We start from the raw sequence: 72089 nt of genomic DNA, 5'->3' as shown, positions 1-72089 counted from the left end.
GCATAAAAATGACATGTTAAATGTTTTGCATGATTCCTTTGGATAGATTTCCGTAAATCTATGAAGGTTTCTTAAATGAGTTTAAAATAATCATAGAAAAACTATGGTTTATCACACTGGAATCATAGTAAAAATTCTACAGCTTACTTATATATGCTCTAGGCCTTTCCATCCTGCACCTGCAAAAATGATGCCAAGGTAAGCTAAGATTGCTTATTTTTTGCCTAGATGAGTAACTAAGAAATATCTCAACAAAAAAAATCATTTTGGCTGAATTTTACCTGCCAAGGCTGATGGTTATATATATCTGCACAAGATCCATTTTTAAAGGGCCCATGCCCAGGAACACAGGTATTCATCTGGTGTAAAGCATTTGCAATTGCAAAGACTGCATTGTGGATTTTGTAAGTATATCTAAAGTTGTAAACATCATACACAGATGTATCAATGCTGTCCAGTCTCTCTTTTCCAGTGCACCAAACTGAGCCTTCCTTTAAAGCTGTTGTTTGATTAGCTGGCCAAACACAACCAAAAGCAAGTTCCCAAAAAGTCTTTATGTATATATCATCTGGATATTTAGAAGGATGAATGTTGTAAAGGAATTCCTTGAATCCTGGAATTTTCCCACTTAGTGGTGCAAGACCAAGGCTCCCATTTAAAGTTGTTAATGTTTCTCTTCTAGGGAAGTCAGATGTAATAGACCAGCTCCCACTGCCTACCCACACTTTGTCAGTGATGTTGTTAAATGAGGCAACTTCCATTAGTGGAATGAGATTTTCCATTGTAGAATATACAATGATCGCAGTAGCTTTAGTTTTCTTTAAGACGTCTACAATGCGATACACAGACTCCATAGAAGTGTAGAGGGGTAGAATTTCTTGGAAAGCAATGCATCCGCCATTACTCTCAATCTCTTTGGTTAAAAGCTGAGTACCCGATCGTCCTAAATCATTATCTGAGGTGATGATACCCACCCAGGTCCAATTAAAATACTGTATCAATCGAGCAATTGCAAACACTTCATAGTTATCATTAGAGATTGTTCTTAGGAAGGATGGGAATTGTGTTTTGTCACTCAGAAGGGGATGAGCTGAGGCATAGCTGACCTGATAAAGAGACAAAATAGTGATTAAAATTATATTCCATAAATGTATTTTGTTAGGTAACTTTTCCAAAAAATTATTCTGCTCATGCTTTTTAGTCTTTATTCTTTTTTTTGGTAATAAAGAACGATAAGACATTTTGGTTATTTTGTACACTGAACCAGTGTGGGATATATTGAACACAAATAAATAAATAATATTGTAGTTGAGTACAGTTTCATGTCATATTGCTGACTAGTTTCGATTCAGTTAATAAGGATTTGTAATACAAATTTCACAGATCTTTATAAGGGACACTAGGGGGCAGATTTACTAAACTGGAGTGAATAGTTCGAATGCAAAAATATTCGAATTTCGAAGTATTTTTTTCGGTACTTCAGCCATCGAATTGGCAAAATTCTATTGAATTCGATCAAATCTAATGATTCTAGCGATTCGAAGTAAAAATCGTTTGACTATTCGACCATTCGATAATCGAAGTACTGTCTCTTTAAAAAACTTCGACTTCATCCTTTGCCACATTAAAGCTATCAAAGTGCAAAGTTAGCCTATGGGGACCTTCCAGAGCACTTTTCTATATTTTTTTTGATCAAACAAAAATCATAAGCTCGATCGATAAGCTTAAAATCGTTTGAATCGTTCGATTCGAAGGATTTTATCGTTCGATCGAACCTTTTACGTTCGATATTCGAATTTGAAGGATTTTACTTCGAGGGTTTTTTAACCCTCAAAATTTGACCTTTGATAAATCTGCCCCTTTATTTTGATGCCTGAGTCATTTAGTGGATTTTTTTTTTACTTTTCCCATATATGAAAAGCAGGTATTATATAAATGTATTTTATTTTTGCTTCCGCTATGTAGAAAGCTTACTGTTTACCACAGCTATTCCTCTCCACCTGCATTGGTTTAAGTCACTCAAAGTGTGTAACCATGATTTAAACTACCATGGGCCAAAGAAATGAAAACTTGCTCCAAACTGTGTTCAGGTCACAAACATTGTTCTTTCACTTAAGAAAATATTGTTTCAAATAATAATAACATATTAAAATGTTAATATTTGAATATTGTTGCCTGGTGAAAACATTTCAAAAAAGTTTTTTTTTCAATTTTTTTCTCTTAGATACAGATTAATCAATTTTATTAAATTTGAGGGAAAAACACAATGTGACATGTTTTAAGAGTAGTAGCATATTTAACAAAACATTTACATAAGTTGCATACAAATGAAATTGTCAATGAGGATAAAAATTTCATTTGCTTTAATAAATTGGGAGAAAATAAATAAAATTGCTTTAAAATTTTCAATTTTCAATTTCTTCTTGACCAGTTTTTTTTTCATTATTTTTTTTTACTATTTTTCCTTTAATAATTCAAGTTTTCAGAAAATATTCTTGGATATTTAAAAAATTTTTTGGGGGGGTATTCAAACAAGCCTTTTGATGCAGTTCTACAAAGATTATCAAATCCTAGAATTAAGAATACAAATGCCCATACATTTACTTCCACTGATTTGGCTGGGTGCCCTCCAAAAAATCAAAACATTGGTGTCAGCCTCTGTACTTATAAATTAGGGTATTTTGTTGACACAGTTTTTAACATGGGGGGATTTTGGCAGCAGTCACATATCTTAAAAATCAAAACTTTTTTTACCTGAGGGTATCTGTAGAGTCCCAGAATCCTGGCAATTGGCATTGAGGCTTTGGAAGGCATGTCCCCAACAATCGCGCTTGGCATGATATGTTGGTGACATTCAAAATTTGGCACAAATTGTTCCTTTCCTGAAATGATCCATGATGTCCCCATCAAAGAACGTACTTCATTATAACATGAATCATAGAGCTGGAAGCCCATTGTAACATTTGGCAAAAGGTCAGAAGAGTTATTTATTTCCATAATTGAGTACACCATGGCAAGGAGGTAGCGGTAATATCTGATATGAAAGCTTTAACAAGAAATTAAAGTTTTTATGAAATATTTAAAAACTATCATTACCTTTTAATAAATACAATTGAGCAATAGTAAAATGGGCCCTATTAATTGTGAGTTCAGTTTAATTGCTTTTCTTTTGTAATTGCCTGTCTTTTTTCAGGCCCTTTTCTATTCACCTTCCATGCTAGTTTCAAACCCCTGCCTAGTTACTTGATTAGATTCCAGATAGGATGATTAAAGAAGAAAACATTTCAATATTTAAAAAAATATAAAATTAATAATAAGTTCAAATTATCCTCAAATAAAACTGTCTATGTTATATAAACTAACCCTCTAATACAAACATAGAGAAAATTGATCAATGCCCATTCCCTGGTCCCCTGTCATATAAGTAAATGGTAGAACATTGCCTTTGGAAATGGGTGTTGGTGTGTGCAGTTTCTCTCTCTTAAAAGCCGCAAGCGGGGGAGGATTAATCTCATGGAACCAATGCTGGGGTCTAGGTTATCTCTCTCCTTTGAAAGCTAATGGCGGGGTAGGATTAAGCCCTATGATTGAAACCAATGCCCAGGTCGGGAGATCTTTATTTCAAGTAATGCTCTTATGCCGGGAGGTTTAGCATTTGATATTATGACCAGAGATAAATAGTTAGGGACCGCCATATGGGTTTTACCTTGACGTGGTATGGTGGTTTATCAATCTTATGATCATAATTTTGTAAATAAAAAAACCCTGTCTGTGTAAATACATGCATCTGCATAGATTACTTATATGACAGGGGACCAGGGAATGTGCATTGATCAATTTTTCTTCTTTTTCTCTATGTCTAGTTAATTTGGCCAGATCATTAGCACTTCCATTGTATTTTAGTACATTTTTATTTAGCCATGGAGTGCTCCCACAACCTTTCCTTTTTGCATTTTGTATTGTAGCAGATTCAAAAACGGAACTAGAGGGGGGCGGGCCCTGGCACAGGATGCGCAGCCGGGCCTCCGCCCCCCTCCGTAAACCCGGAACTGGCCGCCGAACATGCGGCGGGTGGACTGCCGGGGGGGCCCTGAGGGGGTGCAGCCCTGGCCCGCTCGCACTCCCTGCTCCCCCGGTAGTTCTGCCCCTGAGCAGATTAACCCTCTAATACATCAAGACATTATCAAAATCATACTTTTTTTCCCCAGATTTGTGTAACTGGGTGCTCCACAAAATCTGATGCCGCAAGTAACGCACCAATTAAAGTGCAACATTTGCATTATTTTCTAACTGTACAAATGGGCACACATAACTTGTGGTACTGGTCCTGTTTTAAAATCCCTCCATTTGCATGCCCTCCATTTCACAAGCACCATAGATAGAATGTGGGCACAATTCAAGGGAGAGGCAGGTGTAAAATATTTTGCATGACGGTACTAAAATACAAATACAAACAGCTACTCTGAAATTTTATGGATCCAATTAAGCACCCATTATTTCTCCTAGCACTGTTAGTCTGGTGATTGCGAGGTTATCTGTAATGGTTGGCACCGTAATTCTAGAACCAATGCCAAGCACCCTGGTCTCGGCTCGTGCTTCTGCCTGTAGCAGCCGCCTTTGGCCTCAGGAGGAGCCCTCAGCTACTCAGATGCCGCCAGGACTTATAACGATAGGTGCAAGGCGAGGGGTTCTAGACAGGCAGAGGGGCACAACTGTAAGCAAAGTCTTTGGGCAGAAGGTCGTGACACAAGACGTCAAACCAGGAAGTCAATCAGAAGGGTTTCAGAATAAGCGTAGTCGGATATCAGGCACGGGTCAGGATACAGAGGTCAGAATCGTCAATAAGCCAGGCAACGGTCACAACAGGAATCAGATCAGATACACAGATTAGCACAAGGCTCCAGGAATAAATCCTATAACGGGCAATGATCAACAGCCCAATTGCACCTTAAATAGTGTTTTATTTTCGCACCATTGTGCACAGACGTCATCATGCCAGCGTGTCCATGTCAATATAAGTACCTAAGTATCCAATATGGCAGCCGAAGAGGAGTGTGGGGGTGGGTGTCCCTGCTGCACCACTGGACCACCAGGGTTTTTATTACATTATCTCAAATCTCACCTCAAAAATATTTCTCCTTTATTGTTTAGCTATTAGAACAACTGGTCCTTCATCATAGGCTTATATGTGCACAAGAGTTAATAATCTCTACTCTGTTGTATGGTAAAAGATGTTAACACAGAGACTTACTTGCTACATTGGATTGACTTTGGTGGTTCCCTGAATTTTACTTCAGGATATTCTACATCCATATGCACAGCAAATAGTCCACCCAGTGTGATTTCACCAGATAAAGAATAACCAATCACATCTTCATTTGACAGTCTACACCCTCTCCATGATGTTCCAAAAATGCCTTCACTAAACCACAAGATGAAGAGGAAACAGCATTGGAAGCAAAAGGAAAGGAATCCTTGAGACATCTTCATCCTATTCAGCAATGCAAATATTAAAGGTGTGATGCTTAGAGCCAAAAACTCTATGTTTTACTTGAAAATATTCTTAAAGCTGAACCACTCTGTACTGCATTTCAGTGTTTATGAAATGTATAATGGATAACACAAAAACTCATAGTGTGTATATTCATTTTTTATTGTGTACCATGTGAAACCATATGTTCTGCATCTCTACTATGTCTGCAATTAACAAAATATCTTCATTCTATCTAGGGCAATCAAAGCAGTCCCTGGTATACAAAGAACTCCTTTTGGTTATCATGTATTGCCTCACTTTTTTAAAAGGAATTCAACACTTTCTTGAAACTATCTTTTTCATCTGCTAGTGCAACTTTACAGCCCTGACTGTAAAAAAAACCTTTTCACATTATTAAATATTGTATTATTTCTTTATTTTTCTATTAATGGATTGTCTTGTGTATTGTGGAAGTATCTACTAATAAATAAATCATCAAACAGTGCCACCATCATTTCTTAATAACTGAGACCTTCCATATTCTGTATTAACATTGTAAACACAGTTAAGGATTAGTCAATATTCTTTTATCTTTTCTGTTTCAGCTATTTCCATTTTAACACTGGAGACCAAAAGTGACTTTTATATTTTTGATGGCCTTATTAGTGCTTTGTAAAAGAAACCCCATGAATCTATAGGCCTTTAAAGAAAACACAATACTTTGCTGGTCTTTTCTACTGCTAACTGGTATTGCTTACTACTCCTAAATTTTTTTACATGAATCCAACCATTTCCTCTGCAGCCCCATGTACTACTTACTACTTCATAAAAACAATCTATTACTGAGTATAATGCCATCTTCCACTGTAACTAAAGAAAAAACACACCTGCTTGAATGCTTAAGATAAACTCCCACTGACTTCTGTGGCATTTTGGTAGGTTTTAGGCAGTATAAACTTCCACTTGACTTTTCAGTAGTGATGGGCGAATTTGGGGCGTTTTCGCTTTGCCGGAAAATGCACAAATTTACAGCGAAATTTGCGAAACACTGAAAAAATTGACTCTTTTTTTTTTTGCGCCGGCGAATCACGGGAATTTGCCATGAATTTGCGCCTGGTGAATAAATTCGCCCATCACAAGTTTTCACTTCTTTTAAATGCCAAAACGTCAGTATTTGAGTTTAAAAATCTCAATAGCAAAATTACTTTTAATAGTCACAATAAACATGCCCTTTTTGTAGTACTTACAGTATATAATTCTGTCTTTATTCTAATTAATTTATTTACCCAATTTCCCAAACTGTTCCTTGAAGTAATGTTCACACAATTAAACTCATTTTCTCTAAAATCACAAATGCCATAAAAGTTATTTGAAGATCTGAATATTAAAATTACAAATGCAGAAAAAAATTAACAATGCTCGAAAAAATATGAAAACCTCTAAAAACCTCTTGAGTTTTTTGGACTACTGGTATGGGACCTGTTATCAAAAATGCACGGGACGTGGGGTTTTCGGGATAATGGATCTTTCTTTAATTTGGATCTTCATACGTTAAGTCTACTAGAAAATAATCTAAACATTAAATAAATCCAAAATGATTGTTTTGCTTCCAATAAGGATTAATTATATCTTAGTTGGGATCAAGTACAAGCTATTATTACAGAGAAAAAGGAAATAATTTTTTTAAAAAATCTGAATTATTTGATTATAATGAAGTCTATGGGAAATGGCCTTTCCATAATTCAGAACTTTCTGAATAACAGGTTTCCAGTTTCATACCTGTATTACTAGAGAAAAAAAACACTTTTATTTCCTAAAGTTTGTGTTTTTCATGGCTTTTACACTTAATACATTTTGAATTTTTAGAGAAAAAAGCAATTTGTGAAAAAAAATAAAGATCTGAATTTTAGTAAATCAGCCCCATAGAATCATTCTCAATCAAATGCATGTTTGGTTTTTTTTTTTGCTTCACACTTTCAATCTTTTTTTTATTTTAATAGTACAGGTGGGTTCACAATAGTTTTTTGTCTTTTGCTGCACTATATCACATTTCATCAGGATAATCTGAATTACTATGCAGAATAAGGTACAATCGTTTTTCAATGGAAAATCATGAATAACACCATGTAATAGAATATTCCTTGGTGAGTTATATTATCCTTCTGAGAATTTCACACAACAAAGCAAAGATTGCCAGTTTCAGTTATCAAGTGCAGACTGCTTCTGTATTATATCATTTCTATGCTGTTCCTAAAATACCTTTCTCACACAGAAACATATACCCAGATATTTATAAGCAGAAGGTTGAAAACAAACAGGCAATAGAGGGAAGAGAAAAACATTAGTTAAACAAATACAGAGATGAATAGAGTGGTCTCATAAGAGAGAGAGAGAGAGAGAGATAGAGAGAGAGAATAGAGAGATAGACGAATGGATGGATGGATCGATAAATAATTGATAGAGAGAGAGAGAGAGAGAGAGAGAGAGAGAGAGAGAGAGAGAGATGATAGATAGATAGATAGATAGATAGATAGATAGATAGATAGATAGATAGATAGATAGATAGATAGATAGATAGATAGATAGATAGATTGATACAGTAGATAGATAGATAGATAGATAGATAGATAGATAGATAGATAGATAGATAGATAGATAGATACATCACCTTAAAAGAAATATGATTAAATTGACATAGAACGCAATAGAAAGAGGGATCCTTTACCTGTAACAATACTGAAGTCTACATTCCCATATACAGTACACACATGTGCAACACTAAATTCTCAATTACATTCTAAATGTGGTGTCACTGGAAAGAATATAAAGCCCAATTTTGTAAGAGAGATAAAAATAATTTAAACATGCCATTATTTTACAAGAATAGATAGTGTGAGCCATTAGGTTTCTATAAGTATAAGTCACAGTTTACATCTGTTTTTTCAAACATTTATTATATAAACCTTCCACTTATTCCTGTTAACAAAATATTATTGATAGAAGATAATCATATTTCCAGGTTATTACTAAAAATATATTGAGTAAAGAAAAATGGTCATAGTGTACAGCATATACAGAGATTGACTCATGATGGTGGGATACAGGAAGGATTTGCTGACTAAGACATTAGTGTACATACGGGACTTAAAGTACTTACCTCACAAAAAGGAGTTTTCACAGAATCATGATTTTCTCTCCATATTTAAAAATACTGTTGAAAAGTAACACAGGTTGAATTTGAAAGGATTTACTATAGATTATCCTGCAGAATCTGAAGTCCTTCTATTATTGTTATTTTTTATAGTAATTGTTGTGCAAGTTGTTTATTATTTGTGGGTGTCTGAAATATCTATTGTGTGTGGTGTGTGCAACCCTCAAATTGTAGTGAATTGTTTACAGTCCTTTTTATACAAGACCACCAAACCTATGAGATTCCTTTAGAGGGAGGAAGGATGTTTAATTATATAAACAAATACCAACAAGGGGTAGTCTGTTATTATGTAAAGAATCATTATAATTTTATTTTTTTTCCTGTAACGGCAAGTACTTATTAAAGGAATCTCTTTGGGCGTGTAGGAGGGGCAGTTATCATTAAAAGTAGTAGCTTTAATTGTCTGACAATGCAGATTCTGCCTGCTAAAAATAAAATAGTGATAGGTATGATGTAGAAATAAACATATAAACTGTAATTTTATGCTTCATGTACTACTTGAATAAAAATAAGCACACTAGATATAAAAAAAACTTCATAAAATATACCAAATTGAGATAAATGAACTGCATTAATCAAAATGTTTATTTATAACATTTAGGGGCAGATGTATCAAGGGTCAAATTTCGAGGGGTTAAATCCCTCGAAATTCGAGTGGGGAATAGAATCGAATAGGCAATTCGGGCGAATTTACGCGCTGGCGAATAGTCGAATGGGCGAATAGTCGCCCGGCGAATAGGCACACGGTCGAATATTCGATCGAATGCCTTTTAATTCGATCGAAAACTTGGAAAACAAGCCTATGGGACTTTCCCATAGGCTTTTAAAGCAATTCTGTAGGTTTTAGGTGGCGAAGTAGGCAGTCAAAGTATTTTTAAAAGAGACAGTACTTCGACTATCGAATGCGAGAATAGTCGCAGCGTTTTTGCGCTCGATCCAGTACTTTGACTATCAAATGGGCGAATAGTCGCAGCGTTTTTGCGCTCGATCCGGTACTTTGACTATAGAATGGGCAAATATTCACAGCGTTTTTGTGCTCGATCTATTCGTATCATTCTACTCAGGCGAATTTACGCCAATTCGATAGTCGAGGAGCACAAAAAACTACTCGAAATTCGAGCTTTTTCCCCACTATTCATTCACCCGAGCTTGGTGAATGGGCCCCTTAATATTTACCTTAAATTGTGAACTATGGAAATTTTGGATGCTAACTAATAGCTAGGCCTTTTCATATGTTATACTGTACAATACTTATAATTTCAAAATGACTACTAGTCATGACCACAATAAGGAAACAGTCTGGGCTATACTAAAAGGAAGAAAGAGATACAAGACCAAATGAATCAATATTTTCCACTTGACTCTGTCCCTTGCTCTTTGTCACACTTTGGGGCAGATTTATCAAGGGTAGAAGTGAATTCGAGGGAATTTTCGAAGTAAAAAAAAAATCGAAATTCAAAGTAATTTTTTGGATACTTCAACCATTGAATAGGATACTACAACTTCGACTTCGATTCTAAGTAAAATTGTTCGAATATTTGACCATTCAATAATCGAAGTACTGTCTCTTTAAAAAAACGTAGACTTCGATACTTCGCCAAATTAAACCTGCCGAAGTGCTATGTTAGCCTATGGGGACCTTCTAGAGCAAGTCAAAGAAAAATCGTTCGATTGATGGATGAAATACTTCGAATCGTTCAATTCGAAAGATTTCATCGTTCGATTGAACGATTTTATTTTGACCGAAAAACGGTCAAATTCGGTGAAAACAACTTTGACTTCGATATTGGAAGTCAAAGTAAAGCCATTTGATGGTCAAATTTCGAAATATTTATCACTTCGAAATTCAGCCCTTGATAAATCTGCCCCTTTGTTTCAAACAAACAATAAAACAGACCATCCGTGTCTTTCCCTGGTGTACAGTAGCAAATGGAAGAGATGGGAAGGAGCGTTCATTGTAATCCAACTCCATTTGACAAATTGGGCAATTGGGATGATCTCCATTAAGACTCTATTATCATTCAAACTGCTGGCAATACAGGGATGGAACCCGTTATCCAGAATGCTCGGGACCTGGATTTTTCTGGATAATGGATATTTCCGTAATTTGGATCTTCATACCTTAACTCTACTAGACTAAACGTTAAATAAACCCAAAAGGCTGGTTTTGATAATGATTAATTATATATTAGTGTGTATCATGTACAAGATACTGTCATAGTTTTATAGAGAAAACGAATTATTTGGATAAAATGGAGTCTATCGGAGACAACCTTTCTGTAATTCGAAGCTTTCTGTATAATGGGTTTCCGGATAATGGATTCCATACCTGTATATGATTTGTCATTTTTTGTGCTGGTTTAGAAAGACCCTTTATTAGTGTGCATACTGTAGCTGATGGTACAGTTCGCAGGATCCGCTTGTATAGATTTTTGTGTGCCATTATTCAGGTATCTCTCCCAATGGGTCAGGAATCAATGTTTATAAAACCTCAAGAAGAGCAGACATTATTTTATAGATATTAGAAATCAATGTCCCCTGGGGCCAGGCTATTAAAACAAACTGTTTAAAATTAGTTATATGATAATTGGCCCATACCGGTATATATGGTGATAAGAAGTGTCTCATTTAAAGATAATCAACAAATTGTATTGTAATGTTTTTAAAGTTTTGGATGTCCTTTAAACTCAAGGTCTCTGCAAGTCTGCAAGCAATTGTCCACCTTGGCATTCCATCGTAGATAAAAGCAGTTTTGAGTAGGAGGCAAAGAAGAGTCCGTAGAAAATGAGGTAGAGGTGTCCAGTTTGTCCACAAAAGGTGGATCATGGTTTTAGTTGATCACAGAAGAGTATCTTAAAGGGGGATAAAGCTATTTGAGTTCCATATGATTGCTCCAACATTTATAGGATGTGACCTCAGGTTCTAACACTGACTGGTTAAATGTTGTGTTATTGGGCTGCTTCCAGGGATGGGCGAATTTGACCCGTTTCGCTTCGCCAAAAATTCGCCGCCGGCGAAATGTCGCAGACGCCCATTAAAGTCTATGGGCGTCAAAAAATGTTGTCGCGCGGCGAAACTGTTTTGACGCGCGTCTTTCTTTTTTTGACGCACACTGCCATACGAGTCTATGGGCGTCATTTTTTCGGCGAAACGAGGCGAAAAATTCGCCCATCCCTAGCTGCTTCCCAATATTTTTGCAAAGAGCCCCCAACCCCTCAGTTGCCAGCACATAGTAATAAAATCTGTGTTATAAGCAGACCAATTATGGAGTAAAACTATAGCTTGGTGAATAACTGGGGAGAAGTTTTGGATTAGTACCTAGATATATAATATTATCTGTTATTCGTTAACTGTTTATTTGACATTTACTTTTAGTGCTTCCAAAGCTGTAGATGGGAGACCATATGATAGATCCTTTGTTTTATCAATTCATTTTGCAGCCTGAAAAGCTGCTATAACTTGTCAGAGCTGCATGGAGGGTTGATATTAATGTGTGCGGGCCCATTAAAGAGAGGAGCACAGCATCTATGAAAAAAGCTAATTTATACTTAGTGGGTTCACCTATATTCCCTTAATGTCAGGGCAGTTTCTGCTGTAGATCACCGAAGATTCTATGCCTAAAGGATAGCAAAAACAAACGGTAGAAGTTCAGATTTGTACATGGAATTAGTAATCCAACATGAGCCATCCACAAAGTAGGGACTCAAGAGTACAGACCTAGAGGCAAAGGTAGACTGTCTAGGTTCCACTTGGAGGGCCTATACTTGGGGTTTGAAGTTCTGTTTGTGAGTTTATGAATAGTTACTCCTCTGATTCTGTAAGTGTTAATCTGAGAGATCAAGAGTCAAATGTTTATTTGTGTGTTTAACAGATGAACACAGGACTTCTGATTAACTATCAGGTTACAGTAGTATTGTTAGGTAAGAGGTCAGATTCTAAGACAAGATCTCACATCTATTACTAAATAATAAGCAATGTTTCCTGAAAGATTGTATAATATGGTAGCCCTTCTGGACCAGGATTTTTTTGTATTAGGCAGTAATTTAAGAGCATTAGAAATTTCTTCACCTGTGCTTTCCCTATTTTGATAATTTCAAGGGTCCCAGGAAGTTCTATAGTTAGGTTAGGGGTTGTTATTGAGTTGTTAGGCCAGGCAATTTAAAGAATCTGTAATTTCATTAAATTATGAAATTCTCTAGAATTACATTCATTTGTTCATGTGTTATGGAGTGAGATAGTTTTATGGCATCAAATCTGCCAAGTCTCCTTTTCAAAAAGCTAATGACCTTTCATGTGAAGCATAAATATTTAGGAGCAGGTTTATTAAAGGTTGAGTTGTTTTTTCCATGAAAAATTTGAGTTTTTGAGGGTATATTTGAGACAAAAATAGATTTTTCAGGTTAAAAAAACATGAATTTTTCTAGTTTTTTTTTTTACAACTTGAAATTTTTGATCTTTATTATACCCCAACCCTGGAAATAGCTCAAATTCCTAAAATACCATCTAAAACCTGCTGAGGTCATGTAGAAGTCAATAACAGAGGTCACTTGAACTGTTTGAAGATGCTAACTGCCTTCATGATGTTCAAGTTTTTTCAAGGGGTTTTGCTTGAAAACTGATAAATTCGAGCGATTTGAACTTCAAGTTTTTTCTTAAATTAGAAACCATTCAAATTGTGAGTGCATTTGAGTTCTAAAACAAAAGCTCACATATTTCTGTATTTGATAAGGGCAGTGTTTATGAATCAGTATAGTTACCTCTGCTTAAGGTAATAAGTCTGTTGGTTATTTGGTTATTGTGTGAGTCCTTTGACATTAAGAGATAAAAGTTTTGCTGTGTCCACTTTTTTGATCTCACCCTACTTCAGAAAGAACTCTAATGTTCTACTGCCCCTGACTTTATATAATGTTTTCAGAGTACTAATGTCACTGCCTCTCTTTGTTAAGAATACATGTATTGTCCCTGGATCTAGTGCCTTAGACTGAATAATGTGCTGGACCTGCTATTTCCTACTTTATGTGGTAGGGATGCTATCCTACTGCTCTCACTGCACAATATTGTACAATATGCTACAGATCATATGCAACTGCTAGAGTGATGGGAAAATTTGTCCTGGTTTCCATATTTCCAAAACGGCGAAAATTTTAAAAACTCATTGAAGTCAATGGGTGGTTTTTCACACAATTTTTCAAATTGTGGATATTTTTTAAACAATACATTGTGGGCTATGGGCATTTTTTCAAAGGTCAAACTTGGTGAAAAAAATCACCCATCACTTAACCTCCTACTTCGTAGCTAGGACTCAGCCTAGTTGGTGTTGCACTACAGGCCTCAACATACAGTACATATTGCTGTCTTGTTGCTTGCTGTCTGTAAAATTGGGAGTAGTTTGTCAGGAGTGGGAATTAAAAGTGGGCATGTCTAACTGATCTTGCTCTGAAAATCTGGTTATCTTAATTTACCCATGATGGTGCGGTTAAGTAGGTATATCAAGTCTTCAAAACATCACAATCAAACAGCACATCAAAGAATGTCCTAAAGACTCAAGACTACTTGAATTATATTTGCACATTCATTGATATTTTTCTATTACTCAAGACAATTCAGTAAAAAATCTTAAACTTGTGCATGATTCCATAAAAAATTACGCTCAGGCTTTTGATAATTTGGCTCCTAGGTAGTATACCACATGGTAAACAAGAAGTTAGAAAGTTTGGAATAAATGGGGTGGGGGAGTCATGGCAAGAAAGGGATGAAAGTGGAGAGGTAGCAAGCAAATGAAAAAAGTCAGTGAATGACCAGGGCTGTAAGTGCAGTATTTTTAAAAACAGTGACAGAAATAGACTTAAGTCAGGTTCAGCTTTCTGACTCAGATACTCAGGCACATGATTACTTCTGATTATTGTGTTTTTGTAATGGTAATACACAATGTTGACTTAATAATATAATGTTATATCTTTTAAGTGTAAATAAAATTCCTAGCTTGTACTTCTGAATGACGCAAACACTAGTGGGTGACCAAGGGAATTGCCACGTACCCACTGCTGCCCCAAGTTCCATGGCAGCAATGCTAACTACTCTGCCATAATACATATCTTGTATCAATCCTTTAATTAAATGTGTAACAATTACATAATTATATCACTACTACATAACTTTCTGTAGGCGTACATATATTATTTATCATTTGTTTTACCATTTCCTAAACCTCAGTCTAATAATTAATAAGAAAGCAAATTTAATTTTTTAAGCTCTCAAATGATTTATTTTCCTTTCTATACAGTTTGTTACATTGTGTTCAAATATGGAACATATATATATACACTGTATGACAAAATATGTACAAGTTGTATTTCACCATCTTTTATTGTTATTCCCTTTAATATGTTGTTTGCTGTTCATTTCAGGATGTATTAAAATGATATAGCATTTTGGAAGAAATATGCATACAAGTAGCCCAGCACTTGAAGATATGATCGCAAAGATCTCAACTGCTACCATATGCTTTCCCTTGGTGCTAAGGTAAGCTGGAATAAATGTCACCCAAACACTGGCAAATACCAACATACTGAATGTAATGAATTTGGCTTCATTAAATGAGTCAGGGAGCTTCCTGGCCAGAAAGGCAACTAACAAGCTGGTAGAAGCTAAGAGGCCCATGTAACCCAAGACACAAGCAAACAACACATTGGACCCCTCATTGCATTCAATTACAATTGTCCCTATTTCTGCTTCCATATTATATTCTGAAAATGGAGGATCAATAGCCAGCCAAGCAATACATAGGGCTATTTGAACCATTGTACAGGAAGGAACAATATAGAACGGTATACGAAGCCCCACCAACCTCCTAAGCTTGCTATGAGGATTTGTTGCACTGAAGACCAAAATAACAGTCATTGTCTTCGCCAGTATAACAGAAAGGCAAACTGAAAAAATGATACCAAACACCACCTGGCGTATCATGCAGGTTATCATGTTTGGTTGGCCAATAAATACTAGGGAGCAGAGGAAACATAACATGAGGGAGATTAGAAGAAGGAAGCTGAGCTCTCGGTTGTTGGCTTTCACTATGGGAGTCTTGCGCTTGGCTATAAACAGGCAGAACACTGAGAAGGTGAGAAGACAGAGCAAAACTGATATACAAGCAAGACTGGTGCCAAGCATCTCCTCATAGGAAAGGAACTGAATGGGTTTTGGCAGACATATTTCTTTTCTGGTATTTGGCCATTTGTCTTCTGGGCATTTGATGCACTCACTGTCATCTAGAAGAAGAGGACATATACTTAAAAAAACTTCAAAGAGCAGTGTGTATTAGTTGAAATATACATCAATGGAATATCAAACAAAGATAATCAAAGATCTTATTGGACAACAGCCACACCAGCATTGGATATAAGTAGTGGCCTAACAGGTGTTGAGGGCTTTAAAATAATTATCACTAAATAAATAAGCAAACCGGCAAGAAAATGCATGCAACATAAATATCTTTGTCATGTTTTCTGACACTGATATGCTTGAACCGGAAGGTGGCTAATAGTAAACTGACCTTTAAAATCACCATCCAGATAGTAAGTTGTTATTTTCTTCATTACATACCATATACAAATGTAGAAAACTTTAAAGGGCAAATGTCACCCCCAAAGTGTTTCAGGCATTGGAGTTATGGTCTAATATTGTTTTAGGTGAACTATACATTTTTTTAATGAATGGACCTCAGGAGCGCTAGACTGCCGACACCGGAATGGAGCTCCTGGTCAGGTAGCCATGTTGTGTGGCACATGCATGTGCAGTATAAGAGAAAGCTGTGGCACAAATTCTCAGTGCCACAATGGAGCACTCTCTTGGTGTGCCCGGTTTAGCACTCACATGGGCCATTAAAAAAACAATTGTTTCCCCCAACTGACTCAAAGACTCAGCTTGCACCTTCAGTGGGGGAAATAATTTAGGGGTGGCAGGTATCCTTTAAGAGTCTTAATGGTCTTCCACACAATATTTAATTGGATTTTTGTAGCACATGGAATGTCTACTGTATTATTTTAAGTAAAGTTTATGGCAAACTTTGAGAAAGAATTGACTTTAAAGAGATAATACCATTAGGATTTAGAATCTGTCCTTCAGAGCAAGGCACACAATCAAAACAACAGATCTGTTTGCCTTGGCGTGTGGCTCTTCTGTGACCACTTGGACATGAGTCACTGCACACAGAGATGGGAACCTAAGAGAAAGGAAAATGAGATGGAGATTAGTGAAACAGTGTCAACAAAGACTGAGGCAAGATTATTCCATAACATACAATGGGATTAATTTATAAAAAAAAATAACCCTTGGCAACAAAGCAGAGGCTTGCTTTCAGTCCTGAAACTGCAGCTAATCACCGATTGGTTGCTATGGGTTACTGCCCAGGTTCAAATGTACCCACTGTTGCAAATACTAAGGTTGCAAGACCATGCATCTTAATGCTTATTGACAGAGCTCTTGCGTGCCTGGGGTTGCTAGTCTCTGCATTGAACATTGGTAACTGGTTCAGAAATGTCAAGAGGTGCAGCTTGGCCCTGTTTTATGCCCTTAGGCAGGTGTTGAGGACAGGGACCGGATGCAGGCTGCGCAAAAAAATGACTTGTTGCTGCAATCTCTCCATTGTTAACATACCCTTGCACATTTTTTACCCATAAAGCAGCATTCCAGCTTTATAGTAAGAACTGGAAAAAATGTGTGCATTGTAATTTATGCAGCATTTTTCAGTGCAGCTGCAAATTAATTCAGGGTTGGTAAATTGAAGGTGCATTGACATTTTCTGGAGATACCAATAAAAAGGAATGATCTAACTTCAGATATATAAGCAAGGCTTGCTATTTCTCACTGGTTTATACAATTTTAGATAAAACCTTGGGGGTTCTCTTACAAAAAACTTTTTATAGTTATCTGGGCCCTTCTCTTAGCCCAGACTAAGGAGATTCCTTATCTGCATTCTTGTTTTACTGTTTTCACTATAAGTGCTCTGGAATTTGTGTGTTTTTTTTAGAAAAGATAGCTTCTCAATCCAGTTAGTTAAAATAGAATTGAGACCACAGTTCCAGAAGCACTGACTCTTTCTTTGTGGGGTCCCGCAGTTAGTAAAACAATCAACTAGAAAATACGGGACTTCTCCACCCATCTACCAATTTCCTTGTCTTACCTTTTCTTGGAATCAGAGATATTAACAATTGCACTTTAATTGATTCATAAGTGAATTGATCACAATCTGGTGGCACTTTATCACCCTTATTGGTGTTTTAGTTGATTTTTAGTAATTCAACAATCAATTAATGTTAAATGAATTGTTCATGAGTTAGAAATTACAAAGTATATACAATATTTAAAAGAAAAATCAATTGTGTCTTAGTTTTACTCTATTTAATGCTATTTAATTAAGGTTAAGCACTAGCACTTTGAGGGACGAATTATTAAGGGGGGAACCAACAGATATAGAATCACGAGATTAAATGGTTTAACTGAAATCAAATTACATAGTGATAATATATAACTTTTTGTGTGTTTTTTCTGATCAAAAAGACGGGGATACTTTCTTTCTTTTCTCCAATACAAAAATTTTCTGGAGATAATCACAGCCATAAAACTGTATAAAATGGTGATTTAATAGTTAGTTGACCCTGTGTTTTCCCTGGTAGTTAAAACCATGCAAGGCAAGTATAGCGTGTGTGTTAATAGATGTGTAACATGCACTATGTTTGGAAATGATACCCTATGGTTCAGAAGGTTCACCCCATAGTGTAACCTTCAATTGAAAAGTAATTAAAGAAGTAACTTTTGCACATGGTCTAGCAACTCGAGGCAACGAATCCAATGTTTGTGTTCAAACAAGTAAATGCGACTTGTTGTACTTGGTACTTGTGGAGTAAGTACGTTTTATTGTACTGTTTTAAGTTTTAGCGACTTTAATGCTGGGAGAAAAATATTTTAAAGGAAAAATATCATTCAGTCATCATTTAAACAGAATTTTTTTGCAATTGGCTCATTGGTGCTATGTGTAAGAAAACATATATTTACTTATTTAATATATGATTCTTTTATTTAGGAACACTAGTTCCTAGCGTTGTATCCAACAAAATGCAATTGTAGCCCATAAACCCCATACAGAGGTGCCCTGGTCAGAAACTTGGAACCCATGTGTTTACTCCACTCTACCATCTTGACAGTTACATTACATTGAGGCCAATGCAATATTGGGCAGATTTATTATGTGGTATAAAAATGGTGGAATGATATGCCACACAACGCCAGGCATCGCTGTTTAAAAAATGGCATCAAAATGGCGTAATTTTTTTAACGTGCTTTTATCTTTGAGCAACTTCCACTGAAACTCACTTCTAAAGGTCTGAAGCTGTGCAAAATAATGGTGTTAAATTTGGCATTTGCATGGTGTAAAATGAAACACACCTTGATAAATTTGCCATTTATTTAACACAGCTTTTACACCATTTTTTTTCAGTGAATTTTGTTTGACAAAGAATAATAAATATGCCCCTATATGTTTCCGCCAGTTCTCTGTTGCTAATTGGCTCTTACTTGCTTGTACTTACGTGTCCTTGATTCCATAAAATATTTTGCAGCTCAATCTTAAGTTCTTGGCCTTTTGGGGCGCTGGCATCAAAGCTGCCGACATGCACATATCGATTGCTTCCATTTGGGAAAAGCTGCCAGTTCAGAATATCCATATAGATTGGAACATCGCCATTCTCATCAAAAAAGATGGGTTCCCCTGCAGTGTTGTTGAACTTAACATGTTTGATGTAATAAAGCAACTGATAAAAACAAATACATAGGTGTTTTAGAACAAATGGCACACATACATTTGAAACATATGTAATAAAAGCCAAAGAGCAAAGTTGTGAACAGACTGCCTGCCATTCCTGTTCACCCAGTACTGCTAGACATGGGAGAGCAAGTGAAGGCACGGCAAGCCACACTCCAAACCCCAATCTAGACCCCAAGAAGGTTGTAAATAAATTCTGAAGCAGGGGAAAATCAGCCCCTATCAACACTGGCAAGCATTCCCCCTGCCACCCACTGGCGTGACAAGTAAAAAAAAAACAGTCCCACCATAACATACAAACCCCCTGCTAAGCTAAACAGTGAGGGAGGTTGAGATGCTGCTCCCACATTGCAGAGCTAAAAGAGAACTAACTTTCAGTAGCCCCCTGATATTAACCACTCTGATAAGGTTAGCCCATTTCTTTACTCCTAACTAGTGATGGGTGAATTTATTCGCCAGGTGCGAATTTGCGGCAAATTTGCGCGATTTGCCGTCGGCGAATAAATTTGCGAAACGGTCACGAAAATGGATGCTGGCGTCCGTAAAAAAAAACAGACGCCAGCGTCAAAAACGGGCGCTGGCGTCAAAAACAAGAAATGGCGCAAATTCGCCAATCACTATTCTTAACGTAAGCCTCCCCTTACTGAATGAGACAGCCCTGTACTTATATCATGCCATTTGGCAGGCAGAAAGGATGGTTCTCCTTTGCATCTTACACCCACTGGTGCTCCCTAACTAAGTTAAGTGATGGATAGAAGGTGGTAAATTAGATGCCTATTGGAAATTCTAAAGATTAATTATTTTTATAGAGGCTTTATTTAAAAAGAAAATTGCATCCAAAGAAAGAAAGAAAATGAGAAAATAGCTGTATTTTACCTGCCAAGGCTGATGGTTATGTATATCTGCACATGATCCATTTGTAAAAGGCCCATACCCTGGCACACAGATATACATCTGGTGTAAAGCATGTGCAATTGCAAAGACTGCATTGTGAATTTTGTATGTGTATATAAATTTGTTGACATCATACACAGATGTATCAATGGTGTCCAGTCTTTCCGTTCCAGTGCACCAAACTGAGCCTTTTTTTAAAGGAGTGGTTTGATTAGCTGGCCAAATACAACCAAAAGCATGTTCCCAAAAAGTTTTTATGTATAAATCATCTAAATATTTTGTAGGGTGAATGCTGTAAAGGAATTGCTTGAATCCTGGAATTTTTCCAATTTGAAATGAAAGACCAAGGCTCCCATTTAAGGTTGTTAATATTTCCCTTCTAGGGAAGTCAGAAGTAATAGACCAGCTTCCTGTGCCAACCCACACTTTGTCAGTGATATTGTTAAATGAAGCGACTTCCATTAGAGGAATGAGATTTTCCATTGTAGTGTACACAATGATTACAGTAGCTTCAGTTTTCTTCAGCACGTCTACAATGCGATACACAGACTCCATAGAAGCGTAGAGGGGTAGAATTTCTTGGAAAGCAATGCATCCGCCATTACTCTCAATCTCATTGGTTAAAAGTTGAGTACCTGAACGTCCTAAATCACTATCTGAGGTGATGATACCCACCCAGGTCCAATTAAAATACTGTACTAATCGAGCAATTGCAAACATTTCATAGTTAGCATTAGACATAGTCCTTAGGAAGGATGGGAATTGTGTTTTGTCACTCAGGATGGGATGAGCCGAGGCATAGCTGATCTGGTAAAGAAGGAAATATAACAGTATAAAATAAAATTGTGTTTCCATGTAGGAAAACTTCAGGGTGAATGTCATAAAAGACGTTAATGGATTTTTTTTTTTACAATGTAAACAATTATTCTTTTGTGTTAACAAGTGTCCCTTTTGTGTATTTGGGAATTTGGAAAGTGTTTGGCGACCCCAACCCCCAGAAGATTGCAGTGTATGTAATAGAATGTCTTATTGAAAAAGCAATCTTTGTGTCAAAAGAATACCTTTTTTAAACCCTTAACTGTGCAATTTATGATGTAATATCTGTCTAAGAATAATATTACATGAATAGAATTGGCTACAGAGTGGTATCTAATTGAAGAGCGCAGAGAGACCTCTAGTGACCAAAAGAGGTAATATATCAACAGCAAAAAAAGATACTCATGCAACTCAAAATAAAAATGTACATTTATTATATCAAGTTAAAATGCATTAATTTCTCACAAAAAGCCTAACGTGTTTTATGCTTACCAGTCATAGGCAACAATAAAAAACTGGATACAGCTCTATGTATATATATATATATATATATACTGAACTAAACAAAATAACCCAGCACTATCATTATACAACTTTAAGGAACAATTGGATTAAAGAGAACTTATCTGAATTTGGCAAAAAGAGACACCTTTAGTTACATGGTTTGTACAAAGTATGCATAAGCTGATGCGCCCCGCCAAGGCAGTGTCCATGCATCAGTCCTACCTAAGTGAAAAAGGGTATTTTCTTTGGGAGGAGAAAGACCATACCTGCTTCTCTCTTTATTTGGCATGACCTCTTCCAAAGAAACATTCAGCATTATGGGCTTTTAAGTAATCTGTAATTCCTACAGATTATATATATATATATATGTATGTATGTATGTATGTATGTATATATATATATATATATATTTATATATATATATATATATATATATATATATACTGTGTATATATATATATATATATATATATATATATATATATATATATATATACTGTATATATATATATATATATATTTTTTTTTTTTTTTTGACAGACCCTCCCATATCATTAAAACCAAAGTAAGAACAATATTACATTGTAATCATGAACATTTTGTGCATATCTATTCAAATATTTTTTTTCAGTTTAAGACTTATTATTTATTACATTTAGCTTATATTTTATATTTGTAGGTAAATCGGACTAACACTATAAATGTTAAAGACAGTTCACATGGGACAAATATTTTTTGGAAACATTTCAAGAACATTATATTGTTCATTCTTTTGAGACTTTTTGATTGAATTTCTAACATAGAACAATGAGGCACTTTGTCTCAGATTCAAATTAATGAGAAAAACTTCCCCTATTTCAGTTTCAGATTCTCAAATGACATCTTTATCATTTTTATGATACAAGATAAGCTTTTTTCCCAAATGCTAAATGCTTTATTTATCACAGAATGTAATGTTTTGGGGATGGGACCCTTCTTCATCCCGAAATGCTACATTGCTTGATAATAAACGTGCATGGGCTCAAGCCACTTCACTACCCCGCGTGTGTTTGGTCAATTCCTTCGTATACAGACAGTAAGTCTGTAATCATAATATTTTGAAATATTTAAATCAATGTACCTACTGGAAGTATCAAGTTAACTCATATCATTGATGTTCATGACTAATATGCAACACAATCAAACAAAAAAAGTGATCCCTTATCAAATTTATTTATCCTGCGGTAGAAGTGGAGGTCTGACCTTAGTCAGTACAAACTAATGAATTAAAAAGAAAGAAAAAAGTACCCCACTTGCTTCAAACTCGCTCAGCAGTCTCTAGTTAGTTTACAGCTACCTACTTATTATAATCTCAATTGCGTGCAGAATTACTAATTACTTTGTAGTAATCGTATGAATTCAAGAAAGTGCTTGTGCTATAATTTAACCGGTTAAAATCCCAAATGATTATGAATTAATTAAATAAATGTGATACAATTCATTCTGTTATATATAAAGGGGCTTAAAAAATTGTACTAATATACCGTAGCTATAATCAATTCTATTTCACAATAGTTTATATCCTTTTGCAACAAGATGTATTAGTCTAAAAGTTAATAATAACCCCCTCCAATCACTTTGAGTTAAAAAAACTTTAAAGTGCAAGTGCTTAAACAACTAATGAAGACTGGTAATCAACATAAATTCATCCGGACTTAACAATAATTCGTTTCGCAATACTGGCTTTGTCAAGGCGTAATCAAAGCCAGTATTGCGAAACGCGCGTCGGCGTTCTGAGTCCTTTTAACCTTAACTTTTTAAGATTTAAAGTCAATTGGGTTTTCAAAGTAGTGGAAGGGGTGGGGAGGTTTCAAATCTCAACCAGTGCTCGGTTCTTCGCTATTCTCTCTGATACTAAAGCTCACAAGAGCCTGTGGATTTGTGGTTTTTTAGGCCTATATAGCTCTAGTACTAGGACAGGATTAACAATCAAGACCACAGTCTCGGGTACCCTGCCTTCTTTGTCTTTGTGGTGTCCCAGGGATAGAAAAAAACTAGGTAGTAGATTTGGGACAACTCCACCTCCTCTTCTTTTCCATTTCTGACTTAATTCCTGAAGCAGAGCATTGTGTGTTTTTTAATATTTATCCTATTTATTGCGGTCTCTATTTAATTAATTACCTCAACTATAATTTATTGCAAAGCACTATCAAGCACTTTAAATTCTATGAATTATTGTTAAGTTCGGATGAATTTATGTTGATTACCAGTCTTCATTAGTTGTTTAAGCACTTGCACTTTAAAGTTTTTTTAACACAAAGTGATTGGAGGGGGTTATTATTAACTTTTAGACTAATACATCTTGTTGCAAAAGGATATAAACTATTGTGAAATAGAATTGATTAGTGATGGGCGAATTTATTCGCCAGGCGCGAATTTGCGGCGAATTTGCGCAATTTTTTTTTGACGCCAGCGAATTTTTGCCGCGAATTTTCGCGGGCGTTTCGCGAATTTATTCGCTGGCTGCGAAACGCCCGCGAAAATTGGCGGCAAAAATTCGCTGGCGTCAAAAAAAATTTTCAGAAAAAACGGACGCCGGCGCCAAAAACAGGCGCCGGCGTCAATTGTATTAGTACAATTTTTTAACCCCCTTTATATATAACAGAATGAATTGTATCACATTTATTTAATTAATACATAATCAATTGGGATTTTAACCGGTTAAATTATAGCACAAGCACTTTCTTGAATTCATACGATTACTACAAAGTAATTAGTAATTCTGCACGCAATTGAGATTATTATAATTAGGTAGCTGTAAACTAACTAGAGACTGCTGAGCGAGTTTGAAGCAAGTGGGGTACTTTTTTCTTTCTTTTTAATTTAATATGCAACACAATCATGGGAAATTCCTGGCCAGATTATATGGATTTATGCCATCCATAAACACAAGCTGCTAACCAGCTCATTTGTGCTCAGAAATCTTTGGATTTTTTTAATGGACACTTTGGGGCAAATGTATCAAGGGTCGAATATCGAGGGTTAATTAACCCCCAATATTCGACTGGGGAATTAAAATCCTTCGACTTCGAATATCGAAGTCAAAGGATTTTGTGCAAATAGTTCGATCGAACGATTAAATCCTTTGAATCGAACGATTCGAAGGATTTAAAATCCATCAATCAAAGGATTATCATTCGACCAAAAAAAGATAGCCAAGCCTAGGGGAACTTCCCCATAGGCTAACATTGACTTTGGTAGCTTTTAGGTGGCGAACTAGGGGGTCAAAGTTTTTTCTTATAGAGACAGTACTTCGACTATCGAATGGTCGAATAGTCGAACAATTTTTAGCTCAAATAGCTCGATTCCAAGTCGAAGCCATAGTCGAAGGTCGCAGTAGCCCATTCGATGGTCGAAGTATTTTTTCTTCTATTCCTTCACTCGAACTTAATGAATGGGCCCCTTTATTTTTATTCTTTGGGGAAACTTTGTTTATTTCATGAAGATTATTTTCTCTTTTTTGTGAAAGGTAGTAATTATAACTCAATTATAACTATTTCCCAAAGCTTTAGTGTCATAGTTTAAGGTTTGAGTTTGAAGAGCGGTAGTATTTCCTTACCTGAGGGTATCTGTAGAGTCCCAAAATTCTGGCAATAGGCATTGAGGCTTTAGAAGGCATGTCCCCGACAATCGCGCTTGGCAGGATATTTCGACAGTTAAAATTTGGCACAAAATTCTCCTTTCCTGATAGGATCCATGATGTCCCCATCAGAGAACGTACTTCATTATAACATGAATCATAGAGCTGGAATCCCAGCGTAATATTTGGCAAAATGTCAGAAGAGTTATTTACTTCCATAATTGCGTACACCATGGATAGGAGGTAGCGGTAATATCTAATATGAAATCTTAAAACAAAATAGTACAATTAACACACATTTTATCTAGCATATGATTAAGCAACATTTTGAAAATATTGTCGTTTTTATATGACATTAGTATTAGTAGACTGCATAGAACATACATTTAAAAAGGCTACTTTTGGCCTTGAGCTTGGTAATGAATTTGAATACAGTACTTTACCTCCCTCAATTCCACTTGCCTTAGTCTTTAAGATCTCTCTACATGTATCGGTGCCATGCCCTTCTTCTAAATTCTTGGAAATCATCAACTATAGTGTTAGGGCAAAATGTTCCAAGATGGGGCAAAATATTCCGGAAAAAGATGATAATGGCAATTAACAAATGGATCTTTTTCCATGATGGAACACATTTTTTAAGCATGCAAAATAAAATAAATTAAATATAAAATGATTGATGTGTTTTGGTTGAGTGATATCATTAACACTTGGTAAAAAAGTGTGCAATTATTAACTGGTCATATGTACTGATGGTTCAGTTTAATTGTTTTTCTTATCCTTTATTTGCTTTCTTTATTTATAGGCCTTCTTGTATTATCTTTTTTTTTTATGTGTTGTTTCCAGACTACTGCCTGCTTATTGTCCTGAGGAAGACACGCCTCTATGTTGTTGAAGTGTTGGTTTAATAAACTATAAATTTATTGCTGTAAAACTACAAAATACTTTCCTCTGTGTTTGTCCATTATGCAGTGTTTTTCCCACATTGCCAGAGTTAGTAAGTGCCAGCAGCTAGTTGGTGTAAGTATAGCCCAGGGATGGGCGAATTTGAACCGTTTCGTTTTGCCAAAAATTCACCACTGGCGAAATGTCGACGATGCTCATTAAAGTCTATGGGCGTCAACATTTTTTTTGATGCACACTTTTTTTTTTTGATGAACTCCGCCATACAAGTCTATGGGCGTCATTTCCGCGGCAAAACAAGGTGAAGAAATTCGCCCATTCCTATTTAAAACCTTTTAAATTCTATTCCATTCACACCAAAGGAATTGAACAAAATAAAATAGACGGTGTAAGACACCTTGCTCTTATAGTACCAAAGTCACAATTGATAGGTATAGAGGTGCCATGTTTACTGATGCAGTTGTTCTCTTTATGGAATATTATCATGCCTTGTGATGTCAGCAAAAAAAGTGTAATTTTTCAGTACAGAGAGCATCATAATCTGCTGGTACAAGTGCTCTGTAACTTAGCACTGAGGGGGGCAGGAGTGAACCCCTTAGTGTGCTTGCACTTGCACCCATGGGGTTTTTAAACGGGCCTTTATATCTGTACACAGAATTGGGCCAAAAGGAAAGGATGCCCAAAACATGCCCGACCATCTTCAACCCCTGCTTGCCACTTGCTTGCCCTCCAAACCAGTGTTCCTGAGCCAGAGTTAATAAGGCAGCAGTGGTATGTACCACTTCTCCCTAAACCAAGTTCTGGTCCTGTGTATGTAAGAGTAATTTATTACGTGCAGGGTAGAGTGCAAAATGAAAAATTAGGTGCAAGGGTGCAGTCTACCACATTAATTGCACTTTGCACCTGCCCTGCACTTTAAAGGAGAACTAAACCCCCATCCCAAAAAAGCCCCCCTTAACTGTCTGGCTTTGCCCCCCCTCCCCTCTTCTCTCCCTCCCCGCACTTTGCATTAGTAAAAAAAAAAAAGACCCTTAAAAAAAATCTGAGCCTAAAATGCAGAGCATCACAGTGTAGCACCAGGGCACGATCCTCCACTGCTTCATATTCTTTTGGGACTCACATGCTTCCACAGGTTTTGTGTTGGCATGAGTCCCGAAAGAATAGGAAGTGGTGGAAAATTAGGGTCAGATTTTTTTAAGGTTTTTTTTTAATGCACATTGTGGGGAGGGAGGGGGCAATGTTTGTCAGTTAAGGGGGCTCTTTTGGTATGGGGGTTTAGTTCTCCTTTCAAACTGTGCTGCAGGTCTCTGCATTCCTCCAAAGAACCTACCACTGGCTGCATTTGGCAGCACTGCATCCATGAGGGAGTGGAGGGGATCATGTATTTGTCTCCCCTCCCTCCCACCCACTAACTTGCCCATCATTCAGAAGCACAAGCTGGGAAGTGCCACAACGCAAGGCCAAAATAATGCCTTGTCTGCCCTATAGCAGGTGCTAAGAACAGGACTGCCTTATGCCGCTCTCTGCGTTTCACACAAGGTACAGTGCGGAGCATTGCCCTGCAGTAAGTTTGTAATGTTTTTGAGGTTTATACTGCTGTAAGGTAATGGATGTTAAAGTATAAACTTACGTGTTACATTGAATCGAATTTGGTGGTTCCCTGAATTTGACTTCAGGATATTGTACATCCATATGCACAGCAAATAATCCACCCAGTGTGATTTCTCCAGGCAAAGAGTAACCAAGAGTTTCTTCACTTGCCAGTCTGCACCCTCTCCAAGATGTTCCACAAACGCCATGACTAAACAATAAGATCAGGAGCAAACAGCACTGGAGGCAAATGGAAAGGGAACTTGGAAACATCTTCATCCTATTCAGTGAAGCAAATGTTACAGGTGTGATGGCTATAACCAAAGCACCCCCATGTCTTATAATTAAATGAATAATGACACAAACACTGACTGAATGTGCATGAGGCTATTTCAGCATTTTCTAAACAATTTGCTACAGTATGTTCTTTATCTGTAAAGTGTTTGTTATTGAAGAACTGTTATTTAATAATATTAGAAAAAAGATTTAGGGTAATTTAACCTGCTGTGTCTTGTGTGGCACTGACTCTGATCATGAACAAGCACACAATGTAACTATATGTATATAGAAATGATCCCCCTCCATTCTTCTGATGCAAAATGTAAAGTGATGACAGTATTCTGCTTCCCTTTGGATGTGCTCTTTTAAAATGTGTTAATGAGAAACAGAAATATTTCGCCAAATAACACACATCTTATGATACAGAATCCAATGTTATAGTACTTTTGCTGGACTATATCACAATTAGTGATGGGCAAATAAATTCGCCAGGCATGGATTTGCAGCGAATTTCCGTATTTCACCACCCGTGATTGTTTTTGCAAAACTGTGGTGAAAATTGGCCGCAACAAAAAAAATTGCCGCGGTCAAAATTATCTCGACACCCATTGACTTCAATGTCTTTCACAAATTTATAGCTGTTTTGCTAATTTTTCCGCTGTTTCGCTAATTTTTCAGCGAATCGAAACTGGACAGATTTGCCCATCACTAATCTGAATTCATCAGGAATGCCTGTATTAGTATGTAACCAAAAACACAATCGTATTTTAATGGATGATCACAAATACCACAATATAATAGGATATGAATTTGTGAGTTATATTATCCCTCTGAGAATATATCACACAACACAGCAAAATCTTCACTTGCAGACTGCTTCTACCCTATAGCATTTGCCTACTGTCCTTGCAACACAATAGGTAGATAACCAGATAGACATAGATAGACAGATAGATAGACAGATAGATAGATAGATAGATAGATGATAGATAGATAGATAGATAGATAGATAGACAGACAGACAGACAGACAGACAGACAGACAGACAGACAGATAGATAGATAGATAGATAGATGATAGATAGATAGATAGATAGATAGATAGATAGATAGATAGATGATAGAGAGAGAGAGAGAGAGAGAGAGAGAGAGAGAGAGAGAGAGAGAGAGAGAGAGAGAGAGAGAGGGATGATAGATAGTTAGATAGATAGATGATAGATAGATAGATAGATAGATAGATAGATAGATAGATAGATAGATAGATAGATAGATAGAGATAGATAGATGATGGATGGATGGATGGATAGATAGATAGATAGATAGATAGATAGATAGATAGAAGATAGATAGATAGATGCATATTATATAGACAGAGAGAGAGATTATTAACTTTAAACAAGACTTTTGATATACTTGGTTTTAATCTAATATACACACATATGACGTAGGGTACTGTTCTATATAACATTACAATTACAAACAAAATAGATAGCTAGACAGACAGACAGAGATATATATATATATAGAGAGAGAGAGAGAGAGAGAGATGACATCCACATATCCCTGTTTATATTATTTTATTCATTGAAGATAACAACCATGTATTTATCACAAATTACATCATGAATACACTAAAATGTAAAGATTGTGACAGAATATAGAGCAATGGAATCATGATGATGGGCTACAAGGATTTGGTGACTATGACACAGATGACCATACAGTACTTACCTTACAAAAGAGGATCTTCAAAGTCTTAGATTATCTCTCCATCATCATGAATAGATTTGAAAAGCAGTGTAGGATGAGTCTGAAAGGTTCCCTATAATTTGCTGTACAGAGCCTGAAACCCTTCTATTCTAATTAAACTCTATAGTAATAGTTATTTAAGATCTTTATCATTTGTGTCTGTCTTAAATATCTATTGTGTGTGCTTTGCAGCCCCCATAATACAGTCCACTGTTTACAGTTCTTTATATATAAGACCACCGAAGCAGTGAGATGCCTATAGAGGAAGTTTAATTATATAAACACATACACATTAGGGGAAGTCTGTTATTATGCAAAAAAAATCATTATAATTACATTTTTCTTCCATCAGTAACTACTTATTAAACAAATCTCTTTGGACGGGAGGTGGGGCAGTTGTAACTAAAAGTAGTAGTAGTAATTGGCTGACTGAGCAGATTCTGTCTGGTTAAAATTATGGTGCAGGTCTAAACTTATGGAATAAACCTACTTGAGCATTTAACAGGTATACAATATATAAAAAAAAAATACATTAAAAACTTCTTTTCCCCAGAATATGCTAAATAGAAATAAATGAAAATTATTCCATGAAAACATTAATTGGATCATACATACCATGCCTTACAAATGATGATTATAGTCAAAATTCCAGCAGCACACCGTGTAAATTGCTTTTTGAAATCCATGTTTATCAAAGCCCATGTGTATCCGCAAAAAGGCGCAATGTTTCGGGCCCCTCCAGGCCCTTTATCAAGCTAGGCTTGATAACGGACCCAGTGGAGCCGAAACGTTACACCCTTTTTTGCAGATACACATGGGCTTTAATAAACACGGATTTCAAAAAGATTTCAATTTACATAGTGTGCTGCTGGATTTTTGACTATAAGTATCTCTGACCCGGTGCAAGGGAAGGGTCTTCCGGTAAATGCTCCCGGCACCTTCAACCAGTGATTACCAGTCAGGTAGAGCACTCCACTATCGTGCAGTATTACAAATGATGGTTAGTCATGGGCAGGATAGGGATACGTTATATCGCTATATTAAAAAGGAATGGGAATAGTATTGCATGTCAAAGGGACGAACATTAAGAACATTGGTGGGGTGCCAATTTTTTAAGCACATACTTACCTACCTATTACCTCAGTTTACCACTCCAGGGTACTTTCTAGGCACCATGTTTTTCCCTTGCTCTGTGCAGGTATCTGCCTAGGGGGTGTAAAGGATACCTGGGAGAGGGGGAAAAAGATGGCAGCATGGTGCGCTAGAACAGTGGTGGCCAACTTCTGTGGTACCGAGGGCCAGAATTTCTCTGGCCTACGTGGTGGAGGGCCGATAATAGCAGCCAGTGTTTATCACTCCCTGTTTTTAATCCATTCCCAACTTAACACAAGAACTTTTAAGACCAGGGATGCAGGGATATCACTCATCACTTCAACACTCATACGTGAAACAAGTTGATTAAGTCATATTAAGACATAACTTTAAATCCATATACCTCAAACAGCACTCCCCATCACATGATTAAATACCTTGCGAACCCCCTAACAAATATTTCCAAATGCTTACAAACCCCCACCAGGTTCACTTCCTGCTGGCATGACACACAAAGGGAACATCGAGCAGGCAGAGTATGACACAAACAAGGAGCATGGGGCAGGCAGAGTATGACAAACACAGGGAGCATATGGCAGGCAGAGTATGGCACACACAGGGAGCATAGGGCAGGCAGAGTATGGCACACCCATGCAGTATAGGGGGGCAGAGTATTGCACACACATGTAGCATAGGGAAAACAGAGTATGAAATGTACAGGGAGTATAGGACAGAAAGAGTATGGCAAACACAGGGAGCATAGAGCAGGCAGAGTGTTGCACACACAACTAGCATAGGGCAGGCAGAGTATGGCACACACAGTGAGCATAGGGCAGGCAGAGTATGGCACATACAGGGAGCATAGGGCAGGCAGAGAATGGCACACACAGTGAGCATAGGGCAGGCAGAGTATGGCACACACAAGGAGCATAGGGCTGGCAGAGTATGGCACACACAGGGAGCATAGGGCAGGCAGAGTATGGCACACACAAGGAGCATAGGGCAGGAAGAGTATGGCACACAAGGACCATAGGGCAGGCAGAGTATGACACACACAGTGAGAATAGGGCAGGCAGAGTATGGCACACACAGGGAGCATAGGGCAAGCAGAATAGAACAGGAGACAGGGAAACCTATCAGGACCACTCTAGATGAACAATTCATACATTGTACTACATACAGTGACACAGTGCTGGTGCCTCTCCAGCAGTTTGTATGCGATGTGAACAGGTGAACAATGTGGGCACTTTCAGTCTGGGTCTGAGAAGTGAACAGTAAAGGGCTATAGGTGCGTAAACAATTGAGGTGTCACAGGTGTGAAGAATGCAGGGGGGATTACAAATGTGAACAATGCAGGCGTTTACTGTTTGAATCTGAGATGTAAACAATGCAGGGGCTAGTTAATCTCAGTACTGATACCTTTTAAAGTTACACAAGGTAAGCAGTCACAGCAGGCAGACTTTCACGTAGGGGCCACACAAAGGGCCGCCTGTGGACAGCACTGCTCTAGAAGAAAATACCTCTGAATTGTCATTTTTTTAAAGAAGAATCAAGCTAGCTGTGAGTGAATGTTAAGACATTTTATTCACTGGGATATACCAATCATTCTCCTTTGAGAACAAATGAAAAATCCTTTTTCCCTTTCTCTTTCTATATTAACCATTTTTGTCTTCGCCACCACCATTTCTCTTTATGTTGAATACAATGGCAGAGGGAACAGATGGGAAGGAGTGTTCAGGAATTTAACACTATGTGATTAATGAATGCATTGTGATTAGCACTTATCAGGTTTCTCAACAAATGCACAAAAATATTTTTTCAGCCAAATACCTGTATTTGTCTACTGCTTTGATGGCAACAAACCTTTTTTTTGATGGATTAGTTTATACGATTTGGGCCTACTTTGAGGCACAAACAGGTCCACTAATAAGATGCCATTGGTAGGCCCCCATTCCAAATAATATTACCAAATATATTCCTACAACTTTATTTATATATCAGCTTGAAAATCCATTATTACTTTTGTATTTTTGTGTACTTATAGGCAGCTTAAGAGGAATATTTGCACCTTTTTAAATACACTAATTATTGAAGCTCTTTGCACAGGATTACTTCCAGATATATTGAAGCTGCAAGGCATAATGATACAAGACTAGGGCACTTTTTAAATATGACATTTATTTGCACCGATTTGTGCAACTTTTTTGGCAAAATCTTACACACCTTTATGCCACCTACACTGAGTAAGGATGGACTTCACCATACGGCAGTGGTTGTCAATATTTTTTATTTCAAGTCCCATTTGGAGGTCAAACCTTTGGTGATGACTACCTTAGCTTATATCAAGGTTACAGATATATGAAAACATTGGGGTAATAACAATTTAGTCAAAGTTGCAATACTATATAGACAATAAAAGAAATGCAAACTCCAAAATACCACTCTGTTTGACCTTATTGCTGGGTCAAGACTATTTAGAAAAGTAATGAGGCATTTATCCCATCTCTCACTTAAATTGGTCTTCAGTATAGGCCCCCAACTCTGTTTACATTTGAATGTAGCTCATGGGTAAAAAAGGGAAGGATCTCTGGTCTAGGGTATCATGACCTGTAGCCCCGCAATGTGTACATTGAATTTCACCAAAGATCCTGTCTTTAATGTGTTGAAACTATTTAGCGGGTGCCTATATTCTTGGAAGTCATTGTGACATTATTTGTGTATTTATGGCCTTTACTGTGCAAGGTGATTCAGGAAGTTTTAAGACAATAGCATAAGCAACTGCTGCAAAAAAGGTTCTAAAGATCTATTATATAAAAGGCCAGTGTTTGCTCAGATCGACTAAACAATATTTCTCAACTTACACTTCATATTATTATTGAATAACATTTTAAAACTCAGTTGTTGTAGGGTTATTAATTACTTCAAATGCTGTATTAAGCACTAGTACAGGTATGGGATCCGTTATCCAGAAACCCGTTATCCAGAAAGTTCTGAATTATGGAAAGGCCGTCTCCCATAGACTTCATTATAATAAAATAATCCAAATTTTTTAAAATAATCTCCTTTTTCTCTATAATATTAAAACAGTAACTTGTACTTGATCCAAATTAAGATTGTATTAATCCGTGTTGGAAGCAAAACCAGCATATTGGGTTTATTTAATGTTTACATGATTTTCTAGTAGTCTTATGATGCGAAGATCCAAATTACGGAAAGACCCATTATCCAGAAAGCCCCAGGTCCCGAGCATTCTGGATAACAGGTCTCATACCTGTACTGTGTACATCAGAGCAGATACATATGTAGCCTTGTAGCATGTAGATATTCATAGGTGTTTGAATTTAGTGAGACAGTGTTGCATACCATTATAAGGAAACTGTTCTAAAATACTCACTCTGAGAAGCAGATTAGTGATTAAATAGGTTGCATCAAAATGAATTAAATATTTATTTTAAAAAAATTATCTCATTGGTAAATGACCATCCATCCATCAAAGAGTATTTGTGAAACGTTGAACAGATGACTACTAGATGTAAGGCTATAGATGATTAATGGCTGACAACAAATTATTTTTATACTTTCTAAATGTGGTACAGTACTGTATATAGATTATATATATAGATATAGATTGTGTGGGTTTTCACATACAAATTAATGAAACCTATTTTTGCTACAGCCAGTCAGCTATGAGTCCCTAGGCTTTAAGTGGATTATAGATTTTAAAGATACTTGTAACATGGTAAATGTGAATCAATCAAAAAGTTTTACTGTTTTGTTGTTTTATTTCTATTGTTTAACCATTGTTCTTGTTCATCTGTGATTAATAAAGTTTCTTGCAAGAGATCTTATGGGAAGTGCAAGAGTACTACATATCACAAGAGTACTCACCTTAGTGCTCATTTAGACAGCACTCCCCAGAGGAATGGCTGCATTCTGCATTGTGCAACAATAAGAAATCTGGTGTGAGATGCATGGTGCATTGTCAGGGGCACACTGGGCTTAGTTTACAGTTTTTTCTGTAAATGTGCAGATAGGGACAACATCTTATCTAGTAAGGTTAAGATGAAACCAAGCTACAGGTGACTAGTACCCATCCCTAATAAAGGGAAATGAGGGTCTGAATGCTTTACATACCTATTCACTTGATTATCACTTATCTGATGACAAGAGATTTGCCTGCTTGAATGTTATTGATTGTTACTATAACTAATAAATAGATTAAGCACCCTCTTTGATCTCTCAAGATTGTGGTTCTCCAATTTTATATAATAGAAGTTTAATGCCTTGCCAGGGAGTTCATAGCACCACTGGCACCCACTGGCATAGAAGTTTGAGGGAAGATTATTAAGATTTGGGCACCCCTTCTAAAACCATCCTGTGAAAGGCTACTGAGATGGGTCAGGTACAAGAACTGGGCCAATGGGAGCCATGACCTCAACCCAAGCAGCTGTCAGGTCTATGGGGAATGGTAAAGGAACTTTGGGAATCTCTAGCTGCCCTGCAGAAGGCAGTTTGCCTTTGCAAGGCCAGTGCATGTCGACAGGGTTAGCAAGGTCAAGGAAGTGGCTCTTTCATTGTTGGAACTGTGGAACTTTTTGACATGTTTAGAAGGGCCCATGGTCATTGGGCTAACCTCCAGAAATACATTCCATTTATACATTTTCAGAAATAACCACTACCACATTGAACTTTCTTTAATGGGGGGAGGAGGTTCATGGCCTGGGTCTAGAGGTATCTGAGCTAAACCCAGGCTACCAATAGCATGCCAAGTGATGTTATTGATATCACCTGGTTGAAAATAATATTAATTTGACAGTACTTGTGATGGGGAGATGGTATGTGATCTTGAGGGGTCCAATGGTTCCTACTAGTGATGTTGTCTATACAATACATGCAGCCCTCATACATCCCCAGCAGTGATCTGGTTGTAATACCCATACAATATACACCTAGTTACCTCATGTAGGCGCCATTGTGTTTGCAGAGCATTAAGCTCTGGTTTGGTTAGTACTTTGATGGGATATGTACAAGAAGGGTTGGTGCAGTCCTGCTCAGTTAACTGTGGTGGTGTAAATTCTCTAACCAAAAATGTGGTGCAACCTGCAGGAAATAGCAAAGGCCTGAATGGGACTAATTGTACAATGCCATTTTCCCACCAAGCAGAAACAGCAAACAATTTTGCAATGACTAAGCCTATCCTAGTTATATTTGATGAAAACTCAGCCTCATTGCATAGTCCACCAGAAAATGGTGCTGCACCTCCAATAAGTAAGCAATTCAAAAATATCCTCCCAGCATTGTATCTGAAGATAAAAGCACTATTAACCAAGATGAAGGTTGTGATTAATGGGAGCCAAAGCTCCTGGGCTGCTTGTTTAGAAGTAGCCTTTCACTGCTATTCTGTGCAAAACTCTTGGGCTGCTTGCTTAAAAGTAGCCTTTCACTGCTATTTTGTGCAAAAGTTTTTACCCATGGGGATATCTGTTTACTAGTATTGAGGAATCTCTGTTTATGTTGAGGCAAGGCATATTTTCCATCCTTCAACCTGACCAGCATATATCAACAGTTAGATGTACATCCTGAATTAGGCCTTTTTCAACTGGACCTTCCTATTTGATTTAATAATTTCAGTTAATCAATTTAACTTAATTTTAAGAAAATGGTGCTGCACCTCAAATAAGTAAGCAATTCAAAAATATCCTCTCAGCATTGTATCTGCAGATAAAAGCACTTATAACCAAGATGATAGGGGTGTGATTCATGGGAGCCAAAACTCATGGGCTGCTTGTTTAAAAGTAGCCTTTCACTGTTATTCTATGCAAAAGTTTGACTAGGATTGAGGAATCCCTGGCTATGTTGAGGCAAGGCATATTTTCCATCCTTCAACCTGACCAGCTTATATCAACAGTTGGTTGTACACCCTGAAATAGGCCTTTTATCAACTGGACCTTCCTATTTGATTTAATAATTTCAGTTAATCAATTTACTGCAGTTGGATGCTGTTAGGCATCTTAGAAGCATTGGGAATAAAAGCCTTCAAAATGCCATCTGCCCAATGCCTTCTGGTATACTTGGTATATGTTATTAATGAGGGAGTGGTATAAACTGATATAGGTAAGGTGCAGACTTTGTAACAGTTGCTGGAATGTAGTACTGTGAATTAGCTTTCTTCTTTACAAGTACTTTGCCCACATAACTGTCTCACTCAACCAGATATTAAAAAGGCTCAATGTAGGGGCCTCCTGGACTGGATTCCAGGTCAGCATCAGGCCTTAAATCCTCAAGGTATACCTGCTAGCTGCATATCTGCTGGTCTACATGAACTACACCTTATCTTTCTGTAGTAAAGACTGGTTACTATTTTGGCCCTGTTACAATAAAGGAAGTAGTAGGTAATGATCTGTTCTTGTCATAGTTTAGAGGTTAACACATAGAACACTAATAATCATAGATACTTCAGATTGGAATTGGTGATCATTGGAACTGGGGAAGTAGAAAAAGGACATACTGGAGTGAGCTTAGCAGGTTCCCAGTTTTCCACACTTTACTGAGACACCTATTCCCTGTCTATACCCTTGATGAGTAGTGGGATGTCAAAACAAAAGACAGCCCTGCATTAGTTGTTAAATAAGGTGGAGCCAGGATGTTGACTGCCCTTTCACATCTCCACTCAAATGCCAACCTGGACTATAGCCCTGATCTGAGGCAGATTAAAGGAGACACATTTCCCACATCCAGGAGATTAGGTATTGTTACATAATCCAAATTCCTATAGAAGCATGATACCATATTAGAATCCAGAACCATATAACCAAGTGTGATCATGCCAAGTGGAAGTACATCCATAAATAACTTAACTGAGTGCTATACAGGTGGATTTTAAGCAAGGTCAGACAGGCCAGGTCGGTGCAGGCAGTGTTCAAGAATAGTCAGACAGGCAGAGGTCAGTATAAGCAGAGTTCAGCAAAGTCAAACAGGCAGGGATCAAATTGAGACACAAAGCGCCCCCAGGAACAAATCAAATTAGACCTACCAATGGGCAATGATTTGTAGCCCAAAGTCCCTTTAAATATTCAAACTTTGTGGCAAAGCACAATGACGTCATAACGCTTTAGCGCATAAAACCCGGAAGTGTGTGTTGCATGCGCCATCGGAAACCAGGCACCGAGGGGAAAGGATCAGAGTGGCGGGCATCCCCGTTGGCCCACTAGACCACCAGGGCCCTACCAGCAGTAGCAACAGTGTTGCCTTTTACAGAAACTTTATCTCCCCATGCTGGGTGTTCACACTTGCACCCAGCACAGGGGAAGGAAAGAAAGACCTAGGAGGTTTCTCAACTTGAAGAGGATAGTCTGCACAAGACAAATGCTGTCCATGCGGTCTAATTGCAACTCTTCTAGTAACCACATTCCAAGTCCATTGCCTGAACATCGAAGAAGAAGACTTATGTTTTATTTGGTTGGGATGCAATGAGGTAAATTGTGAACTGAATCAGGAAGGCTATTCCAGGAGGAAGAACAAGCTTGCTGGCTATCCTGGAAGTATATAGTTAGGAACAACTGTGTATCCAGTAAGGGTAGTATTAGCCCTAAAGTGTCCAAGTCTCAAGGGGTTCTGTCTGCTCTTTATAAGGAGTATATTTCACTGTTCAGAAGTTATTTGTTTGATGTAAATATTGATGAATAAAAGTAGTAAATCATCTCAAGAGAGAAAGTGTATATATATATATATATATATATATATATATATATATATATATATATATATATATATATATATATATATATATATATATATATACGGTATATATAATATCACATTAAGAAAGGTTTGTATTAATAGGGAAATATACAATATTTACACACCAAAAATTTTGGCGAAGTAAAACGGGTCAAATTTGTCCATCCCTCTTGTATTTTGCATTAAATTGATAGAAAGAAAAGCCATAATAACTGGCACCAGCTAGGAACTAAATGTTTTGTCCTATTTATATGGGATATTGTATGAAAAACCCATTTAATGTTGCTAACGTAATTTATTAATGTAATGTATTTTTACATTACAGGGTTTATTTACTGAACTCCGGTTGGGCTTTTTGGGGTATGTTTAAGACTCTAATTTTTTCGATGCAGCAGAAGCCCAAATCTGAAACTCCGCCATCTCAGACCTGCCAAGGTTGTGTCAGTGGCATAGGTCTCTATCCTATATTGAAATTTCTGTGGTGTGCGCTGGAATTAACTCAAAAATCTATTGATCGAGTTTTTACCCTAACCTATTATATCAAGCTTTTTTAATAATAAATAATGTAAAATCGAGTTTGGTTGTGTTTTTTTATTTAAAAATGTGATAAATTAGTATTTTAATAAATAACTCTCCCCATGTGTAATGTAAGTTTAATGTTCAATGATACAGTCAAATAATTAATATTATAAAATTCCATAAAATATCTTTTTTGTTCTCAGACATGATCATGATTTTGTTCTTACAAATGGTTAATATTATTTACTGACATGGGCAGAACATGTGAACTTTTATAACCTACATTTATTGTATACAGAACATTTGCTGAGCTTTTCAGTTTCCTCTCTTGAGTCTTTTTACATGAGCTGCAACAAACTATAATTATGCCTTCACCTCTGGCAATGGAAATGGCACCAGGTGTTACAGCCTGACTTGTTATTTGAGTGATTATAAAATACAGGAGGCGTGTTGCCCATCCCATCACATCATTTGGGAATAGTAAGTTCTCCATCAGTATATGTGGGTTACTAAATTAGTTATTTTAGTAGGGTTAACCGCATAAACGAGGATACAAAGGTGCTTGTCCCTTTTTGATTTTGATTGATCATTTCCTAACAGCATTGCAAAAATTGTTACATTTTCTTTTTTTTAACAATATAGTGTTTTTACCTTTATCCAAGTGACCTTATGTGCATTGCATAATTCAGGTGCAAGACTTGAAATGTGTTGTTGATTTGAATAAAGTCTTATAACTTTGCACTTTGCTCCTCATTCTTTATTGGGGTTGGCATATTAGATGCAAGGTGTCAGTACTAATTAGCATAGCACAGTTCAAAATTGCACTTAATTTTCCTCCATTCACCACAAACCAGTCCGATAAATAAAGTTTCTAGAGGTATGGGATCTGTTATCTGGAAACCCATTATCCAAAGAGCTCCGAACAGAAAGGCCATCTCCCATAGAATCTATTTTATAAAAATAATCCAAATTTTTCTAAATGATTTCTCTGCAATAATAATAAGAATACATTGTACTTGATCCAAATTAAGATATAATTAATCCTTATTGGAAGCAAAACCAGCCTATTGGGTTTATTTAATGTTTACATGATTTTCTAGTAGACTAAGGGGGCACATTTACTAAACTCGAGTTTAGGATTAGAATAAAAAATACTTCGAGTTCCAAAGTATTTTTTATGGCTACTTCGACCTTCGACTACGAATTCGACTTCGAATCGAACGATTCGAACTAAAAATCGTTCGACTATTCGACCATTCGACCATTCGATAGTCGAAATACTGTCTCTTTAAAAAAAACTTTGACCGCTTACTTCGCCACCTAACACCTACCGAGCACCAATGTTAGCCTATGGTGAAGGTCCCCATAGGTTTTCTATGCAATTTGTGATCGAAGGAAAATCATCCGATCGATGAATTAAAATCCTTCGAATCGATTCGATCTAGGAATTTAATCGTTTAAATGATTTTTCCTTTGATCGTTCTGTCGAACGAATTGCGGTAATTCCTTCGACTTAATTAACCCTCGATATTCAACCCATAGTAAATGTGCCCCTAAAAGTATAAAGATCCAAATTATGGAAAGATCCATTATCTGGAAAACCCCAGGTCCCGAGCATTCTGGATAACAGATGCCATACATGTGTACTGTTTTAGTTATTTTTTTAGGGACTTGTATTTAATGTGCTTCATGGTTTCAAGGGTCAGTGGAATCATGGCAGAATAATACAGGTATGCAAAACTGTTATCCAGTTGCTCGGGACCTGGGGTTTTATGGATCCATAATTTGGATCGCCATACCTTAAGTCTAATAAAAAAAAAAATCATTTAAACATTAAGGGGGTTATTTATCAAAATCTGAAAATATCTCATTATTTTCCTGTGTGGGAATTTTTTTGGGGATTTTTGACCGAAAACCACTAAATATTCAGATTATTGCACGAAACCCAGCTCAGATCAGGATATTTTCGGGATTTATCCCATTGACTTCTACATGAACTCGGCAGGTCTGAGTTCGAGTGCTTTTTTTTTTTCTGTTTTTAATACCCTTGGGGTTTGATAAATTCTTAAAAATCAGAGTATTTTTCACTAAAAATTGGGATTTTATAGTAAAAAAAATTAGATTTTTTTGAATTTTTGACATTTTGACTTTAATAAATAACCCCCTCAGTAAACACAGTGGGGTTGTTTTGCTTTTCAATAAACATGTATTATATCTTAGCTGGGATCAAGTACCAGGCACTGTTTTGTTATTACAGAGATAAAGGAAAATAATTTTTAAACATTTTTATTATTTGATTAAAATGAGAGACAGTCTTCCAGTAATTCAGAGCTTTCTAGAGTTGAGTATCCAGATATTGGCTCCTACACCTGTACTATAAATTCCATACAGTACTGCTCAAATGCATTCTGATGAATGGACACATCCACCTGCTTTGCTAAATACATCAATGTACTAATACTTTCACGAAACTGACTTCTATGAAAGGCTTGTCAAACAGGAAAAAAGATTATGGGGAAACCTTCTTTCCACAGTTTACCCCTAAATCTGTGTTTTGGGACCCTAAAACAGTCCCCATTATTTTAAAGGGATACTGTTAAGGTAAAAACGTTTTTTTTCAAAACACATCAGTAAATAGTGCTGCTCCAGCAGAATTCTGCACTGAAATCTATTTCTTAAAAGAGCAAAAATATTTTTTTTATATTTAATTTTGAATTTGGGGCTAGACATATTATCAGTTTCCCAGCTGCCCCAAGTCATGTGACTTGTGCTCTGATAAACTTCGGTCACTCTTTACTGCTGCACTGCAAATTTGAGTGATATCACCCCCCTCCCTTTATCCCCAGCAGTCTAACAACAGAACAATGGGAAGGTAACCGGATAACAGCTTCCTAACATAAGATAACAGCTCCCTGGAAGATATGAGAACAGCACTCAATAGTAAAATCTAGGTCCCACTGGAACACATTCAGTTACATTGAGTAGGAGGAACAACAGCCTGCCAAAAAGCAGTTACATCCAAAAGTGCTGGCTCTTTCTGAAAGCACATGACCAGGCAAATTACTTGAGATGGCTGCCTACATACCAGTATTACAACTAAAAAAAATACACTTGTTGGTTCAAGAATAAAATTTAAATTGTAGAGTGAATTATTTGCAGTGTAAACAGTGTAATTTAGAAATATAAGATACATAATAAAAATCATGACAGAATCCCTTTAAGGCTAAGTCTCCATGATCCCCTTTATATAACGGTAACATTTTGTTTATTAATAAACAGCAGCTGTTAACTAAAGGACATCACTGGTTTTAAAACATTTTTGGGGATCTTGAAGTCGTTTCCAGACTGAATCTTGGCTGAACAAAGAAAAAGCTTATAAAGTGCTAATCTAAACAATTAAGCATCTTTGTTTGAAGTTGTTTCGCTATTTTCATGTTAATTTTAGTTATATTATTTGTGTTGAATTCCAGAAAGGCCACCCAGGGGTCAGGCAAATCATTCATTATTTTGACAAAATACCTAGGTCAGACTGACACCTGGGGAAAAAACCTGGTGGGCCCCAGACCTCATGGCCCCCCCGACCCAAACTCGATCCATCTTTAGTGCCTCCTCTCCCCCGATCACAGCAATGTAGGAAGAAGGTAAAAAAAGACAGGTCACTGGAGGGGGGGGGGGGTTGGTGCCAAGGGTATGTGTTGTGCCGGGGGGGGGGGACCTTAAGGTATCAGCCCAATGGGCTCCGGACAACCCAGACCAATGCTGATTGTACTATAGTTTAATAGGCAATAGGACAAGCAGTAAGCATGGGGCCCAATTGTGGCCTTTATATCCTGTCAGCTTTCTAACTCACTGGTCTGAATTATGCTTAAATTAGGGGGTGCTAGAGGGGTTGTGAATATGATAACCCCCTACTGCCCCTTCTAAATATAGTGCTGGGTCTTTGTGATCAGAAAAGGATTGCCAAAACCCATGGCAATTCGCCGGCATCAAGAATTCAGTTCCTTTCTTATGAAGAGTCATTGGGCTACGCTTTAGCCTGTATTTCAATCTTGTTTTGTCTCCTTACATTTTCTGTGTTCTGTCTGTTCCTAGTTAAACAGAAGACTCCCATAGTAAAGGCAAATAACAGAGAACTCAGTTACCTTCTTCTTATCTCCCTTATGTTTGGCTTCCTGTGTCCCTTGAATTTCATTGGTAGACCCAACCAGATCACATGTATGATACGCCAGGTCATGTTTGCTGTCATTTTTTCACTGTGTGTTTCTGCCTTACTAGCAAAGACTATCAATGTCATAATGATATTTAATGCTACAAATCCAGACAGTAAATTGAAAAAACTGGTGGGACTGAGAATACCAGTTTATATTGTCCCTGGGTGCACAATGATTCAGATAATTCTGTGCATTGTTTGGTTGACAACAGCAGCTCCATTTGCAGAATTCAATATGGCAGCAGAAAAAGGAATAATAGTGATTGAGTGCAATGAAGGATCCAGGGTGTTATTTGCTTGTGTCTTGGGTTATATGGGTCTCTTAGCTACTATTAGTCTATCAGTTGCATTTCTTGCGAGGAAGCTCCCTGACACATTTAATGAGACCAAGTTCATTACATTCAGTATGTTGGTATTTGCCAGTGTTTGGGTGACATTTATACCCGCTTACCTCAGTACTAAGGGTAAACAGACAGTGGCAGTAGAAATATTTGCCATTCTCTCTTCAAGTGCTGGTTTTCTTGTTTGCATCTTTTCCCCAAAATGTTATATTATATTACTGCACCCAGAAATGAACAGCAAACAGTATATCACAAGGAGAAATTATAGAAACCAAAGGATATGATTAAGGTTATGGACATCTTAACTCTCCACATTTTAGAATACATTTTTCATGTACAAATTAATTTTAAGAAGAAATATCAAATGGACATTTGGCTATTTACAATCTTAAAAGGGGAACCTACAACGCAGTACCCAGGACTCAACCTACGCATGAATTAGCACAGTGGTAATGAATTTGCGACTGGCAAAGTGTGCGAATAGGTTGACAATTCGCCCTTTAGTAAATCTGCGCCAAAGTATAATGTAGTAATATTCTGAGACAATTTCCAATTTTATTTTTTTTTTTTTATTATTGTGGTTTTTGAGTTATATAGCTTTTTATTCAGTAGCCCTCCCATTTGCAGTTTCTGCAGTCTGGTAGTTAGGTTCCAAATGACCATACTAGCAACCATGCATTTATTTGAATAAGTGTCAGGAGAATGAATAGGAGAGAGATAAATAGAAAGTAACCAAAAGTAGCAATAATAATAAATATATAGCTTTGCAGAGCCTGAATTTAGTTCAGGCGAACAATCGTTACTCCACAAATGTATCAATGTGCAAATTTGTTACCCTTCTTGCCAGAGTCTGTTGATAAGATACAATGAATATACATCCTCACCAATCTTATGTCAGTGATATCATTTACTGTGTGCAAAAAATGTCATAAAAAAGGCAAAAATTTTCCATATTTTAAGGTGGAATTATGTTTAAAAGTTGTAACTGTCAAATATGTTTTTTTTTAGCTCATGCCACATTTGTTTTAGGGTAGTTTCATGTCTAGGATAATAGAAGAACTCTTCTGTATTTATTTTGCTTCCTTGGGCATTTATAATAAGTGGCCACTTACAGTAATTTCACCAACAATCACTAATAAAGACATATAGTTGAATTACACTAATTCTCAAACTCAAAATTCGAATTTAAAAATTAGAATTTTCAATTCGACCCTTGATAAATCTGCCCCTAAGTAAACCCAATAGGATTGTTTTGCTTCCAATAAGGAGAGATGGCCTTTCTGTAGTTCAGAGCTTTCTGGATAACAGGTATCCGGAAAATGGTTCCTATACCTGTACTATAAATTCCATACAGTACTGCTCAAATGCATTCTGATGAATGGACACATCCATCTGCTTTGATAAATAAATCAATTTAATAACACTGTCCTTACTGTCAGGAAAACTTACTTCTATGAGAGGCTTGTCAAAGGAAAAAGGATTACTGGGAAACCTTCTTTTCACCAGTTTGCCCTTAAATCTGTGTTTTGGGACCCTAAAATTGTCACCATTATTTTAAGGCAAAGTCTCCATGATTCCCTTTATTATATAATCATTTCCTTTATTAATAAACAGAAGCTGTTAACTAAGGTGCATACATGATTCTAAAACATTTTTGGGGATCTTGAAGTAGTTTCCAGACTAAATCTTGGCTCATTTCATGCTGCTATGAATGATTTTCCAACACACATTGCACATCTATCCCCATGGGAGACGGCCAATAACTGTGACATGTAAGTTTTACTTTTCCCTTAAGCAGTATTTTAATCATGAGATACTTTTGAGATAATATAATCATTATGATTTCATAATAACAGCAATTCCATGTTAATTGAAATAATTATAACTTTGCTTTGCCCTCTACATGTTCGTTGAGGTCAGTGGCCTAATATAAAACCTGAATTTCAGCTTGTGGACTTAATAAAAAGATGAAGGTAAGAAGAGTCCTCCAATAGATAATTTTTATATTGTGTATTAAATTCAGTTAGAGTTATTTTCTTGACAAATACAGCAGGTCACTTTATCTGAGCATTTATATTAAACTATGATAACTACACTGCTTTTCTAAGGAACTGTTCTTTGATCAGGTAAGATATTTTCTCCAGAATCAAATTTGAATATCTGTAGGTAAAAATTGACCCAGAAAGTTTCCATGAAAATGGATAGAAGCAAATCAAAATGTGACTTGCCTGGAATGTTTGGATTTGTTAAAATAATCTGCCTTTTTAAATAGTTGAAATATTTTTGGAACATTTTAAAAACTAAGAATGTAAATGTATTGGTCTAGAAAAATACACATTTTAATGGGCATGTGTAATTACTTTTGGATAGCGGTGCCCACCGTCAGAATCTGAAGTTTAAATGTGCATATGGGGGTACAACTGACAACAAATGTAAAGCCATCAATTATGTAGCTTCAAAATATTATTATGAATTTGGTTTGGCTGAAATAAAAGTTTAACTGTATCCAAATGGTGCAAAATTTGATATTAAAAAAAATCCTGCAACATCCTGCCTTGGTTTGAACCCATGACCAGCTGTTTTCCAAGCAGTCTGCATTACCACTTCTCTATATGACAGTACAGGTTTTGGTTCACTGCTTATGGTATCCCAGTATTTCCTAGAAATCATGACTTGTTTCACCTGTTGTTATTCAGCCCAAAAGGTGATCAGTCTAAACCATCAGTCTGGCTATAAAATCCCTGTTCTACATTGTCTCATTAGCTGTTAACTAAATACTGATTTGTTTGTTCTTGCTACCTGCTAGTGATGGGCAAATTTGGGGCATACCTCGGAGTCTACATCTCTCAGAACCTGACATGGTCTAAACATATCCAAGTTCAAACTAAAAGGGCAAAGCAGTGTTTTAAAATTTTAGAAAATTTTTAAAAAATTAGAATTTTTTAAAAAAAAATTTTATGTAAAAATTTTTGCAGTGGTTTGCCACAAATTCGCACCTGGTGAATATATTTGCCCATCACTAATACCTGCTCCTGTCCCCTATGTGACTTCTTGGTTTTGACCTTGCCTGTTCCTGACCTAGAGTTTGTTTCATGATTCTGTTGCTGGATATAGGGATTTTTGTAGATACGTCATTCTGTGGCTACTAAAGCAAAGAAAGAACTCGCATGCATAAAAAAAATGGCATTAAGGGATGAAAACATAACTTTTCCTCTTTACAGGTCTCTGGCAAGGCTTCAACTTGAGTATCCAGTGCAGTTTTGGGCTCCAGTCCTTAAGAAGGATATTAATTAAGATTAGACTATGAGGGTAGACTGTCAAGACTGAGGTTCTTTTCTCTGGAAAAAAGACACCTTTTTCCCATAAAAAGGATCTACACACCTGAGGCCACCCCTTTAGAGGAACAGAACTTTCATGTGAAGCAGTCTAGGTGGTTCTTCACAGTGAAGACAGTGAATAGTAGAATGCCCTGACGGATGATGTTGTGATGGGTAATTCAGTTAATGCCTTTAAGAGGGGCTTGGATGATTTATTGGACAATTATAATATCATATTACATAATTTTATGAATAGTATAGATATTGGTAGATAGTGTATGTGAATGTATGGACAGGTCGGTGTACTTGTGTGTGTGTGTGTATGGATGTGCACTGGGCTTTGGAGGGGTTTGAAGGACTTTGGTCTTTTTTTCAACCCATCTTAACAATGCAACTATGTTATTTGTGTCTGACCTGGCCAGGAATCTAGTCACTCCCCTGTGTTTGGTTTTGCCATATGTGACAAATCCTTAATGACATTCTTTACCCTGCACATAACTTGCATTCATTGGAAAAAAAGAAAAATTTAGCCAAAATTATTATCAAAATTATATATTTAAAAATTATTTACTTTATTGTTCATATTAAAAACCTTTAAAAATAACTTTCACTGAAGTTATGAATAACTGTTTCATAAGAAGTATAACATATAAAATGGTAAGAGTATTTTTTAAATTTTCAAAAATATTATAGTATTGACATGGGGTTTTGCTTACTCTGCATCCTAGTATAAGTGGGTTGAAATTTTTCAATGCACAACCATCCTTAACCTGTTACATCCCGCCGTTCATGTTATAACCCTATCTATTCCGACCCCTCTCTGATTACCCTGTAGTATAGATAAAATCAATCAGTGATCAGAGGGAGGAGATCAGCAGTCAGATTGATATGTACGTGGTGTGAATTGGTGTCAAATCATGAACTAATGAAATAAACACACACTTTTTGTTTGCAAGTGGATGGAAGCATTTTTATTGTTTCATTGGACACTGGAAGGAAAGTACTAGTTAATCCACCTGCACTCCACTATAACTATTTATTTTTCTGTTTGTGTCAGCTTGATTATATCACCAAAGAGGAGGCCCTGCTTGAATATTAGCTTGTATTGTTACTTGCCAAACCCAACCCTGGAGCACACTTCATTGGCCTGAACCCTGGCCAAAACAGGTTCCACAAATCTCATATCTACCAGCTGTTTACTATTGTATATCCTGGCAACTAAATGCTTCATCTAACTTTTTCTGTTTGAATAATCTGTAATTTCTACCTTGCTCTTCAGCAGAACTAGTTTGAATACATTGGTCCACAACTGGTAATTTCAAACGCAATCTTTTAAAAAAAAAAATGTTATTTTAAGTTTCTGTTTTACAAAATATGTACAGTGAAACTTCCTTTATTAGCATGGTATAAAATGGCATGGGGGATATGTCATAAAAGACAGGAGCAGTAACCTATAGCAACCAATCAGCAGGAAGCATTTGTTGGTCACCTGTTTAACAGCAAACATCTTATTGTCTGCTATTGGTTACTACTCCTGGACAAACTTTCATTACATAGTGTATGTCTGACAACAATTCCATTAAAATGTTTTTACTGTACAATATCAAGTGTTCCCTTTTAATATTCTCAGTGTATTTGGCTTCCAGATTAATATCAACAAACAAAAACAAACATGCTTCTAACTTCCATCTACTTTTGCCATCTGTACTTGTTCCTAATACTGTTCTGTTATAAAGATGTCGCATTTGAGACTTCATTAGAAGGATGCAGATTGTCTACTGAAGATATTTTTGGCTATTCATTGGCTGGGGATATCACATTGGGAGGTCTCATTCCTGTCCAGATTGAAACAACTACTCCTAATACAACCTATAGGCAAAGTCCACAGCCTCCTCAGTGTAGCAGGTATGTTCTTCCAATGCCATTTAGTAAAATCTATTTCTTTACCATTTAATTACTTGTCCACATGGAAGTGACAGGGTGGCTGATATATAAAAGGGATGTGTAGTACAAATCTGACAGCTCTGCACTCTTTTTCTTCATTCCTCTTCACACGTTCATCACAGCCACAGGTTTAGCAAAATTTTTCTGTGTTGTATTGTCCAAAAAGATTGGAGAAAATTGCCTGGTGGAAAACTTTTACTTCTAGTTAAATAATGAGGTGGCAGATATATGCCACCTCATTATCAAACACACACACACATTTCAGTGCTCTTCCTTGTTTTTGAGAAGGATAGATAATGTGTTTCTAAAATGATATGGGGGGGCAGGATATGCTTCCTGATATGGGAAGTGAGATGGGAGAAGAGAGAACCTGCATTTCAATAGGAAAGCTCAAAGTGAATTCTACAGGAAGATAATTTTGAGTTCGTTCGAAATGGTGAAAGTTCCTAGAAAGCTTAGAAAATCCTGTATTAAGATAAAAGAAACCTTACACAAGCTATTGTAAACCAGACAATTATTTGTGTGTAAAACTGATAAACTGTGTTTTTAATGCAAACAGTTACAATTTTGACATGGCATCCTTGTCTCAAGGTTCAAATGTTTTTCATACACCTACAATTGTTAATTCTCCCCCTCTAAATGATGGCAAGTTACAGATGACCTGCCATAATGACCAGTTCACAGATTGTACTTTTCATCTCGAAAAGCAAAACACAATTTTATGTTATGTTATGTAAGTGACATACATTTATCCTGTCTGATGTATCTTGGTGCAGTTTGTTAACAATTTGGATGGTCTAAATGCCAAAGCCCGTTGATCACTATACGCTAAAGCCTGAGCTATTCAGCTTCATGCCAACTGTTGATCTATGATATTCTTGGAATAAAATCACTATTGAGCCTTCATTAAAATTATAAGCTTTTGTACAATTACATTAGAAGTTGATGTCAAATTGATTGGCTTTTTGAGCTCTACCCTACACACAAGTGATTATACAGTTCAGATAGGGAGAATGAATTCCTTGAAAGAATTGTGCCTGGGTGCTGTTTTTCAATAGGGTCACATATTTCTCTGATGGATTAAGTTACTTCTCTCTGAAATAAATTTAATTTAGATTTAATTTAGAACAGTGTTTTGTGTCATTTTTTAATTTGCTTTTTAGATTCCATATAAGATATTATCGTTTTATTCTTGCAATGGTATTTGCAATACTAGAAATTAATGAATCAACTGAATTATTGCCCAATATAACACTGGGCTTCAAGCTCTTTGACTCATGTTACAATGAGGTACTATCACTGATGGGAGCAAAATGGATCTTGTCGGGAAAAAAAAATGGAGTGCCAAATTATAACTGTAACAAGGATCATATGCCATTGGCAATTGTTGGTGACATGCCATCTAAGGCCTCAGTGCCCCTAGCCAGGATCTTGGGATTGAACAGATATCCACAGGTACATAAACACTTTGCATTTATCTTAATATACTGTGTCAAAAGAATAAAACTAAAATAAATACAAACATTTTATGTTCAAAGATATGCAATATCAGAATAAATTCTTAAATAAGGAAACATGAAGGATTGTTCACATTGAGTGTAGTGCAGCTGTGTAATGTTTTGTCTAATCATGGCAGATTCTCGCTCTATGGGGCAAATTTACTTACCTGCAAAAATTCACCAGCGATGGCTTCACGCACATCGCAACACTTCGCCAGGCGTAAATTTGCCTGGACAATGCTAATTCACAAAGATCCAAAGTTGCGCACAGGTACCGAACCGATCAGCAGTTCGAAGTTACACTAGCATTGGCTAATTTGCATAAAGCATGCAGTTAAAGTACAATGGCTGTATATGCTGCAGTAAATACATTACACTACACAAGGCCACCTTAATAAAAGTATATAGAGTTGTTATAATGCAATACACATGTGCCTACAGTATAGTTTAGATGCCTATGTTATCAAATGTAGGGGGTAATGAGGGTCCACCAAAAAAACATTTTTTGATCTTTTTCAGCGTTTTTTTCTGACTTAGAAAAATTTACATCAAAATTTTAAGTAAGTCCTATCTACTCCATTGCACTTCGCCTGGTCTGAGGTGGCGAAACTACATTTTGTGTAGTATTGAAGTAGTAGTAGTGAATTTTGCCAGAGCAAAAATTCGCCTGGCGTTAGAGTGCGAAGTTGCGCCAGAGTCTATCCAGAGTCTAGTGCCGAAATGATGTCACGCTGGTGAATTTTTGCCAGCGTTAGCCACTTCGCCCTTTAGTAAATTTGCCCCCATGCCTTCCAGAGGTGCTTGTGAATCTCTTGCTTTAGAGTTATTGTCGTTAAGGAGGCTTACTTTATTGTTTTTGCTGTTGAACAGAACAGACCAAATAAAGTATGTAAAAAGTTTCACCAGACTTAGTATCGAGTTTTATTGTTTTTCAACAGGTTAGCTTTGCTTCAAACCATCCCTCACTGAGTAATAAAATACAGTTCCCATCCTTCCTCAGGACTACATATAATGGTGATCATGAATGGATTGCCATTGCGCAGTTGGTCAAGTACTTTAATTGGACCTGGGTGGGTATTGTTTGCTCAGATGATGACTTGGGTATATCAGGTGCACAACTGTTAACTAGAGAAATAGAGAAAAATGGTGGATGCATTGCATTTCAGGAGACACTTCCTATAAGCAGCTCCATGAAGTTCATCTACCGTATCATTGATGTGATCAAGAAATCCAGAGCAGCAGTGATTGTTTTATCCTGCACCATGGAAAGCCTTGTATCTTTCATGGAAGAGATTTCTTTTTGCAATGTCACTGACAAAGTCTGGGTGGGAACATCCGGCTGGACCATTACTTCTGATTTTCCTAGGATAGAAATTCTAACAACCTTAAATGGGAGCCTTGGGATATCACCTAAAAAGGGGAACATTCCAAGGTTTAAAGAATTTCTTTATAGCATACATCCTTCCATATTTTCAAATGATCCTTACATGAAGACTTTTTGGGAGAATGCTTTTCACTGTGTTTGGCCAGGAAATGATTCCTACAATAATACATCTCCAGCACTGCTTAAAAATGGCAGTGATTGGTGCACAGGAAAGGAGAGACTGGACAGCATTGATGTAAATATATATGATGTCTACAACTTTAAATATACATACAACGTGCATAACGCTGTCTTTGCTCTAGCTTATGCTTTGCACCAGATGAAGAATTGTGTTCCAGGGAAAGGGCCTTTCAAAAATGGAGCTTGTGCTGATGCCCCTAATCATCAGCCTTGGCAGGTATAGTATATCACTCTCCTAGATAAGGGTGTATGAAGGTAGCAAAGTGTGAAACACACTATTGATTTCATAAAAATATTTGTGTAGTTAATTTGACATTAAAACCACTGACAAAGAGAATGGTAGACATTATTAAAGGGATATTAGATATTATTCAATTTTTTTCTGAATTGGATTTACATGGCACAGAACTTTGCTCCTTTCAAAATAAAAGCCACATTAAAGGAACAGTTCAGTGTAAGAATAAAAACTGGGTAAATAGATTGGCTTTGCAAAATAAAAAATGTTTCTTTATAGTCAGTTAGGCAAAAATGTAATGTAGAAAGGCTGGAGTCACTGGATGTCTAATATAATAGCCAGAATCCAACTTCCTGCTTTTCAGCTCTCTAACTCTGAGTTAGTCAGCGACTTGAAGGGGGACCACATGGGACATAACAGTTCAGTGAGTTTCTAATTGATCCTCAGCATTCAGCTCAGATTCAAAAGCAAACCGTTATGACCCGTGTGCCCCCCTCAAGTCACTGATTGGTTACTGCTTGGTCACCAGGGTAACTAGACAGTGGAAACCAAGAGAGCTGAAAAGCAGGAAGTAGTGTTCTGGCTATTATGTTAGCCATCCAGTCACTCCAGCCTTTATACATTACATTTTTGGCTAACTATCTATATTAGAAACATGTTTTATTTTCCACAGCCTATCTATTTACATTGTTTTTATTTTTATACTTAACAATTCCTTTAGGGGGTTATTAAACTATGGTCAAATTTTAGAGTTATGTGAGCTTTTTTAAACCTTGAATGAACTGGAACAAACTCACAACTCGAATAGTCTCTCATTTAAGATAAGGTCCGCATGGATAAAACTCGAATCAGCGCTTTCGGGGTTAAGTAACCAGGAACTCAAATTGATCGAGTTTTCTGCAGGAAAAAATTTGAATCACTCTAATTGATTGAGTTTCCAAGAGAAATCCCAAAAAAACCTTGAACATCATGAAGGCTATCAAAATTTTCAAATGGTTCAAGGGACCTCTGCCATTGATTTCTATGTGACCTCGACAGGTTTTAGATGGAGTATTTTTGGATTCAAGCTATTTATTTTAACCCTAAAAATACATTTTTGACCAACACATTACCTCAAAAACTCAAATTTTTCATGGAACTCGACAGGGGCGTAACTACCGGAGAAGCGGCGGGTGCAACTGGGCCAGGGCCCGCACCCCTGCAGAGCCCCCCCCAGGTAGATCGCGCACGCTGCAGCTGGCTGGAATTGGCTACAGCGTTAGAGAAAAATCACGCAGACGAGGGTGGGGGCGGGCCCGGCTGCACAGCCCGCACCATGGCCCGCCCCCACCAAGTTCCGTTACTGGAACTCAACCTATATGTATATGATATACAAAGAGAGATATAGAGGAACAGAGATAGAAAGGAACAAACTGAGCATGCTCAAGCACTAGCCCTGGAGGTTTATGCTGAAAACAAGTCTGATACAGAAGCCCATTTATACACAATAGAAAGAAATAAATGCTGTTTCTTTTGACAGAGGACTCAAAGCATCATTATCATTATTGAGAGTTTACTGGTGTATTTATATAAACCTTTCTGATAAAGTTTAATTAATTTTAGCCTTTTCTTCTCCTTTAAGGAACAGTGGCAGATAGCAAATTCTACGATAGACAAGTTACGCTAGTAAGATAACCTATACTTCTCTTATCAAGGGTTGAATTTTGAGTTTATGGGAGTTATTTAAAACTCCCATGTACTCAAAATTCAAAAAATACCGACCAATCCAAAATGTATTAAAAATATAGCATTTTTTAAATTCAGGTGAATAAGATGGACCTGCAAAATCAAATCGAATTTGATCGTATTCGATTTGAGTGTTTTCAACAAAAAAATAGATTTTCAAAAGTCTACCAAATGACTCCAAATTGGTTGCAGGAGGTCCCACATATGCTAAAACACAAGTTCGGCAGGTTTTAGATGACAAATAGTCAAATTTGAATTCTTAAAGAGACAGTCATTATAAATTTCAAATTAAGATTTTTTTTTTTTTAAACTCGAATCAAATTTCGGCTATTCCCTAGTCAAATTGCACTAAAATAAACTCGAAAACCGAATTTAAAAATTCAAATTTTCAATTCAACCCTTGATAAATTTGCCCCTAAATGTGGGGTGGTTCCCAAGGTGACATGTGCCAAGTAATTGGGACTTAAATGTTTATATGTCAGGAAAATATTAGTATAATCCCTTAGAGGGGGCTATGAGAATGCTGGTACACTTAGGCAGCAGTGACTTGTTTTGCTTTGACGCAAATTTGTGAAACAGCGTCTATTGAAGTCAATGGTCAATACATTTTTTTTTACAAGTGACAATATTTTTTTACTCATAATACAAAAGAAAGAAAAAGATTAACCCTTAAAGTTGCACCACCCCATTATAGAACCCGATGACTCAAGGAACAAAAAAATTTTTTAAACTTAACTTTTACTGATAAATTAGATAAAACCATACATCCAGAAGAACATTTAAAATAAAGTTAGGAACAGGGAGACACAGAACCCAAATTAAGTCAGGCAATAAATGCAGAGCATGAGGTGAATATAGGGCTGTCAATGGGTAACCAGCCCACCTGCCAAACTTGGCATACGAGTGATAGTGAGTCTCAGTTAATCTTAATTATTTAACCATGAATGGAGTTAACATTAAGCAGTCGCTTGTAAAACTCGGTATTTCTACCCGATGGGTAACCACCCCACCTGCCAGTCTTCATATACCAATGCTAATGGGTATCAGTTGGTCTCGATTAATAGGATGTAAAATTACAATGACCGTTTCCAGGCATGGGTATTACCACCACCCCTTCACCCTCAAAAGTCATCCTCTGACTTAATTTGGGTTCTGTGTCTCCCTGTTCCTAACTTTATTTTAAATGTTCTTCTGGATGTATGGTTTTATCTAATTTATCAGTAAAAGTTAAGTTTTAAAACATTTTTTGTTCCTTGAGTCATCGGGTTCTATGATGGGGTGGTGCAACTTTAAGGGTTAATCTTTTTCTTTCTTTTGTATTATCATGTATCCCCATAACCCTGCACACCATCTATCTGCTTCTCTAAAAATTTAAGGGTGGTGCTCCCTTACTCAGACTTGCATATATTTTTTTACTCATTAGAGTCTTTAGGGTTGTTTTTGTGGCCAAACCTGGGAAATTAGCTTATAATTATATAGGCAGACACCTGGGGTGTGGATATTACCAATGGTGATGTGATGTTATGAATATTGATATACCTAATGAAGTTCCTTATAGCCTAAATTATAACCTAATTTACTACATACAGAGCAGGGTGCAAAGTGCAAAAAAAATGCATAATTGCTCAGGTACATACTGTAGATATCCCTCCTGTTATCCCCTAAGAATCCCATAATTTTCACATTTTCAGCAAATTTAGTAGCGCCAGTGGTGCTGAACCCAGTTCCTAGCTCGTGCTGCCCTGCTCTGTGCACATAACGCCATGTTTTAAAGTCAAAGTAAATTGCCACTTTCTTCAGTAAAATGCTGTCCAGTGGCACCCATGATTCTTTGTAAAGGTGCTGAGAGTCATATTTCAGCCTCCAATACTTCTGTGATAATGGATAATGTTTCCCCTTGGTGTCTATAGCGCCATCTGAGAACTCAGACTGTGAATTTGTACTTCACATGGTTACAGAAGTGATGTATAGTGAGGAATGAAACTGTCCCACTTTGCTTTGCCATAACATTTGTGAGCCCATGACAGAGGCCAGGTCGGTACCTGTGTCAGCCCTTACCAGCTAACCAACAACCCCCCTTTTTCCAGGCCCCCTTTAATAAAATACAACAAATCATTTTTTGGATGAAAAGGCCGCAGAACAATTTTTATTATAACAAGTAGTATTGTAGTGCAACACACACTACTATAAATGATAACATATCATTAACATAGCATACGATAACAATAGTATTTGTATAACAAACAGTAAACCTGAATACCTACGTACTGTAGTAGAACTTTATAACTGCACAACGCAACAGCGCTGCCAGCTGCCATAGTAGCCTGTAACCCATCTGCTACCCAACCAAATGCTATTCGTGTGGTGTTTTGTTACCCCTGAGGTGACAGGCCTTCCAGCTACCCATTAACCCTGCAACTCCCGTACTCACACACCTATTGGTTCCTGGACTCCATGATCCCGCCACCCGCGCGTGCACTTGACACCTTAAGAGCACCGCGCACCGCCAAACAAAACTCCAGGGCCCTTTCAATCCCTTCTGCGATGGCCACAGTAAAGAGAGCCATACCAATATCGGAGAGGTGTACCCCATCTGTGGAAAAACAACCCTTCATTTTGTCCTCTAACCCCCTATGCCTGACAACTATGCCACCTGACTTACGTATAAAGATTGAGAGTAATTTATTCACCTTCCCCCTGCTCCTTTCTATGGCTTGTATGTCCCGTGCAAACCTCCATACCAACCGGGGGGTTATCTCCGACCACACTAATATGATGCCGGGGAACAGTGACCGAATTCTATCAACATCCTGTTTCATCATGATGACTAAATCCCTTTGTGCTACCAAGCCCAGGTCATTCCCCCCAACGTGTATTACCAGTATATCCGGACGCTGTTCCACCTTGGCCAACCTGACTAGGGCAGGCCATACTCCTGACCATCTTAGACCAGGAAAACCAAACCATTTGACTGATATGCGGTCCTCCGGAAAGCCCAGCTGCAATGCGTTCCCTTTGAGAACTGCGGCTCTCCTTCTGGCCCGACTGATGAATGAATGTCCCAACAACCATACCATGGTTTTGCCACCTGAAAACACAACAAAATAACCATGAGTGACATGAACAGAAAAACCAACAAATTTTTTTTTTTTTTTTTTTTTGTAGTGTCCTGATTCTTCTTGCTCTGTGTAAAACCATGTAGAACCTCCTAGACCAGTAAGCCTGGCCGTATATAGCTGAGGAAGCGTTTGGACTCCCATCTCCCAATTTTCATGACCATCCGCTCTCCTAAACCGAGACCGGCTGCTTCAGTTGCTGCCCCTATGCGAAATGAATGTGTCCCAAACTCCGTTGGGTTAACTCCAACACTTTCTAAAGATTTTTTTAAGATGTTATTAAACTGAAAACGAGTCAATGGCATCCCATTCTCATGCTGCAGAAAAACTTTGCCACACACTCCTCGCAAATGTAAAAAACGACTTACACAGCCAACTGGGCAAGTTGCCCCACCATCAACTTTGAACAACACAATATCCTTCCCTTTTCCCAATGAATCCGTTTTGGACTGTCTCAAACGGATTGTGATTTTATCTTGAAACACTTTCACATCTTGGAGCAACAAGCCACCTTGTGAGGTTTTGCTTTTACTGACTAACTCGCCTACCCTGAAGGCTCCGAAGAATGCCAGTGCAAAAGCTGCCCTAAACAATTGCACCTCATAACCTGAATAACAGCATTGATCCAAGACTCCCTGGAGCCGTGCCAGCAGTTGAAATGATATGGGCCGTCGTGTATCTTTGGAGTGTCTACTTTTTCTAACCCCTTTTAGCGCTTGCCTGATGATGAACTCTTTTGTCAGGTCCTCTTCGCCTCGCAGTTTGAACTGGAACGCCAGTCCTGCCATGCGCTTATCTATAAAAGCTGCTGACTTACCCTGCTCTGTGAGCCAGACCACATACCAAATGAGACCAGCGCGCCTATCCTCCCTGGTAGTAAAACCGCCAGCCCAGCCAGTCAGTTGATTCCATTCCTCCCACGCCTTACCATAAGCAGTCCATGTTGCCTTGGCTAAGGAAACCTTTACAAGCTCCAGCAGTCTACGCTCGCCAGCTGCCAAAGCTGCTGTGGAAATTGGCATGGCCGCGGTGCTGCTTCCGGCGCTGCCTCCCGAAAACGCTCCCACTGAAAGCGAGACAGTGCATCAGCGATGACATTCTTTTTTCCTGGTATGTGCACTGCTCTACAATGTACATTTAACTGAAGGCACCGGAGGACCAGTGTCCGTAACAATCTCAGAACTGGGGGTGATGATGCGGACCAACTATTGATGGCCTGAACTACTGTCATATTATCCGAATGAAAAACGATCCTACAGTCTCTCAGTATGTTTTCCCACACATACATAGCCACTACAATTGGGAACAGTTCCAAAAACGCTATATTGAAGGCTAGTTCAGACTCCCTCCACTCACATGGCCATGGCGCGGCGCACCATTGTCCCGCCAGGTAAGCCCCAAAACCAAAACCCCCTGCTGCGTCTGTAAAAAGTTGCATGTCCTGTGCTGACTTCTCCTTGGCCTGAAAAAGTACTGTCCCATTAAAATCTCTCAGGAAGTGTCCCCATACTGCTAGGTCTGCCTTAACCTCCTTATTAACATGTATATGATGGTGTGGGGCCCGAGCCCCAACTGTAGCTAAGGACAACCTCCTGCAGAAAACTCTGCCCACTGGAATAATCCTGCAGGCGAAATTCAATTTACCAAGCAGTGATTGAATCTGCCTCAAAGTAGCCCGATTTGCCCGTTTCATGGACTCTACTGCCTGTTGTAGTTCAATAACTTTTGTAGTTGGGAGCCTGCATTCCCCTGCTACCGAATCAATTTGAATTCCCAGGAACTGAATGGATGTAGTGGGTCCCTCTGTCTTATCCCTAGCTAGGGGTACCCCAAATGCCGCTGTTATGTCCTGTAATGTCTGCAATAGGTGAAAGCACATATCACTGTTGGCTGGGCCGATGCATAGAAAGTCATCCAAATAATGCACAACGGAGTTACAGCTTGCCGTGAACTTGACAACCCACTCCAGAAAAGAACTAAACATTTCAAAATAGGCACAGGAGATAGAGCATCCCATGGGCAGGCATAGATCTACGAAAAAGGCCCCATCAAGCCAACAACCCAGTAAGTGGTGACAATCCGGGTGTATAGGTAGCAATCGGAAAGCCGACTCAATGTCGGCTTTTGCCATAAGGGCTCCCCATCCTGCTCTCTGTACCAATTTTACTGCTTGATCGAATGATGTGTATGACACAGAGCTCAGGTCTTTGTCAATGTCATCATTAACCGAGCTACCCTTGGGATGTGACAAATGATGGATCAGCCGAAATTTACCCGGCTCCTTTTTTGGCACCACACCCAAGGGTGAAATTCTCAAGTTGTGCAGGGGCAGGCTAGAAAAGGGGCCCGCCATCCTGCCCAACTCAATTTCTTTAATCAATTTTTGGTGGATTATCTCTGGAAATTGTTCTGCGGACTTGAGATTCCGCGGGGCCCCCGAGACCTCTCTGTCCTTGAATGGTATCCTGAATCCCTCCCGAAAACCCTGTTCTATGGCCTCTGCGTCCCCTCTCTTAACGTAGCGGTTTAGCCAAGGCAGCATCACGTCTAACTTCACTGGTGTCTTGCCCTTTGGTAGCCTCAACCTGCTTTCCTGATGCCTTTCCCCGCTTGAAACACCTGCTATACGAGTGTGAGCCCCCACAACCGGAGCACTCATGCTTGAACCTGCATGAATTCCCCCACTTGCATTGGCTATCATTAAACTGCCAGCAGTATCCAAATTTGATCGGGGCCGAGGTGCCAGCTTGCTGTGCCCCGGCCCCCCTCTGAAAGGGAGATGATTTTTGTGCCATCATAAGTTTTAGCCAGAGGGTAATGTCCATCTGGTCCCATCTCATGGTTGGGTTGGCCGCTAGCCTTTGGCGAAATTGTTCGTCGTAGCGCCACCATGCCAACCCACCGTAAACCCGGAAAGCCTCCCAGATACCATCTACGTAACAAAAGAGAGCCGAGCATTTTTCAGGAGCTTTTTCCCCGATAATGCTGGCTAGGATACAAAAGGCTCGGAGCCAGTTACCAAATGTTTTGGGGAGCTTTCTATATCTTTTTTGTTTCTCTTCTTCTTCTTTTTTACTATCTTTTTTGTCGTCCTCTTTTAGCTCGATAATCTCCTCCAGTGGAAGGAGGGAGAAAATCTCTACAAACTCTCCTTTCCATATCTTTTCCTTGACCTCTGCCTTAATATGCACCCCCAGTGGGCCTGCGAACGATAGGTATGCATTCTGCCGGGCTGTATCGGGGATCCCGTTTGCTATGGCATCCCTTTCCGATTCCCTCTCTTTTTTACCTTCCTCTGTCTCATTCAATGCCACAACTGACCCCTTTTCTGGTATCCCTGTGGTTACCTTATCTATTGTATTTGTACTGACCTCCACCCCTGCCTGACCCACAGTTGGACCGGCTGACTCTTCCCTTGTGTGCAGTGGTGCCCATGCCCTAGCTGGCCCGCCTGAGTTTCCCTTTTCCCAGCTTGACAAAATCTGCTTAATGCTGTTCAATAGTGACTCAGTACCCTGACTGTGTGACTTGTGCGGTACACTTTGCTCACCTCCAGGCCCACTGGCCGTGGCTGCACCCTGGGCCGTCAAGCTGCTCGACATCCTGTTGCTCTTGGGGGGAGGTTGCTTTCGAATCGTGACCGGTTGAACTCTGTCATGGCTGGTGGACCGCCTCCTCCTTGTCCCATCCTTGGACGTTACGCTCCTTGCTTGCGATGCTTCCCTTTCAGACATTCTTGGGCTGTTCCTGCAAGAAAAATGACAGCAAGAGTGCCCCTCCCTGTGCGAGTAACTCCTAGATGGAGACCTACTACTGCGTTCCCACCTACGGACTCGAGCTTCCTGCGAATAAGCATGAGCCGTGACGTCCCTCCTGCTGCTCCTGACAGAGCTATGGCTATGCTCCCGCCGTACTCTCCTGCTATTATCCCTGCTTCTTGAACGGCTTCTATTACGGGGAGCCGGTGACCTTTCCCTTGTGGGGGTGATGGGATCCCTGCCATGTCTGGACACCCTTACAGTGCTTCTACTTGCGGAAGTTGGTTCCTGACGCCAACCTCGCCTCCCTGTTGGCGTGTCTACCCTACGTTCTCCTGACTCCCGGTGGTGTATCTGAGCTGTGATTACTCTGCCACCCTGTGCCTGGCCAGCCGTTGACATGGATGCCGGCCTCACTGGCCTGGTAAAATCATTTTTCCTGACTGGTGGTGAAGTCCTTGGCCGAACACGGCTTAGCCGACGCCTCGCTGATGTGCTAGGGCTGGGAGTGGAACAGGCCTGGGAGGGGTTAGAATGTGTGGGGGAACATGGAATGGACTGCTCCCCCCGGTCTGCGTCCATGAGAACTGGTGCTCTGGGGCTGCTGTCTATATCAGCTGTGGCTGCTCCTGGAAGAGGGGAGGGGGAAAGCTCTCCATGCTGATCATCCCTTAATGCTGTTGCTGCAGCCGTTTTTGGAGCGTGCTTTTCCCCCCTCCTCCCACCTGCCATGTGTTGGGGGCTGTCCCATCCCTCTACAATGTCTGGGCCCGTGATGATTTGTGAATGAGGGGAGGAGGAGAGCCCTACTCCCTGCTCTTCCCTTGCTGCTGCTGTTTGCGGAGCGGGCTCCTTCCCCCTCCCCCCTCCCTCCACCGCAGAAGCTGCGTGCGGTGAGAGGGCGCATACACGCCTGAGTGATGGGCCTGAACTTGTTCCTGGAGGAGAGGAGGGGGAGACAGCCCTGTGCCTGTCCTCCGTAACTGATGCAGACGCTGCTGCCGGAGGAGCAGGCTTTCTACCCCTCCTTCCTCTCCCTGCTGCCTGCGTCACGTGGTCTGCCGGCTTAGTTACTTGCCTGCTTCCTGGGCCCCTGCGACGCGTGTTAGCTGCCGTTGGCTTAATCCTGGCAGCAGGTACAGCGGATCGGATCGTCCGTTCTCCCCTGCTTGGGCTGGCACTGATCCTCCTGGCTCGACTCCTCAATCCACCAGTGTCCTGTGGGCTTAGCCGTGCTGGGGGTCTTGTTCGACGGGTTGGGCGGGTGGCTGGTCGTGCGGATTCCTCTCTCCCCAGAAGATCCTTCAGCTGCTGCTGTAGCCATCCTGGATCCTGCTGAGAAGCTGCGTCTCGGAATCTCCCGACCAGATCAGCCAGCTCCTGGTTCACCTCCATGGTAAGCAGAGTCTTTCTTTGCTGCTACAAAATGGAGTGGGGGGCGGCAACCTCAGTCCCCCCCCTTTTATCCTGCCCTACGTCACTTTGCCCGCTCCTTTTTGCTACCCAATCCCCTACAAACAACTAGGAGGGGCTTCTCCACCTCCAGCTCTGTCATGCCCCTGCTTCCCTAGGCTGTGCCATGTGTCATTGGGTTACTTGACTAAGCACCCTGAGGGATGCGAAACACGTAGGGTGGATGGAGATGCAGCTATATTTTTAACTTTTCTACCAATATATTTATTTTTAAACTGAATATCTATGGCCTTGTGAATCCGTTTCAGTGCAGGTCAGCTCTGCTTCCTAATCTTCTGCTGTACCGCTCCCTAAAGCTGTGGGTCTGGGGCTGGTGCACCCGGACCACTTTCACTGTTCGATGAGTTACTTTACTAACAATTCTGGAGCAACTTGTTCTCCCTAACTATTTGAATAACATTTGTGGAACCACAAAGAAAAATTTGAGAAATTCAGAAATATCACAAAAATGTTGCCAAATGCATTGGACTGAGTGGTTTTACTTCACATTTTTTTCTTTTTTCTTGCACCAAATGCATCAGGGTCAAGGGACATTTTTTAACTGTGACACCTGTGAATTAACATTTTTCATTAGATGACACTGCAAACTATACTGTATTTGCATAGTATAATGAAGTCCTAAAAGTCTATTTTAATGTTCAACTGATTTTTTTGTCAGCTTTTTGTAAAATGATTTCCTCCTAGCTGCTTCATTACATCAAGAAAGTTGTCTTCAATAACACTGCAGGGAAACCAATTCATTTTGATGAGAATGGAGATGGTCTTATTGCCGTAGACATCTTGAACTGGCAGTTGTTTCCTAATGGAAGTAATCAGTATGTCCATATTGGTAGTTTTGATGCCAGCTCTCCCAAAGGCCAAGAAATTGATATTTGGCTAAACAAGATTTTATGGAATGGACAGCGCACCCATGTGAGTATATATTTAGTATGTTTAGGACTGCTATATGAGTTGTACAATGATAACTAGGGATGGGCAAATTTGACCTGTTTTGCCAAAAATTTGCCTGAAAATTCGCCTACATGCATTAAAGTCTACGGGCGACAATTTTTTTTTGTAATCTCACGACATTTTTTTTTGATGCACAACATTTTTTTTCTCCCATTAAAGTCTATAGGCGTCGTTTCCTAAGCAGAACTCTGTGAGAAAATTCACTCATCCCTAATAATAACACACTTTCAGACCCAAAACTTTCCAGTGAAGGTATGGGATATGTTTCCAAGAATGCTCAGGACCCAGGGGTTTCCAGATATGTCATCTTTATCTAATTTGGATCCCCATACCTTAAGGCAGGGAACCCCAATCTTTATAACCCGTGAGCAACATTCAAATGTAACAACCTGTTTTGAGGCCACTGGGAGCAACATACAAGGGGTCAGTGAGCAGCATGTGGCTCATGAGTCACTGGTTGGAGACCACTGCCTTAAGGCTTCTAAAAATCATTTAAAATGTAAATAAACCCAATAGGATTGTTTTGCCTCCAAGAAAGACTAATTATAAATAAGTTGGGATCAATAACAAGATACTGTTTTATTATTTCAGAGAAAGAAATTGCTATTACAAATTTGAATTATTTGATTAAAATTGGGTCAATAAGTTGGCTATACTGTAATTCAGAGCTTTCTGGATAATGGGTTTTTTCAGAAAAGAGATACCACACCTGTACATGATTTATTTAGGGAAGGAACCACCAAAACATTTTGACTATCCCCCGTCATGTAAGAACTGTTCAACTGAAAGTAGTGATCAAAGGATGCTTTGCACTGTTGGACAGCTTTAAATGGTATTAAGACTTAGTTAAATGCAGAGGTGCAGCTGCCCATGGCAAACATAGGCAGCTCCATTAGTCCAATTAAGCATATTATTAAATCAGCCCTTATATAGTTAATATGGCCAAAACTAAAACTTGCCCTTGGAGGCCAAGATATATTGATTTTGTTCTAAAATCTATTACACATGCTGGTTTTTCAAGCCAATGCAGGAATAATTTCTAAATCTGATGCGAATTTGTAAAGTCTACTTACAAGGTTAATAGATAAAGCTGATGTTAAACCACTGATGTCTATTAATATAAACAGCTAATGATTAAAGTGCACGGCCTATAGGCATTTGCATGTTAGAAAATAAATGGCCTTTTTGCACTAATTTCTGATGTGACAATGTCAGAAGGAAATGGTCTCAATGGCACCTAAAGACAAGGCATTTATCCAAGATGACTGACCTTAAACTGAATCATGTGTTACCTTTTAATAAAATTTTAATAATCATGCCTATCCTGGTATATACATGGAGTTTACAAATTAATATTTCTTTATAGGTCCCTGTCTCAGTTTGCAGTGATCCATGTACCAAAGGCTACAGAAGAGCTCCAATTCAAGGGCAAAAGATTTGCTGCTTTGATTGCCTGCCATGTTCTGAAGGAGAGATTCTTAATCCAAATGGTGTGTACCAAAATAATTTAATTAAAGACATATATCTACACATATATATATACAGTAGCCCATTAAATTAAACCTACTGTATACCAGTGTTGAAAAGGAAAATGGATATAAAAGGTCAACACTACTTCTGTCACAGATGTGTAAAGTATAACTAGATTTTATTCTATGCGATTAAAATAACCTGATACCTATAAATACGTGTCGGTATAAACAAAGGGGTTATTTACTAAACTCTATTTTTTAAAAGGTAGAGTTTTTTTAGGCAAAAACTAGAATTTTTAGAGGAAAAAAAACCCTCATTTTTTTCAAGATTTATTATACCCTGAAGTTGCAAAAAGTCAGAATCCGAAAATCTGTCATCTCAAACCTATCAAGGTCATATATGTCAATTTTAATGATTTGAAGATATTGTGGTCTGTCCTGGGTTTCGTCCAATGATCTGAAAAATGTTGGAGTTTTTGGGCGATAAACCAAAAAGATCAAGTGATTAGGACTTCAAATCAGAAAGATTTGTATGATTCGAGTTTTTGCTCTAATTTATCGAGTTTTTCCCCAAACTGATTTTTTTTCAATTATTTTATAAATAAGATAAAATTGTGGATGGGAGTTTGGTCAAGCTTGGTTTAATACAGTAAAAATTTAGATAAATAAATCCCTGTCTTGCCGAGCTTCACTTGGCAGACTTATCAATTGCAGGAAAGTAATAAAACACACATACACTGCTCAATATTAAATGATATAATATATTGTAAGAAATTATATATTGTACGAAAATGAATACATCACGGATTGATTATGCAACATAATTTGAGAGAGACATCAGCTGGGAGCACCAGTACAGCGAAATCTCAAAGCCAGACCAATTGGGAAAAGTTCTACACAACACATCTGCTTGTAGATGAAGTTCTAAGGACCTCTTAGCTGAGCTCTCTTTTTATACTAGTACAATAATAAAATGATCAATCATAGCAGAGTTTGGCCTTAATCCTAATTGTGGACACATAAGAAAATAATGGCCATACGCACGAAAATTTGACCATGAGATTGACCATGAGCTTTCTTGTTCATAATAAATAATAAGAAGGATGTACGTTGCATTATCTTTTTTAATTTTTTATATTCATTCTTCTAAAATGATCTCTAGCCAGGCCCAGATTTGTGGTGAGGCCACATTGGCCCACGCCTAGGGTGGCAGAATCATAGGGGCAGCATGCCGCCCAACCAATTACTGGGGAGCACGACCTCTGGTTCGGTGTAATTCACTTCCATAAATTGCTGAATTTACTCTCCTCAATTATTTTTACAAAAAATTGTATGCTATTGGTCACCCATATGCACAAATGGGCAATTGTCCAAAATGCCCATTTTTTAAAAGTCACTCAGACGGAGAAACATTATATATGATAAGTTTAAAGTGATATAACTTTGATTTTCTAATATTGTGCTGCTTATGTTCTAGATGACACTGAATGCCTGAAGTGTCCAGAAGACAAATGGCCTGACAGCAGAAAAGAAAAATGTCTTGCAAAGCTCATTCAGTTCCTTTCTTATGAAGAGTCATTGGGCTACGCTTTAGCCTTTATTTCAATCTTGTTTTGTCTCCTTACATTTTCTGTGTTCTGTCTGTTCCTAGTTAAACAGATGACTCCCATAGTAAAGGCAAATAACAGAGAACTCAGTTACCTTCTTCTTATATCCCTTATGTTTGGCTTCCTGTGTCCCTTGACTTTCATTGGTAGACCCAACCAGATCACATGTATGATACGCCAGGTCATGTTTGCTGTCATTTTTTCACTTTGCGTTTCTGCCTTACTAGCAAAGACTATCAATGTCATAATGATATTTAGTGCTACAAATCCAGACAGTAAATTGAAAAAACTGGTGGGACTGAGAATACCAGTTTATATTGTCCCTGTGTGCACAATGATTCAGATAATTCTGTGCTCTGTTTGGTTGACAACAGCAGCTCCATTTGCAGAATTCAATATGGCAGCAGAAATAGGAATAATAGTGATTGAGTGCAATGAAGGATCCAGGGTGTTGTTTGCTTGTGTCTTGGGCTATATGGGTCTCTTAGCTACTATTAGTCTATCAGTTGCATTTCTGGCGAGGAAGCTCCCTGACACATTTAATGAGACCAAGTTCATTACATTCAGTATGTTGGTATTTGCTAGTGTTTGGGTGACATTTATACCTGCTTACCTCAGTACTAAGGGTAAACAGACAGTGGCAGTAGAAATATTTGCCATTCTCTCTTCAAGTGCTGGTTTTCTTGTTTGCATCTTTTTCCCAAAATGTTATATTATATTACTGCACCCAGAAATGAACAGCAAACAGTATATCACAAGGAGAAATGATAGAAACTAAAGGATATGATTAGGGCTATGGACATCTTAACTCTCCTCATTTTAGAATATATTTTTCATGTACTAATTCATTTTAAGTAGAAATATTAAATGGACATTTGGCTATTTTACAATCTTAAAAGGGGAACCCACAACCATATTTTCCTAAACTCAGAAATGAATCTTTCTTTATTTTATTATGTACTTTAAAATGGCAAGTTCGGGTATGGGATCCGTTATCCAAAAACCCATTATCCAGAAATCTCTGAATTATTTATAATTTTCTCTGTAATAATAAACAATACCTTGTGCTTGATTTAAACTAAGATATAATTAATCCTTGTTGGAAACAAAACCAGCCTTTTGGGTTCATTTAACGTTTACGAGATTTCTTTATAGACTTAGGTAGAAGATTCAAATTATGGAAGGATCCATTATCTGGAAAACCCAAGTCCTGAGTATTCTGGATAACAGGTCCCATACCTGTATTGTGCTGACTGTATATTAAATGCTACCACATATAATTTTAAAATATCTTTTTTTCTATATGAAAGAAAATGTACATGGCTCTTATACAACCACTATGTAAATTAATGACACTAAAATGGTAGTCTTAGTATTAACTTTTCAAAGTAGGAAAAGTAGGAAAGCAATGACATCCAGGTCATTTTAACAGAAATCCATTTTATTCACAATGGAGATTCCAATAAAGGGTGAGATTACTAGTGAAATTTCGCTAGGCACAAATGAACGCGAGCAAATCTTCACTATGAAATGCTCGTACTGAAGAAGTATCTCTAGCGAAAAGTCACCAGTGTTTAGTGCCCAGGACTCAACCTCCCATTTTAGTGAATTAGTGTAGTGGTAACGAATTTGTGCCTGGCAAAGTGGTGCGAAGTGTGTGAAGTGTATGAATCAGTCAACAAATCGCCCTTTAGTAAATCTGCCCCATAGTATAATGTAGTAATATTCTAAGACAATTTCCAATGTTTTTTGTTTTTTTATTATTGTGGTTTTTGGCTTATATAGCTTTTTATTCTATTTTATTCTATTCAAATGCATTTATTTGAATAAGTGTAATTCACTTGGAGAATGAATAGGAGAGGGACTAAATAGAAAGTAACCAAAAGTAGCAATAATAATAAATATATAGCTTTGCAGAGCCTGAATTTAGCTCAGACGAACAATCGTTACTCCACAAACTTATCTAAGTGCAAATTTGTTACCGTTTTTGCCAGAGTCTGTTGATAAGATAAGATGAAGCTACAGCCTCACCAATCTTATGTCAGTGACATCATATCCTGTGTGCCAAAAAAGTCATAATATTTCTGGCATTTTTTCATAATTTAAGGTGGGATTATATTTAAAAGTTGTAACTGTCAAATATGTTTTTTATTTATTTTTTTAACCATTTTAGCTCATGCCACATTTGTTTTAGGGTAGGTTCATGTCTTGGATAATAGAAGATCTCTTTTGTATTATTTTGCTTCCTTGGGCATTTATAATAAGTGGCCACTTCCAGTAATTTCACCAATAATCACTAATAAAGACATATATATGACCTATATGTTCCTACCATATTTAAATTGACTTAAGAGTAAGTATGTTAACAAAGTTTTGCTTGGAAGAAAGTAACACTAGAGAAAATTAGAAATGTTTGCGTTGACAAAGTTTCACCATAGAAACGTTGCCAGAGTTAATCTGGCATTCTTATAAATACGGCCTATTGCTGCGGAATAAAGTCTTACAAAGTTGTGTGAAGTATGGCGAAGTTTCCCTAAGCGAAAATTCACCCTTTAGATAATTTGCCCCATAGTGAGAAAATAATTCTTTAGCCAACTATAACCTAACCTAAATTGAGTGAGAATTTTATACAACATTATATGATTTATAGTCTTTTTAAACATGCTCACACATTAAATATAACAACACAGCATTTTCATTTAGAAATTTTCCTTTAAGCTCTTGCTGCCAATATTGATCTCATGTAAGCTAGGCCCTCACCTTGAATTATGGTGCATTCAGTCATCTAATACTAGCACACCCCAATTGTATTCACTTTGGAGAAAAGTATTTTCAATGATGGCAGTAGAGGTAAAGTAAGGTCTAACCAGCACCATGCATACACAGTGGTGAGATAGGAGTAGCTGTGTATTTTATTTTATTTTATTGTATTTGTAGGGAACGTAAGGAGTTTACAACCATGGTGTGATGACGTAGAATCATCTGTATGTTCTGGGGGATTAATATAAAAAACAGAATAGTCTGTATAAGTATTTCACCAGTCCCTGTGGAAATTTATGGACTGCCAAAAAGTCCTCCAAAACCAATGTAGACAGAAAGAAGTTCAGCCCCAAAGACTATGGGAAGTAACAGAATAATATAATATAATGCATTCAATCATTTTACTATAAACACCCTTGTGCAAAGTGTTAATAAGAGTATAAAGTCCAAAATTAACCTTTAAACTGGGAACAGAGGAAAGAATAAGAGGAAAGTGAAACTGGAGCACCCGTATATAGGTTGATACTTACAAACTCCTTATAGGGTATAGTCTTATATTAAAACTGCATAAACCATTTAGTAGATGTATTCATTGAGGTCACTGTAGGCTAAAAATTAAGGAATGGGAAAAAGCATACAATCACATAATACAGTTTACTTTAATAACTCATAAAAACATATATTGCACATAAGCGTTCAGAGAGGAAGTCCAGCTGATGTTCTGTTTTCCTACTGTGTCATTGGTTAAGGTTGGTTTTTAGGTATAATATAAGGTATGCAATAAGGGTGTATAGCACATATCCTGGTGGATAGTGACATACTGCAAGTTCTCATCCCTTGTCCTATATATCTATAATTCTGTCTCAATGGACTCCACAACATGGATAGGGTTGATGCAACTGAAGATCCTGAAACAGGAAGCCTCAGTAGGAACTTGAGGTGGAGGAAGGCCTCAGTACTAAAGAAGAGTTTACTCTATGGTACTCTTAGCGAAGTCAGGAATGAGCGATAGTAACAGTTAAATCACATGTGTAGTCCTTAAAATCCCCATCATTCTTTGAAAGTCATAAGTAACAGCAGCATGTCAGATATGATACATACAAAAACTGTGGGGTGGCATTTAGCAAAACTGTCAGCCATTTCCCCAAAGTGATATTTCAATCTATGGAGCCGATTCACAAATAGTGATGGACGAATTTCTAATGGTGAAATTCTGACATTTCGGAAATTGACGCCAACGAATTTTCACAGGCAATTTTTCTGCAGGAAATTTGCGAATCTATTTGCCGGCGGCAAAATACAGAAATTCGCCGCAAATTCGTGCCAGGCAAATTAATTTGCCCATCACTATTCACAAAAAAACGTTATTCCTTAATGCACAGTAGTGCGATAATTACTGTGAAATTTCATACCTCCCAGGAATAGTTACTAAACAACATCAGATGGATTAATAGAGGGCAGCAATTAAAGGAGAAGGAAAGTCTGTTTGCACTTGGGGGTGCCAAATGTTAGGTATTGTATTGATTGTATTGACTTACCTGAAACCCCGGACTCCTATCAGCAGAAAATTGCACCGGCCCGGGGTTATACCAGTGAGCACCACGGAGAGATCTTCTTCCTGCTTCCTCTTTCTTTGCGCGGTGGAACATGCGCAGTAGAACGAAGAGCCGAACTTTAACGGAAAAAGTCGGCTATTTTGTTCTACTGCGCATGCGTTTGCCCGGTGAAATTTGAAGAAAGAAGAAGATCTCTCCGTGGTGCACCAGCCCGGGGCTTTCAGGTAAGTAACTACAATCACTTGGGGGTGCCTAACATTTGGCACCCCAAGTGCAAACATACTTTCCTTCTCCTTTAAAGGCCTTTATGAGGAGCTGGAGCCTTACCTACAGAAACATTTTCACGGTGCGTTGGGCAGGTCCAGAACACTACATTCTGTGTCGTAGAATTATATCAAGTTTCCCAGGAAAAGGAATGACTGGAATATTGTAAAAAGAGACTTTTACTCTGTCAGTGGCTTCCCATAATGTCTTACGAGTGGCAATATCAAATGGCTTAAAATAACGCACAAAATAACGCATGTTATACAATACCACACACAATTCATTAATTCTAAAAATATAAGAAACAATGTCATGTTTAAGGCATGCTATAAATTACACATTTTGTGAATCTGCCCCATAGTGTTTTTACTTTTATCCAAATGTTCTTATGTGCATTGGATAATTCAGGAGTGAGATTTGCAATTTGTTGATGATTCGAATAAAGTCTTATAACTTTGCACCTTGCTCCTCATTTCCGGTTGGGGTTGGCATGCAAGGTGATGCAAAGTGTCAGTACTAATTAGCATAGCACAGTTCAAAATTGTATATCATTTTCCACCTTTTAGCACAAGGAAGCCTGCTAAATAAAGTATACTGTTTTAGGTATTTTTTTAGAACTGCTAATTAAGCTGCTTTATGGTTGTTGCAAGGGTCAGTGGAATCCAGGCAGAATAATACAAGTGTGTGAACCTGTTATCCAGAATGCTCAGGACCTGGGGTTTTATGCATCCATAATGTGGATATTTTTTACCTTGTCTGCTAAAAAAAATTATTTAAACATTTAGGGACAAATTTACTAAGCCCCAAAAGTTCGAATTTCGAAGTAATTTTTTTGGATACTTCGACCATCGAATAGGATACTATGACTTCGAATTTACTTTGAATTCGATTAGAAGTAAAAATCGTTCGAATATTCGACCATTTGATAGTCGAAGTACTGTCTCTTTAAAAATCCTTCGATTTCAATACTTTGCAAAATTAAAGCTACCGAATTGCTATTTTAGTCTATGGGGCATTTTTTAAAGTTTTTGGCATCGAATAAAAATCCTTTGATCGATCGCTAAAAATCGTTCGAATGCTATTTTAGCGCTAAATC

General features: G+C 37.9%; 4 protein-coding genes across 5 annotated transcripts in view; 1 reads left to right on the top strand and 3 right to left on the bottom strand.

Moving 5' to 3' along the window:
- The window catches only part of LOC108699040 (extracellular calcium-sensing receptor), a 7818-nt gene extending 4779 nt beyond the window's left edge, over positions 1–3039 (bottom strand). Inside the window, exons 1-2 of the mRNA XM_018230899.2 lie at positions 2755–3039; positions 282–1106 (exon numbers count right to left, since the gene is read on the bottom strand). Of these exons, the coding sequence (XP_018086388.2) occupies positions 282–1106; positions 2755–3012 (1083 nt within the window). The 5' untranslated portion in view covers positions 3013–3039. The remainder of the gene's footprint in view (positions 1–281; positions 1107–2754) is intronic.
- An 11999-nt stretch (positions 3040–15038) lies between these two features.
- Positions 15039–25567, bottom strand: LOC108699039 (extracellular calcium-sensing receptor). The gene is made up of 5 exons (XM_018230898.2): positions 25313–25567; positions 20377–21201; positions 19268–19489; positions 16779–16902; positions 15039–15949 (listed from the first exon to the last, which is right to left on the bottom strand). Exons 1-5 carry the CDS (start codon positions 25565–25567, stop codon positions 15039–15041), a joined length of 2337 nt encoding a protein of 778 aa, XP_018086387.2.
- Positions 25568–50076: 24509 nt separating this feature from the next.
- LOC108699038 (extracellular calcium-sensing receptor) lies at positions 50077–67390 on the top strand. The gene is made up of 5 exons (XM_041573440.1): positions 50077–50468; positions 51451–52293; positions 63068–63295; positions 64701–64824; positions 66284–67390. Exons 1-5 carry the CDS (start codon positions 50211–50213, stop codon positions 67189–67191), a joined length of 2361 nt encoding a protein of 786 aa, XP_041429374.1. The 5' UTR covers positions 50077–50210; the 3' UTR covers positions 67192–67390.
- On the bottom strand, positions 56152–62528 carry LOC121397179 (serine/arginine repetitive matrix protein 2-like). 2 transcript variants are annotated; one of them, XM_041573439.1, is made up of 2 exons: positions 60703–62527; positions 56152–57124 (listed from the first exon to the last, which is right to left on the bottom strand). In XM_041573439.1, exons 1-2 carry the CDS (start codon positions 62303–62305, stop codon positions 56472–56474), a joined length of 2256 nt encoding a protein of 751 aa, XP_041429373.1. In that variant the 5' UTR covers positions 62306–62527; the 3' UTR covers positions 56152–56471. The 2 variants fall into 2 exon arrangements, with proteins under 2 accessions (XP_041429373.1, XP_041429372.1); XM_041573438.1 differs by having other exon boundaries at positions 57031–58218; positions 60703–62528.
- Positions 67391–72089: the final 4699 nt, after the last annotated feature.

Source organism: Xenopus laevis, chromosome 8L, assembly GCF_017654675.1.
Source record: "Xenopus laevis strain J_2021 chromosome 8L, Xenopus_laevis_v10.1, whole genome shotgun sequence".
NCBI lineage: Eukaryota > Metazoa > Chordata > Amphibia > Anura > Pipidae > Xenopus > Xenopus laevis.
This window is presented reverse-complemented; position numbering and strand designations above follow the sequence as displayed.

What these genes read in the sequence shown, in the direction of transcription:
- LOC108699039 (XM_018230898.2), bottom strand. Translation starts at nt 25,567, where the DNA reads ATGGTGTACGCAATTATGGAAGTAAATAACTCTTCTGACATTTTGCCA. An exon ending in TTTTATGGAATCAAGGACAC is followed by an intron (nt 16,903 to 19,267) that starts GTAAGTACAAGC and finishes CCTTTCTCTTAG; the next exon opens with GTTCCCATCTCTGTGTGCAG. An exon ending in ACAGATTCTAAATCCTAATG is followed by an intron (nt 15,950 to 16,778) that starts GTATTATCTCTT and finishes CTCTTCTTCTAG; the next exon opens with ATGACAGTGAGTGCATCAAA.
- LOC108699038 (XM_041573440.1), top strand. Translation starts at nt 50,211, where the DNA reads ATGGTATTTGCAATACTAGAAATTAATGAATCAACTGAATTATTGCCC. An exon ending in CTAATCATCAGCCTTGGCAG is followed by an intron (nt 52,294 to 63,067) that starts GTATAGTATATC and finishes ATTTCCTCCTAG; the next exon opens with CTGCTTCATTACATCAAGAA. An exon ending in GGAATGGACAGCGCACCCAT is followed by an intron (nt 63,296 to 64,700) that starts GTGAGTATATAT and finishes ATTTCTTTATAG; the next exon opens with GTCCCTGTCTCAGTTTGCAG.
- LOC121397179 (XM_041573438.1), bottom strand. Translation starts at nt 62,305, where the DNA reads ATGGAGGTGAACCAGGAGCTGGCTGATCTGGTCGGGAGATTCCGAGAC. An exon ending in CACGGCCAGTGGGCCTGGAG is followed by an intron (nt 58,219 to 60,702) that starts GTGAGCAAAGTG and finishes TCTCGCTTTCAG; the next exon opens with TGGGAGCGTTTTCGGGAGGC.